General features: G+C 51.8%; 5 protein-coding genes across 5 annotated transcripts; 2 read left to right on the top strand and 3 right to left on the bottom strand.

Moving 5' to 3' along the window:
- Positions 1 to 2,761: 2,761 nt before the first annotated feature.
- On the bottom strand, positions 2,762 to 5,093 carry SNAI1 (snail family transcriptional repressor 1). The gene is made up of 3 exons (XM_058036426.1): positions 5,015 to 5,093; positions 4,077 to 4,580; positions 2,762 to 2,943 (listed from the first exon to the last, which is right to left on the bottom strand). The coding sequence occupies exons 1-3, from the start codon at positions 5,091 to 5,093 to the stop codon at positions 2,762 to 2,764; spliced, it is 765 nt and encodes a 254-aa protein (XP_057892409.1).
- Positions 5,094 to 8,349: 3,256 nt separating this feature from the next.
- Positions 8,350 to 14,009, bottom strand: RNF114 (ring finger protein 114). The gene is made up of 6 exons (XM_058036176.1): positions 13,891 to 14,009; positions 13,092 to 13,242; positions 12,529 to 12,635; positions 11,913 to 12,027; positions 10,958 to 11,065; positions 8,350 to 10,286 (listed from the first exon to the last, which is right to left on the bottom strand). Exons 1-6 carry the CDS (start codon positions 14,007 to 14,009, stop codon positions 10,221 to 10,223), a joined length of 666 nt encoding a protein of 221 aa, XP_057892159.1. The 3' UTR covers positions 8,350 to 10,220.
- A 416-nt stretch (positions 14,010 to 14,425) lies between these two features.
- Positions 14,426 to 22,291, top strand: SPATA2 (spermatogenesis associated 2). The gene is made up of 3 exons (XM_058036497.1): positions 14,426 to 14,523; positions 16,709 to 17,146; positions 18,491 to 22,291. The coding sequence occupies exons 2-3, from the start codon at positions 16,829 to 16,831 to the stop codon at positions 19,742 to 19,744; spliced, it is 1,572 nt and encodes a 523-aa protein (XP_057892480.1). The 5' UTR covers positions 14,426 to 14,523; positions 16,709 to 16,828; the 3' UTR covers positions 19,745 to 22,291.
- A 10,826-nt stretch (positions 22,292 to 33,117) lies between these two features.
- On the top strand, positions 33,118 to 43,324 carry LOC131090876 (melanopsin-A-like). Its single transcript, XM_058036526.1, has 7 exons — positions 33,118 to 33,191; positions 35,697 to 35,784; positions 37,094 to 37,256; positions 37,761 to 37,888; positions 38,628 to 38,971; positions 40,013 to 40,513; positions 42,563 to 43,324. Exons 2-7 carry the CDS (start codon positions 35,697 to 35,699, stop codon positions 43,322 to 43,324), a joined length of 1,986 nt encoding a protein of 661 aa, XP_057892509.1. The 5' UTR covers positions 33,118 to 33,191.
- A 2,242-nt stretch (positions 43,325 to 45,566) lies between these two features.
- On the bottom strand, positions 45,567 to 64,495 carry SLC9A8 (solute carrier family 9 member A8). Its single transcript, XM_058036479.1, has 16 exons — positions 64,446 to 64,495; positions 63,707 to 63,885; positions 63,321 to 63,401; positions 60,186 to 60,244; positions 57,659 to 57,742; positions 56,643 to 56,744; positions 55,838 to 55,872; positions 55,127 to 55,270; positions 53,745 to 53,883; positions 52,466 to 52,571; positions 52,193 to 52,309; positions 51,375 to 51,457; positions 50,088 to 50,199; positions 48,106 to 48,326; positions 46,878 to 47,024; positions 45,567 to 45,716 (listed from the first exon to the last, which is right to left on the bottom strand). The coding sequence occupies exons 1-16, from the start codon at positions 64,451 to 64,453 to the stop codon at positions 45,585 to 45,587; spliced, it is 1,749 nt and encodes a 582-aa protein (XP_057892462.1). The 5' UTR covers positions 64,454 to 64,495; the 3' UTR covers positions 45,567 to 45,584.
- Between the last annotated feature and the right edge of the window lie 3,974 nt (positions 64,496 to 68,469).

The raw sequence follows: 68,469 nt of genomic DNA, 5'->3' as shown, positions 1-68,469 counted from the left end.
CCGAGCGACACGGAAGGGTCGGGGTCCCCGGGAAGGGTCGGGGTCCCGTGCGGGCCCTGCTGGGGCTGTCAGAGCCGGGGCTGCGGGGCCGCTGCTCCAGGGCACCCACTCCCGACCCTCCTTCCCACTCCTGCAGGTGGTCCCTTCCCAAAACTGCTCTCCTTTTTTTTTTTTTTTTAACTGTTTAGCTGCTTTTGCGGCTCCAGGATTTTATGGATGGAAAGCTGAAAGTAATTAGTGCCCCTCCCCCGCTTCCTGTTGGGAAAAGGAAGAAAAGCACACACAAGAGCAAACCCAAAACTTCCTGCCCTGCTTAATAATCGAGTAATGAGTCCAACTCGGCTGGGAAAGTCACTTTATGCCGGGTGAGCTCTTAATTAAAGAAGGGCCGAGCAGCAGCTCTGCTGGCTTTTACAGCCACACACATCCTCCTGCTCCGAGCGGCCCTGGGGGAGCCGGAGCCCGCGGGCTGCGGGGATGGGAGCCGGGGGACGCCGTCCCTTCATTCACGGCTGGCAGCAAGGCCCGGGAGATGGCACCGAGGAAATGCGGGCAGGACAAACCCCCAGGGAGGGCCTGGGGAGCAGGCAGGGAGCCGGGCTGCGGTCTCTGAAGTGCCCCAGGTTTGGGGGAGGCTGGGGCGGTGCAGGGCACTGGGAAGGTGCAGGGCAGGAGGTGTGGGGCACTGGGAGTTTCACCCTGGCAATCCTGGAGCAGACAGACCCTGCAGCACCCCGCAGCACCGGCCCTCGGTGCCCCCCAGGCAGGGACAGCCCCCCGCGATGGGGCTCTGCTGTGACACCGGGATGTGCCAGCCCTGCTGCCAGCCCCGAGGGACGCACAGAGCCCTGTGCTGCCCCTGCCAGAGCCAGGGGAGCGCTGCCAGCCCCGAGGGATGCACAGAGCCCTGTGCCGCCCCTGCCAGAGCCAGGGGAGCGCTGCCAGCCCCGAGGGACGCACAGAGCCCTGTGCTGCCCCTGCCAGAGCCGGGGAGCTGTGCCACCGCCGAGGGATGCACAGAGCGCTGTGCTGCCCCTGCCAGAGCCAGGGGAGCGCTGCCATCCCCGAGGGATGCACAGAGCGCTGTGCTGCCCCTGCCAGAGCCAGGGAAGCTGTGCCACCGCCGAGGGACGCACAGAGCGCTGTGCTGCCCCTGCCAGAGCCAGGGAAGCTGTGCCACCGCCGAGGGACGCACAGAGCGCTGTGCTGCCCCTGCCAGAGCCGGGGAGCGCTGCCACCCCCGAGGGATGCACAGAGCGCTGTGCCGCCCCTGCCAGAGCCGGGGAGCGCTGCCACCCCCGAGGGATGCACAGAGCGCTGTGCTGCCCCTGCCAGAGCCGGGGAGCTGTGCCACCGCCGAGGGATGCACAGAGCGCTGTGCTGCGGCAGGACCTGCTCCCCAGCCGTGCTCAGGGGCTCCAGCAGCTCCTGGGGACAGCAGCGCCCACCCGAGCGCGCTGGGAGGGACACGGCAAGCTCTGCTTTCCACACGAACCTGGAGATGTCGGCGCCCCCAGCCCCCCGGCAGGAACTGCCTTCTCCTCTCCTCACATCCCCTCCGGCAAACGCCGCTTTGGAGGCACCTGCAGCCAGAGGCCAAGGGTGGGAGCAGAGCCGAGCCCGGCAGCCGAGCCCGCACAGCGCTCCCCCCTCGCAGCTGCACATTCACCCCAAGCACCCACAACACCCCATCATAAATTAACGATTTTATTGAATATCAATAAATTGTATATAATTATATAAAAAGTTTCATCAGTACAAAATTGTGGCACAAAAATATAAATACCAGTGTACCTTTGAAATGTAAACATCCTCTTTGTAATGGTTCCATGAAAACAATGTCCAAAGAAAGATGCATTCAGGAGGCACCTGTCAATACCCATAAATAGGGCTTTTGGCACACACCTGTCGATGGACGGCCTTGGGACAGGCCACCATTGTATCAGCTGACAAGTGCCTGCTATTAGTCACAGTTCTCTTGAAAAGCAGTTGTTAAGAGTCATATTAACAGGTGCTTGAGTGCATAGCTGCTCTGTAAACAGGGCTGGGGTTTGAAATGGCTACCCCTGCCTTTCATGGACACTGTTAATCTCGCAGGCATTGCAAATTGTCATTGTGCTGGGGAGAAGCAGCTGCTTCACAACTACTGGGATACTGTATTATTGCATAGTTACACCTTCTACAGGCGGGTTATATACACTCGGGGTACGGGGGAGTGTCTTGTCCTTCATTAAAAAAATACTGGTTCTTAAAAGTTACCAAGTGGTTACGGTGTTACAAAAAAGAAAAAAAACAAAACAAAACAACAAAACCCAAGAAATAGAACCCAAAACCCCCAACCCCCTCCCAGCTACATGGTCGCAGTGTTGGAGGGCGCAGGTCCAGCCCTGCAAGGTGCCGAGGGCAGCACCGCGACCCCCGAGGCTCGCACAGCGGGCACGGAGCGCAGGCTGCACCCCCGGCGCCAGGCTGGGCCACAGCACCAAGCTCAGCGAGCTCCCAGGCACACGGCGGGGTTCTGGGGTGTCCTGCACAGGGCCAGGAATCACACTCGATCATCCTGACGGGTCCCTTCCAACCCAGCATCCTTCATGGCCGGGCTCTTGCATTGCACTGGAGGCACCAAGTGAGGAGGGCGAGGGGCCAGAGGAGCAGCGTCCAGCCCGGCGCACGCTGCGACGGCCACGGAGGAAACTAACTCCTACAGAAACTAGTGAGAATATGGGAACTGGTGATGGGAGAGGCCTGGGGAGCAGAGTCCTCAGCGAGAGCCGGAGCAGCCCGTCTCCTCGTGCTTGTGGAGCAGCGACATGCGGGAGAAAGTCCGGGAGCAGGTTTTGCACTGGTACTTCTTTACATCTGAATGGGTCTGCAGGTGGGCGCGGAGATTAGAGCGGTCAGCAAAGGCCCGGTTGCAGTGTGTACAGGAAAAGGGCTTTTCACCTATGGGACAAAGAGAAACGCTCCCAATTAACCAGTGCATCAACACATGGGGAATATCAAAGAAGGAGCCATTCATTAGCCAAAGTTTGCGCAGAGCACAGTGAAAAGAAGTGCTGGCTGTCATTGTTCGGGGGAGAGCCGGGTATGTACAGCATTGCTTGGGGGAGAACTGCCAGCCTGGGAATTGTACGCTCCTGAAAAACCTTTCCTGAGAACCACGGAAAATGAATGCTGGAAACATCTGCAAGTAGCGCGGCAGCCGCGCAGACAAACGAAGCCACGATCCGCGTCTGCTGCGGAGCCAGGGAGGAGCTGCGGCCCGGCAGGAAAGCCGAGCGCTGTGTGTTAATTATATCATAGCAGGCAGCGGCTGCGAGGCGCCAGCCCAGGGTGAGTGCAGCTATTTCCTCTGCCGAGCCCTGCTCCCCCTTCTCCCGCCCGGCCCGCATTGAAAAGCCTGGCCAGGGCGAATTCCTCCCAGAAAGACTCTTTTGGAGGAAACAAATGTGTATGCTCAATTTGGAAAGCACAATTAAGTCTACCCGGCTTCCTTCAGCCATCATCTTTAGTACGTTAAGAGGGTGTGAAATCAGTGCCAAGTCACAATTACACCGTCCCACGGCCCCACAAAGGCTGCTCGCGAGATGCTTTGTCGGGGCGGCCGCGGGGTGGGCTGCAGCTGGCCCGGCCCCGCGCCAACAGGTGCCTCCTGCAGCACCTGCCCGGGCCGAGCCGGGCCGGGCACATCCCGGCCGCGCCCGGAGCGGGGCTCAGCACCCAGCGCTGCGGGGGCAGCTCTGCCCCGGCTGGGAACTCTCGCTGCGGGCACGGGAGGGGGCTCCGGCAGTCTCACAGCCCCCTTTTATGGCTGTATTTTGGTGAAGCGTGTGCCGTGGCCGGCGGGCAGGCCCTGCACTCCCAGCAGCAGCGCAGATTTACGGGCTGGGCCTTGACCCTGCGCTCCGTTCCAGCCAGGAGGATATTTAAAGGACATTTCAGAGAGATGTGCCAAGGGGGTCTGGGAAGCCCTTATCTTCCCAGATAACACGCGGCCCGCCGATTCGCCGGGGCAGCGGAGCAGGGAAGCGGGGGGTGATAAGGGAGGGAGGGAGAGGGACAGGAGGGGACGTTACCAGTGTGCGTCCGGATGTGGCCCTGCAGCAGCCAGGGCCGGGAGAACGCCTTCCCGCACATCTTGCAGACGCAGGGCAGCGTGTGGCTCCGGATGTGCATCTTGAGAGCCCCCAGGCTCACGTACTCCTTCTCACAGTACTTGCAGCTGAAGGATTTCCTGGCCTGGGCGTCGCAGTGCAATTGCTTGTGCTTGGAGAGCCCGGCGAAGGTGGAGTACGCCTTGGCGCACTGGGCACAGCGGAAGCGCTCGGCGGCGGCGGGGGCCGAGGCTGGGCTGGGCGGCCCCGAGCTCTTGCCTTCATCCTCCTCGCTGGAGAGCGCCGTCAGGTCCAGGGCGGGCGCGGCGCCGCCCGCAGCCTCGCTGCCCGGGCCGCCCGGGAACAGGCTGGACAGCAGCCCCGCGTCCCACACCAGCGGAGGGTAGTAGGCTCCGGGGCCGAGCACCTCGGGCGGGGGGATGACGGGCAGCGGGCACGTCTCGTACAGCAGCGGGGCGGCCAGAACTGCGGGAGACAGCGGCGGTCAGCGGGGCCCAGCCCGCGGGCTCGGTGGGACCCCATCCCCGGCCGGCCCTCGGGAGCCCCGCGCCGCACCGAGTCTGAGGAGCAAAGGGACCCCAGACCCCACGGGAGCCCGGAGCCCAGCCCGCCCCGGCGCAGAGGTGACCGGCCTCACACCACAGGGACCCGCGCCCCTGCCCGCCTTGCCGCGAGGGATGGGGCGAAGAGACCCCCAGGCTCCCGCCCGCTACGGGCACCGAGAGCTCCCCGCGCACCCATGTGCGCCCCACGAGGGAGCCACCGACACCCCGGGGTACCAGGGAGCGGCTCAGCATCCCAGGACACGGGATCACGCTCCACGAGACGCGCAAAACCGAAACGAACAAACAAATCCGCCGCCCTGGAACAGCCGGTCAGTCCCTGCCCGCGTCCCGTACCGGCCTGGCTCTCCAGCTCGCTGTAGTTGGGCTTCTTGCTGGCCGAGAAGTGCTTCTTCACCAGGAACGAGCGCGGCATCTTGCAGCCCCGGTGCCGCGCGGAGCCGCCGCCGCCGCTGATATGGGCGCGGGGCCGGGGGCGGGCGCGGGGCCGCAGCCAATGGCCGGGAGGGACGGGGCGGGCTCGGGCAGGTGTCGGCCCCGCCGGGGGACGGGGCCCGGGGGCCGCTCCCACGCTGCCGGAGCCCGAACGGCCGCTGCTGCCCCGGCTCTCCCGGGCGTCTCCCCGGACCGTGCTCCCGGTGCTCCCGCGGCTCCGGGAGCCTGGGCCGACCCACGGCCCGTGCCCAGCGCGGGCAGAGCGGGCTGGAGGAAGGCGCTGTGCCCGGCGGGGATCCCCGCACCCCTGCTGCCTGTCCTTCCCCTTCCCCACGGCTGTGGGATGCGGTGCAGCGTGGGACAAGCCTCTGCCGTGCCCCTGCGGCGAAGCACACTTCACAGGTTAACTTAACAGTCCTCTGGAAAGAGGCAGTGACTTTTGGAGCAGCGGGATGGATCCCTCGGTGCCTCCCTCCCGCTGCCAGGGTCAGGAGCACCTGCCCAGACACGTTTTGTTTTCTGCTGGGATGGTTTTGGGCAGCGCAGCCATCCCCTCAGCAAGCTCTCTGCTCTCCTCCCTTCCCCTGACTCTTTTCCGCGGACAGGGCGGGTCACCCAGCCCCTGAGGCACTCGCTCCCCGCGGCTCCCCGCTCGCAGGGCCGTGTGCCGGTGGGAAGGAGCCCAGGCACGGCCAGCGGGCGCTGGGGCAGAGATGCAGCAGTCAGAGGCGCAGCCGGCGCTCCCAGCTCACGCCTGCCCCCGGGCTCACGGGCTGGAAGGGCTCAGGGCAGGGCTCCAGGCACCTGCTGCAGCGCCGCGCTCCGCGCCGGGCCAGGGCAGCTGCTGGCGGCTGCCGCGGGAGGAACGGGTCCTGCTGGGAGCGCTCCTCCGGCCCCGCCGCTCGGAACGGGGCCGTGTGCCGGGCCACTCGTGACTCGGCCGTCACACACCACACACCGCCGCGCCAGCCCCTGCTGACCGCATCTTGCTGTTTAGCCACAACGAAATGCAGAAGTGGGGCAAAGCTTTCCGCTGGCGCGGCTGCAGGCAGGGGCTGAGCTCACCGTCCGCCTGTCCTCGGGGCAGGAGCGGCTCCGAGAGCCTGTCCTGCCAGCCACGCGCATCCTGCCCAGACCAGACGCATTTCCAAGCCTTCCCCTGCAGCTATGTGCTCTGCTGCTGCATCATCCCTCTTTTGCTGCCGAGCTGCCCGTGGCTTCCCGCAGGCGTTAATCTGCCAAACTTATCCCCGGGTCAGCCTGAAGCTCAGGGGCAAAGCGCCCCCGAAGGCCTTGGGGCACACAGCTCACAAAGTTGGGGTGCTCCGTTCTCGGGGTGCCGAGGCGCCGCTCCTGGGGCTGCGCAGGTGCCTCCCCCGGCCCGGCCGCTCCACCTGCCGCGGATGTGGTTACAGCGGGAACACCCGCACCAGGAGCGCAGAGTGGTTTTCTGCTCTTTCTGAAATGGCAACAATCAGATCTGTTCCAACCACTGCGTGTGGAAACTTGCCTGTGCTAGGGGAAAAAACGAGATCAAGGGAGAGAGCGACCGAACCTACCTGTGCCTGTGAGGCAGCACGACAGGGGACAGAGCAGGAGGCAGGGGAGGGGAAGCTCGGCAGGAACTCACGGTGGAGTTTCTCCACCGTCCCACCCTGGCCATCAGCTGAGCCCCAGCGCACTCAGGGCAGACCTGCCACCAGCCCGCGGCGCAGCTCCGGTCCCGGACACACAAGGACCGGGCCCAAGGAGCTCACAAATACACTTCAACCACCTCCAGGGCAACAAGTCTGCTGAAAATTATTCTTTTCACTTCCCTGGCCCCAGGTCTCCATGAATATCTGGCTGCAGAGCAGAGCTCCTCCCGCCAAGGGAGGCCGCGGTGGGAAGAAGAGCAGCTCCGGCCACGGGACGGGCTGAGAACCCTCTCGGCAGGGCTGGAGGAGCTCCCTGGAGCCCCCGGCTGGGGCTGGGCCCTGCTCCGGGAGCAGCGAGACGCTCTCTCCCGCTCTCTCCGAGACGCAAGGCCTCCCTCTGCCGTCTGCAGCCCCGAGCAGCCGCTCCGGGCTCAGCCCCGGGCCGGGGATCCTCCCTCGGGGCGCTCCCCGAACCTCCACGGAATCCTTGTCTTAAACCCCAGCATCTGTAAAGACAGAATAAATGTGAGAAGAACTAGAAGAGAGATCTAAGCCAGTAGCAATGACACCAATTTTTCACTAAGTGCTGAGTATTTTCTGGAGCTTCGGGGAAGGAGTAAGGAAGGAAAAGCAGGTTTCATAGTGGTTTCAACAGTCCTCATTTGTACCACCCATACAATTATGTAATTTGCCCATGAAATTGAATGAAGCGCAGACCAATGCAGCTGTAACACAAGGCTGTATGTCAGAAAAACAAACAAAAACCCACTCCCAAAACAGGCAAATGCTCCACTGTAATTTTTAGTATATCTAAACCAAAGAAAAGCTTTAGGACTGCAAACACATCCCTCATTTTCTTTTCCATGACTTCTCACAGCCTTGGTTGGTTAATCCTCAGTGAGGTGGGCTCACCAGTGAGAGTCCAATACAGCTGGAAAAAGGCCTTGAAGAAAATTTGCTGTTCTCTTTTCAGTCTGGTGACATGAAGACCTGGAATACAGCACTTAAGCTTTGGCAAGATCCCATCCCCCAGCCTAAGGAGACCATGGGGATTTGCCGCTGCAATTCCACACGGAGCAATGCCCGTGCATTAGGAAATTAATGCTGACAACAATTTATCACAACTATTAAGACCAGTCGTTGTCTGGAGACGAATTTGATAGAACAGCTCAGCTGCAAACCCGGCTCCTCCCATTGTGTGTCTCTGTGCTAATTGCGCTCCTCGGGCTGTCTCCTTGTGCCAGACACGGGGAATTTCACAGCTCTGGGCTGGCCCGATTGCATTATCGCCACAATGCAGCTGCAGGATCAGCTGCTGACGAGGTGCGAGCAGCACTGCGCCCTTGCCGGGGACACCCAGCGCCTCTGGGAGCCCCAGCTGGGGTCAGTCACCGCCTTTGGGAGCCCAGCTGGTTTGTGCTACACCGAGGCTTTCCCAGCACCCAAAGGAGATGAGCCCAGGCCGTGCACACACAGCTCACAGGTGCCTCCCACCCGTGCCTTTAAATCCATCAGGAGTCTCAGTCGGGCACACCCCAACGAGTGCTCAAAGGAAACACGAGGACCACGAGGGAGAAATGACAAGGGCTGACACAAAGGTAGGATTTTATAAATTAAATGACCTTTATTTGTAACTTGTCTTCAAAAGTCAAAAACATGACAAAGTAATTGCTTGGAAGCTTCTAATTGCTCCTTAAACATTTTATCAGAGTTGCATGGAAGTGCACTTAGAACAGCAGCAGGAATCTGGATTCCTGGCAATGGCATCACCAAGCTGCACTGTGACCAGAGCCCAGAGATCCCTATCCATCCCCCAAGAGCCCCTCACCTCTCTGCAGGTCAAGTACACAATAAGCACCCCAAACACAGCCCTTTCCCCACAACCAGGGGGTTCCACACCTGCCAGCCCCCAGCACTGGGCTCCCACCCCGGTGCTCAGGGTGGGACTGTAACAGCCCCTACCTGGGGACAGAAACACAAACCCAGGAGCAGCAGAGGTGCCAGAGGTGGCTGCACACAAGGCACAACCACGAGGCTTTAGGGGCAGCGTGTTTCATTATTTTCAGGGTAAGGCTGTGCTGCCGTCTGCAGAGCACAAAGGGAGGAGCTTACTGCTCAAACAATTAATTAGTACTCAGTTCTGGGGTGGTGCAGGCCCACTGCTCCAATTACAACACTCTGATTTACAGGTTCTGGTCAAGTACCTCAGATCTCAGCAGCCCCACTGTGAACTTCTTGAAAGCATCACACCAAAATTAAGGAATCTCCATGGTAAAAGTGTAGGCTTGAACACAGAGTATCCACTGACTAGGGGCTGGAACTGTCCTGCTTTCAGGGCTGTATTTCACTTTTCCTTGGAAGCTACACCTGGCTCTACACGCACACTGCCCGATAGCAAACAATCCAAGCACAGCTTCAGCCACTTCAGAACATTTCAATGAAGAACAGGAATTCAAAATACCTGATAAAATCTGTGATGTAGAAAGGAAGTGCTATGCCAACGCTATGAATTACTTGTAATTTTCCCACCAACTTGCCTTGAGAGATGGAAAACCCAAGAACATATATGAAAATTTTAGTTTCAATAGAAAGCCGAGGTATTGAAAAAAACCTTCTGAACTCCCCTATCAGCATAAGGCTTAAAATTACTAGGAAACCAGTTTCAAACCCACCAATTTAATCATAAAGCCAGCAATTTTGATTAATATTTGCTAAGATAGTTAAAAAATTATGCATTTTAACTAAGACCAACACTAAAGATCATTTTCCAGGCTAGAAATTATAGTAAGAGTATGGAGGAAAGTAATCATCATGCATAGAACTGAAGTATTTTGAACTAGTTTTTACACAGTGCAAAGATTTCCTAGGAAAGTCTGCAGTTTGAACACTCATACTGAGGATATGTTTTCCATACAGTTGGGAGGCTGCCTGTAAGGATTGAAACACTGGGATACATTATGGAATCACAGGCATCAGAGGTCACTTAAATGAGAGCTGGTCTGACAGTTACAGTTAGCACCTGAAGTCTCACTAAAGGGAACAGAGCTACCAGTACACCTCACATACAATCACTTGAGATATGTAAATGAGATAAGGAAGATATTCATTAACTAGTTCAGGCCATTCCATTTGGAATGTTTTTGATTTTAGAGTCAAATAAGCACAACCTCCAAAGAAACCTATAGGCATAGGTAAAGGAAAAAGCCTTGGTTCTCACGTGTTGATCTACACTGAAACTGAGTCTAAGTGAGTAGAAAAATGGAGCTGGCAGGGCTGAATGTCAGAGACCATGATACCAAAAGACTGAACGGCACAGAAATACCAAACCAGGATTTAAAACTGAGATAGGATTGAGTCTTCTATACTTCTGGATGCCTGAGTTAATCTTGGGATGTGCAGGGAGAAGTGCAAGGGTGCTGGGCATTTCCCCCTCGTGGAAGCTTGGGTTTGCAGTAAATCCTCTGGCCAGATCACTTATCCCTCAGAGAGCGCATCAAAACCTGCGCCATCATGTCATCCTCATCAGCATCATAATCCTGGAACAGAGCACAGAAACACTCCCACTGCAGCAGCCACGCTGCCCAGTGCCCTGGCACTGCAGAGCTGCAGCTCCCAGGGCAGCCAGGACAGGCTGGGATTGTACAGCAGGGCCAGGGAGCCCCAGCTGGGCAGCCAGGACAGGCTGGGATTGTACAGCAGAGCCAGGGAGCCCCAGCTGAGCAGGCAGGACAGGCTGGGGTTGAACAGCAGGGCCAGGGAGCCCCAGCTGGGCAGGCAGGACAGGCTGGGACTGCAGAGCAGAGCCCAGGGAGCCCCAGCTGGGCAGGCAGGACAGGCTGGGGTTGAACAGCAGGGCCAGGGAGCCCCAGCTGGGCAGCCAGGACAGGCTGGGGTTGAACAGCAGAGCCCAGGGAGCCCCAGCTGGGCAGGCAGGACAGGCTGGGCTTGTACAGCAGGGCCAGGGAGCCCCAGCTGGGCAGCCAGGACAGGCTGGGGTTGAACAGCAGAGCCCAGGGAGCCCCAGCTGGACAGCCAGGACAGGCTGGGACTGCAGAGCAGAGCCCAGGGAGCCCCAGCTGGGCAGCCAGGACAGGCTGGGGTTGTGCAGCAGGGCCAGGGAGCCCCAGCTGGACAGCCACGACAGGCTGGGACTGCAGAGCAGAGCCCAGGGAGCCCCAGGCGTGCTGCAGGGTGAGCCAACACCTACCACAAAGGTGTCGTAGGAAAAGCGATGGCGTCTCTGCAGGTGCTCCATGAAGTTTGCACTCCTGTAGTTGGGGTCCCCCCACGGCATTGAGGCACAAATTGGGCACACCTTCAAGGAAAAAAAAACAAACAGTTAGGGCCAATGCTTCAGTGCTTTAATGCTGACAGCAGAAGGGCAGAGACAGCCTGGGAAATGGAGCTGAGGGTTTGTGCTGTCACTGTTCTGTATGCAAAGGGATGGCCAATAACTTGCTGGAACATTGAATGCAAAAGCCTCAGATAACCCTGAATAATTTTATGTCTTAGATCCCTGAAATGGAATTGCTTACTCTTCTCCCACATTCTGAACATCAGAACTCATTAAAGCCTCTTGCTTTAAGAGATTTCAGCCTTTATTTCACAGTGCCAGGAAAGTTTCCTTGGTCTTCTCTGCAAAATTCACTTCTCTCCAAGAGAAAAAAGGAACTTTATCTTCCTGAACAATTTAGAATTCCAAAAAACTTCCCAGAAAAATTAAAGTTTCCAATTCAGTTCCATATTTTGTAATTCCTCTTACATAAGAGGAAGTGACACCGATAGGTTACTAGAATGATGCACTATCTTTTGCAAGCATTTCCCCCAACAGTTTATAGTATTTTTGTGCTGAAAACAAGGGGAAAAACAAGGAGAAAATTAAATGCCTGACTTTTAAAAAAAATTATATTTTATTGCTTTGCCTTGCCTAATTAACTTCGAATGTGTGCCATTTTTCAAGGATGAAAAGAGGATGTGGCCCAGCTGCAGTGGGTGTGAAGACCAGAGAACCACAGAAAGGTGACAGCAGAACCACACCAGGCTTAGAGGCACGACCAGCACAGCCACACCAACTGAACGGCAGGAATTACACCTAACTCATTGTTTCAAAGGGCTTTAAGAGCAGACTTCACTGCAATTCCTGCACCAAGACGTTTTATTACCACTTGTTTTGCATCCATGCTGTGCAAAGCTTTGCAGTGCTCAACCAGCCCTTCTTGATCAAAGTTCTTCTCGCTGCAGTACGGGCACGGGAAGGTGAAGCGATTGGGGAAGCTCCTGTGGGGAGAAAAGGTCATTTACAAACACAGATCATTCAAGGCAATCATTTACACATCCAGTTAAGGCAAGCTAATTTTAACAATCAGTTTGTAAACTCCTAACAGTATTTCAGGGAACTCAATATTTAGACTGAATTACAGTTTTTCTGCAAATGTTCTGAGTGTCATTTTTCACCTTTCTGTCAGGGCACCACCCACAAGAATGCACTGCCACCAACTCCCACTTCCCTCCTTTGTGGGTGAGTACAATCAGGAGGTATTTTAAAAGGTATTTTAAAGGTATTTTAAAAACCAGCTGCATCTACAGAATGCCCCGATCTTAGAGATGTCTAAGGAGAAGCAGCAGAGTTTACCTGGGCACAGCCAGCTGCAGGATCAAGGCTCAGTTTTTAACTACATAAAAACTAGCACCCAAACTGAGCAAAGTGGTAAATTCTGCTTTTACTTCAAAATTGTTTCTTGTGCAGAGAAGGCCAGGATCTCAGAGCAGAGGTGTTACCTGGTGCTGTGGAGGGGCTCCTTGGTAACAGCTTTGACACCTTCCATGATGTAGTTCTGGTACTTGGAGCAGGAGGCTGCGTGGCTGCGCATCTTGGACAGGAACATCTGTGCAGGCAACAACAGCACAGCAGGTGAGCCCAAACCTCTGACACACCTTAAACAGCAGCAGCTAACATGGAACCCTCAGCAGCCTTCAGCAGAAGGGCTAAAGCAGGAACTCTAAATAGTTCAGCTGGCCAAGCAGAAAACCTTTGAGATGACAGGTCAGCTAAGCTGTAACTCTGCTGTTGGTGGGATGTTACCATACAGCCCTGCTACAGCAGCAACGTCCCACTGCAACTTTAAAATCAGAATCTTTCATTGGAAATTCATCTACTGAAGAGGTAATGACAAAAAACTGGGGGAAGAATGTCAACATCTGGGTGCTGCCTGTATCAAACACCTTCAGCACATATCAGAACAAACACTTTGACCTGATTGTGCAGAAAGCTGAGGAGGAAGCAGTTTATTTTCCCCTATGCAGACACATCTCGTGTACTGAATTTCCAAACCCTTTCATACTTTTTTATTGCAGCCGTTGCAAGTGGTTTCTGTCGTTTCAATTTGCTTTTCCAAGTCTAGAGCCCTGCTCCCGGGGGACAGGGTGCTGCGGCACACCCCACACACTGGCTTCTTGGGCTTCAGGCACTCCTGCAGGCACGGCGTGCAGAAGCTGTGAGAGAGAAAAGGAGCAGGTGGTGAGACAGCCCTCTGGGCACCCACAGTGCCCCTGCCCTTGCACAGCCTCTGCCCAAAGGAGTAACAGAGCCTTGAGACTCTGATATAAAGAAAGGGAGAAGGAGCTGCTGGCACCTGAGCATGAAAGATCCCAGGCTGTCACACCCAGAATTGCTTGCTGTTGGACAGGGCTCCGTGCCCTCGGCTTCTGGACAGAATCATGGAATAGTCTGGGCTGCAAGGGCCCTCAAAGCCCACGCAGTGCCACTCTGGGCACCTGTGCCGGGGCCTGCCCACGCTCACAGGGAGCAATTCGATCCCAACACCTCAGCCTGCCCTCTGACGGTGCGAGGCCGCTGCCCCTAGTCCAGCCACTCCATGCCCGCATTCCTCAGGGGAGACGGGAAGCGAAAGTGGAACAACACCGGCTTCCCTTCCCCCCTTTGCTTTCGTTTTCTCGCCTTAAGGCCGCTCCAGCCTGCCGTGCCGTGCCGTGCCGTGCCGTGCCCAGCCCCGCTGCCGGGGCGCGGAGCAGCGTGCGGAGCCCCTGCCCTCAGCCCCGGCGGGGCCCGAGCCGCCGCTCCTCCCGAGGCCCCGCGGCCCCCGCCCCGGCCCCGCCCCCCGCCCGGCGGCGGGCGCTCACACGTGTCCGCAGGGGACGCGCACCGGGCAGTCGAACACCTCGAGGCACACGGGGCAGGTGAGGCGGGACAGCGGGTCCGGCCGCCGCTCCGGGGCCCGCGACGGCCCGCCCGCCGCCATCTTCCGCCGCGCCGCCAGGGGGCGGCCCTGCGCACGCGCGTCCCGCCGGCCCCACCCCGCGCTCCGCGCTGGGGGCGTGACCGAGCGTTGTGGGCGCGGCAGGGCTGTGGGCGGGGCCGCCATCCCCGGGCCGCTGCCGGCGGGCGGGGCCCCGGGCGGTGCCCGCGCCGCTCCGGGCACGGCGGTGCCCTAACGGCGGTGGTGTCACAGCCCCGCAGCCGTTCCACGGCCGCTTCTCTCCCGGCTCTCCCCGGAGCGCGGCCCCGGGAAACCGCCCCGCCCCTCGCGCCCCGCCCCGATGACATCACGCGGCGGAAGTGCTCCCGCCCCGCCGTTCACTTCCGGGCCGCCGCTGCCGCCGCCGCGGCCCTGCCCGAGCCGTGAGGGCGGGCGCGCTCCGTCCGCGGCACCGGCCGGGCCTGCGCGGCTCTGCCGGGGCAGCGCGTCGGACGCGGGGTAGCAGCCCGGCCACTTCCGGTGGAGCGGCGGCGGCTCCCGGCGGCGGCGCGGAGCGGTGAGGGACGGGACAGGCCGCGGAGCGGGGGCTTGGCCGCGGCGGGTGGGCGGCGGGCGGCGCGGCACAGTGGGGGCGGCAGGAGCTCCCGGGGCCGGTGCCGCCGCGGAGGCCCAGGCGGTGCCTGGGGCTCTTCGCCCCGGCTCTGCAACAAGTGTCCCGGGCACGGAGCGGCCCCGGGCACGGAGCGGCCCCGGGCACGGAGCGCCAGGCGGGCAGGGTTCCGGGGCTGCCGCTCCCGCGCCGCTCGCAGCCGCCGTGTCCCGGAGCGGCCCCGGGAGAAGGGGGCACGGCGGGAGCGGGGCGGGTTTGCCCTGTGGGTCCCTGTGCTGCCCGGGGTTTGTACAGCCCGCGGGCAGAGCAGTCGGGTCCCTCGGTGAGGTTTGGCCCTGGTCACGGTTAGAAGCGTTCTCTTGTCTCCACAGCCGGCACTGCGCTCCGGTCAGGAGTTTCTGTTGTCACAGCTCCGGGAAACGCTGGCCTTTGGCGTGAGCACCTTGCGGCAAAGCAGCCTCGTTCCTCTGTGCGTTCTGCCAGTCGGGGAGCTGCTGGAACCTATATTTATCCGTGCGTGCTCGCATCGTGAGCTCTCCGGAGCTGTAACCATGGATGTTGCTGCTGGGTGGGCTGCGGCGCGGGGAGGCCGTGCTGCCCGCGGCTCGGTGTGCGGCCGGGCTGTGCCAGGTGTTCGGCGGCTCGGTGTGCCAGCTGTGCTCTGGCACGGTGTGCTGTGCCCGCCCTGGTGGCCCTGGTCCGGGTGGCAGGCACGGGGCACAGGCGGGGCTGGCAGGGCTCTGGGAGCTCGATGAAGGCTCTCCCATCGCCCGGGGCTCGCTGACCCTGCCGTGCCTCACGTGTGGCCAGGAGCTCTGTTTGGTGGCTGCTGGCAGGGGGGTGGCAGGGCTGTGGTGCTGAGGGCAGTTCCCTGGCAGCCCAGGATGGCTCCGGGTCCTGGGGGTGTTGTGCCGACGTGCCAGACAAAGATCTCTCTCTGCAGCTCTTCTTGCCAAGGAACAGGCTCTGCTGTCTTTGTCCACAGACTTCATCCTGCACAACTTGCGTTGGAACGTGGGGAGGGAAGGGGCTGCTCCTGGCCCTTATGCTCAGATGTTAATTTAGCACTCTGCATTTCCTGTGATTCACAGCCTGTCTCTTGACAGGAGCGCGTGTGCCTTGCAGGAGAAGCAGAACTGCTGCTTAACTTTCCCCACACAGGGCTGGCACTGAGCACAGCCTTTCATCAAGGAATGTTAACTGCCAGGCTGTTGGTTTTGTTGTTTGTTTGTTTCCCTGGCCTCTTGGTTGTTGGTATTTTGTGTTTTGGCTCCTTCCCTTCAGTTGGAAAGTTATTTAACACGAGTGTTGATCGGCGTTCTAGCAGCTGCAGTTAATACTGGGTGAAGAGTCTTTTCTGAAATGCTGTTTGAGACTGACTGTGTCTGAAACAGTGCACTGAATTCTCCCAGCTCCTCTCCCCTCAGGCCAAGAGCTAGTTTGTCTCTTCATGTAGTAAACAAGGCCTGTGGTCTGCTTTGTGATCACAGGTTCCTGAGGCACTGCAGGTGGAGCCTGTTGGCCTGTGAATTACCCTGGTTCTGGTAAAGCAGCATTTGGGAGATTCTTTTGTCCTCAGCTGTTTCAGCTCAGTGCTCTGGAAGTGCAGATGAGTATATCCACAAAACCAGCTATCCCCGCAGACAGGAGCACAGGAATGGTTTTTCTCAGTTCCCATAACGCAGCTGAAGGTGGCAGGTGTTGCTCTCTTGCTGAAAAGATCCCAGTGGTGTTTGCAGCTGCCAGCTTTCAGCTGGAATTGGGGCTGTGGCTCCTCTGGAGTGGCTGCAGAGCTGCCCTGGCTGCACTGGGCTACCAGCAGGAGGAATGTCAGTGAAAATGTTAGAAATCAAAAGGCAGAGTCAATAAACCTGCTTAGCCTAGGGACAGTCCTGTGCCACTAGAGGTGAGGGGGAAAAGCAAATGCTTTCACAAAATGGGCAGGGACCTGGAAAATGGGTGGGGAATGATGTTGGAAAGCAGGACAGTGGCATTTGTGTGGCTCCTGTGCCTTTCGAGAGTCCTGCAGAGGCTGTGAGGGAGCTGCAGCTCTGTGGCCATGGTGCAGAGCCCCGAGGGGCAGGGGATGTCTGGGCTGTGTGCACCTGCCATGACTTGTGCTTGTTTTCAGTTTTTATTCCAGGCCAGCTGCCATTGCTGAAGATCCCTAACGCCAGATACCCAACCCACGGCCAAACAACCATGAAGGAGAGGAGGTAGCTGCCCCCAGCAGAGGGAAAATCTGATTTCAATGGATACAAAATATAAAGACGATTTATTTAGGAAGTATGTACAGTTCCACGAATGCAAGCTGAATGCCTCTGACAACAAGCAGCGTCCTATCAACGATGAGTACTTGCGAGTGGCAGCAGCAGCCTTACTTTGCCTTCCCAAAATTGATCCCTTTTATCGATTCCGGCTGATCAAATTTTACGAAATGGCTGAAAACTCACTGAGATCTGTGAAATCCTCAAGTTTACATTGTCTCCATAATGCATTCAACATGCTTGAGACAGTTGGGATTAATCTCTTTCTGTACCCCTGGAAAAAGGAGTTCAAGAACATTAAGGTAAGACTTTTTTATGTAGCTATCACGAGAACACAGTTTATTTTTCTTTCTGTGAACGCGTTTCATTTGTTTCCTTTAAAGGCTTCTCTTTTTTCTATTTATAGCATTATATTTATATATATATATTTATATATTACAGTAGGTAAATAGAATCCATAGGAAATCTCCTGTGTAAAATAAGTGAAGTTTATGCTGATGAGAGTATCCCCAGAGCAGAAGTACAAGCACTTGCTCCAATTATAGTGCGTATAAAGTAGGAGAGGAGCTTATTTAAGGTTGTTGTTCAGCCTCTCCTGCTGCACTTTTTTATTTCTACTTGGAGAGGCTTTCACTGTGGTGAGTGGTCAAGCTGGATTTGAGCTGACTCAGAGTTTGATTTGTCTTGCCACAGCTGTTACTGGACTCAAGTATTAAACCCAGGGCATGTGTTCAAGTGGATGCTTTGCTGAGGTTCCCACAAGTTGTATGATAAGGGTGAAGGAACTTCTGCAAAGGGGTTGTTTTCAGAGTATCTTTGATCTTTGTCAGTGCTCAGTTCCTGATGGTTTGATTTTAAGGTGCTTTCAGATGTATCTACCCAAGGCAGGTTCCCAGAGGGAAAAGTGGGATCTCGCTGCTGGTGTTGGGTGCTGCAGACCCATTGGGAGCTCTCTGCAGCCAAGTTTTATGTTTTATCTTTTGCCTGTGGTGGGCAGGCTGCTCCTGCCTGCACTCAGAACAGGCTGGACTGGGCTAAGCACATCCCTCAGGTGTGCCAGATGCTGAGGGGATTTCAGCTTGCAGAAACTCATGTCTCTGCTTTTGGGGCTCTTTTAGTGGAAGTTTTTGAATTAAATTAAGTAAAACTAACATTTGAAACTGCATGGTAACAGTACACAAAGAAGAGTGCATCTCAAGTATATTTAAAGCTGAATTGGACTTTGGCACTCCTGCAGTAATTCTGAGTTCCTGATAGCTCCAGCTTGTCCCTGCATGGGATAGTTCCCAAATCCCGGCCTTTTTGCCTTTCATGGTAGACTTTCTGTAAATTAAGTATGTCTGGTATGCATTGTAGTTAATGTCAGTGCAGAGCAGAGTGATTTAAATCACCAGGGAGGACATTATGCTAATCAGGATTTTAAATTGAATGAAAACTCTCCTACTTTGAATTTCCCTCATGTGGAATTTCCATCTGCTGAGCAGGAGGGATGCAGAAATGGAGCTCATCTTGCCAAGGCAGTTGCGTGCGTTCAGAGTCGTTATTGTTGTATTTAATTATATGCTCTCTGTCACTGAATTATCTGAACATCTCGTCCACCACTGAATTTGTAACCTAGTTTTCCTTTGTTCCCCCGGGCCCCTCAGACCTACACTGGACCCTTTGTTTATTACGTGAAGTCTGCTCTAACGGAAGATGACGTGAGGCAGATTCTGAACTACATGGGCTACGTCCAGGAACTGGGAACAACGTTCAAGCTCAAAGAGCAGGTGGACGCCATTCAGGTGAAAATGATTTCGTTTGAGCTCTTCCTGGCCAAAGTGGAGTGTGAGCAGCTCCTGGAGATCCACCTGCAGGTGAAGGACAAGGGCTATTCGGAGGTGGATGTGGTGCAGGAGCGCAAGAGCAGCAGCGAGGACGTGCGGGGCTGCTCGGAGGCCATGCGGCGGCGCCTGGAGTGCAAGGAGAGCCTCAACGCGTCCATGGCGCGCATGGTGCTCCAGAAATCCGCCAGCGAGCGCGCCTCTAAGGACTACTACAAGCCTAAGGTCAGCAAGCCTTCCAAGTCCGTGGACGCCTATGACAGCTACTGGGAGAGTAAGAAACCGCCTCTGATGAGCTCGCTGAGCCTCAGGAAGGAGCCCATTCTGGTCGATGCGGAAGATGACATTAAAGATGAAATCATCCGGCCCTCGCCCTCCCTGCTGACCATGTCCAGCTCCCCTCACGGCTGTTCAGATGAATACTTGCCAACTTCCTCTCATCACAATGGCATGCTAAGAACAAATGTCCCTTACAGCTCCTATTTTTCTGCTCAAGAGGACTTAGATTTATATACTGACCCCGATTCTAGAAGCGTGTTAAATTTTAAAAGACAAGACGCTATTAAGCCTGATGTATGGCTGTTAAAAAGCGACGCCAACCCTGTTTACCACAAACGCACCCACCTAGCCAAAGAGACAGCTTCCTCCAAGTGCCAGAACTGTGGCATACCCTGTGGCGCTTCTGTGTGCCAGAAGTGCGACAGCCTGTTCGGCTCGAGGCAGGAGTACCCGGCAGTGAGGCAGAGCTCCTACTCCATCAAAGCGCTCCCGAGCGACGGCTTGTCCCCGGCCTCGGCTCTGAGGGAGAAATCCCAGTACACGTCCCAGACTCAGAGTCAAGACAGAGCTGCCCAGTTCGGCTCCAAGCCCAAGCCCTCGGGCACCTCGCGCTGCGGCTTCTGCAACCGCTCGGGCGCGGCCAACACGTGCACCTTCTGCTCCAAGGTCTCGTGCGACTCCTGCCTCAGCGCCTACTACTATGACCCCTGCTGCAGGAAGAGCGACCTGCACAGGTTCCTGCCCAACAACCAGCTGAACTACAAATCGTCCCAGCTGTCCCACGTGGTTTACAGATAGGCTGCCAGAGTCTGCTTGGGAAGGGAAGGGAAGGGGGGGAGGAAAGGGCTATCCTAACTAATGTTCTGACTCCACACTGACCTCTTGCCAAAATCACGTGTCCAGATATTTGGAACCATGGTTCAGTGATCAGGTGCCAGTTCTTGATTTTTGTGGCTTCACAGATGCTGCAGATCCATTAGATTTCATGCTGCTATAATTTAGGTAACTCCTAAATGAGCATTGCTTTTTAACTTACATGGGGGAGAAGAGCACATTTTTCCTTAAAACTTGGCAGCTGTTGTATTTTTAAGAAGTGACATCGTACGTTCCTATTATATCATATCTTGCCCAAATAAAACCAGGCAGTATTTGAAAACAAAATCTGAGAATTAAGGTTCTTGTTTTCTATGAGTGATGAAACCACTGCCAGTTTTTGATAAAGTATCAAAAAGTGAAGTCCTCACCCTGACTTCAAAATGTGCAGGAAATATGAGAATGGCTTGTTTTGCCAACAAGGACTATTTTTTGATGTGTTTCTGCATTTCTCGATCTCCAAAATGCAAACACCATAACCTCTCTTCCTTTTGTCTTTGTTTCCTCCTTCTCCCCTTCTCTCCTGGTTGTTTATCTTGAGCTTATATAACCTGAATCTGGACAATACGTGCTTTATTTTCCAGTGTTGCCAATATCATCCTTCTGGGTTTCACTGTATGGTATTTTAAAGAGGTGATCCTGTATCTGTGTCACTCAGATGATGCCTGGAGTGTTGTCCTCTCAGATGAGTGTCCATTTTCTTTCTGTTGCACATGGTTTAAGTACTGTTCTTTGTACTGTAAATAGGTGATTTGGAAACAGTTTATTTTTAATAAATATTTAATATGTTGAGTTTTTAAAAGTGGTAGAATCATTATAACTATGAAGTCTCTCTGGGTTATTTGTTCAGGTGACTTTTTGTTTTTCCTTGTACTGTATTTCATAGCTTATTATAGCCACTGTGGCAGAATGATGTTCTTGGCTCTGATCAGTTTTTGGGTTTTAGTCTGACATTTTTTCCCTCTGATAAGGCTGGCGCTCATCTGAGTGGAGTCTTGTCTAGGAATTGCAGGATTTTGCTCTCAGTGCACGCTTTTTCTTTGTGCTTATGGAAATTGTAAGTATCAATGTTCTGCTTGCTCCCAAATTCACTGCCAATCTGTCTGTAGTGTAGTCTAGCAAGTAAAGCACTGGCCTGGTTAAAATCAGAGCTCATTTGTGACTCCTGTTCAGGTGAACCCATCAGTTATGGATGTGAATCAGATGATGACCTTTGTCTCCTGCTATAGCACTTGGGAACCCTGGCTGAGAGCCAGGACTCCCTTGTGTTGGGCTCTGTACAGTCTGACCCCCAAACACCACCTGGCTATGAGTAGACTTTAGTTTTTCATTAAAAGAAAACCCCTAAGAATCCTAACTCCCTTATTCCAACTATAGCTAGTTAGCACAAAGTATCAGGCAACCTAATCTGATGTGCAGAATTAAATGTGTTTAAAATATCTGTAAAGAACTCTAGCTGAGATGTAAACTGTAGTCCACTTTGCACTGAAATGATTCACTTTGGGGTTTTTAATCACTGTTAGAGTCTAGGCTTCTCAACTTCAGTGTCCATCACTCCCTGTGTGACAGGAACATGCATGAATGATCGTTTGTCTTACATTTTTTGGGGTGGGGGGGCTTCAGGTAGGTAGAGGGGAAAATTACATAGGCTAGTGTTGTAAAATAGCTAAAATAATTTTAGCCATAACTGGGTGTCAGAAGCATTATGGAAATAAGATGAAACCTGGGTCTTACAGAGGGCTGAGAACAAGAAGTTACTGTCCAGTTTGCACTAAGAAACAAAGAGAACAGAATGTTTAACAATCAGGGAAATTCTGAATCAAGGGACTGCAGCTGAGCATAATGTCAAGGGCGAGTATTGCCTTGCTGACCCTGAGTGTTGGGGTGAATATTGTTTAATTGAATGATTTTAAGGTTTTCAATCTTGTATGTTTTTTATAAATATATATATATATATAAATATGACACAAATGTAGATACATTATGTATATAGTGAAGAATTTAAAAACAATTTTACTATTAAAATGCAGTCTAAGGGTGGTTTTAATTTTGGTGGTTTTGGGGTTTTGTTCACCTTCTGCAGTTTCATGCCTGTTTGGCTGCTCTACAGTGTATCTTCTAGTTCACCAGTTCAATTTCCATATGGCTCCTCACACTACAGTGAATAACTAAAACTGTGATGCCACGTAATTTTTATGGTGACCAGGGCAGGGGCTACACCTGCTCTGAACAAGAGAAGTCCTCTGTATATATGTCATGGAATCCTGTAGTACCAGCCTGTGTTGAATTGAAGTGATACCATGCTCTATTTTTGTGTATCTTACTGTATGAGATTGCTGTGATTGATACAGTAAAATATATGCGAATTTAAAATGCAGGTGTTTTGCATCTGATTTGTTGAAATTAATTTATGTTTTGAAGGAATTTAAAAATAAAGAGGCCTTTAAGAAAAGGCTTCACTCTTTTCTTAAAGTGGCGTGTGCATGTAGCTGTCTGTTCGCAGGTGCGTTTGCATGCCGCGAGCCGCTGCTCCCTCCAGGCCGGGGCTGCTGAGACCAATCCCCCTTGGTCTGCAGCCTGAGCAGCATGACTCAGTGCTCATGGAGCGTGTGAGCCGCTCTGGCAGCCTCTGCAGCAGGCTCAGGTGGGGTGGCAGCAGGTGCTGGGCCATGTGGAGCTCCCTCCGTGGGTCCCAGCCTTGGCTCTCCTTGCCTGACGAGCTTCCCGAGCCAAGCTGCCTCTCCCAGAAGATGTGTGATACTGCTGAGGTACATTTTGGCACTTGGTTTAGGCCTTCTGGCTCCTTTTGCATCTGCTAGCTCTGGAGCAGGAGAACTCCTCAAGTTCCAAACTAGATCATTCTTTTTGTGTGTTCCTTGTGTTAAAAAGCATGTCAGGTGAATGCTGAAGTGCCCATTCTATGAGTGCTTCATGCTCTGCTGTGATTGCTGGAAGTACCAGGGAGGATTATAGAAATGAGGCTCCAGGTAACTAAAATGTTCTTGCAGGAAATCTTGCCTCACACCGTGATGCTTCTTGAGCTGACATATTTCTGGTACATATAAAACCAGCCTGTAAGCTGACTTGCTGCCTGGCATCTCTGATTACAGACCTCTAAGCTTGTTTGCTGCTTTGGCTTTCAACAGAAGCTTAAAGGTTCCATACACTGTTAAGTAGTTTAGACCTGATGATGTGAACTGACAGCTTCTGCAAGTTATTTTCTGGAAGATGACTGTAGGTTACGAGCATTTAGTGCACATTGCTAGCTATGCTGTAGAATGTTTCTAGGGGAAGAGATTCACCTTTCCAGTATTTGTTTAGAAACAGGAGCTAACCTGAGCATGGTAATAATTGATACACTGCCAGAGCGACTGGGAGAGAAGCAGGAGGTGACTCTTGATGTACCTGGTTTGGCTCTGAATTCAGAGTGAATTAGACCTTCTAGCGTGATCATTACCATGGTATCAGCAGCAACTGGCTTGGGCTGCAAATGTCCCTGTTTGCTATTTCTGAAGGGTGTTCTGTGATTCCTTCCGAAAATCAGAAAATCATGGACTGTGGCTGTGTTTGTCCAAGATTGTAAGTACTTTTCTTTTTTACAGTTGATCATATTCCCCTGGGAAGGGTTTTCTGTAACTGGCCTTGCCAGTCTGGAAATGTCAGGGCAGGGGATTACCTGAGCCAGTTTGTGGTTTTGTACCCCTGCACCCTGCTGTGAAAAACCAGCTCGGGGAATGTGGAGAGGAAGAGGATGCAGCACATCTTACAGTGCCAGAGGAAGGCAAAGGGTTAAGGCCCCTGATGAGGCTGCAGCTCCTTTGCCTCCCAAACCCTGCAGACAGCCACAGAACAGGCTGCTCCATGCAGGAGAGGCAGGGAGCAGCTGCTGCACAGCTCTCACTGTGTGTGCCAAGGGGCTGCTCCCCGGGCACGGGGCCTGCGCTGGCACAGTCCGGCAAGGTTTGCTCTGGGGGCTCCGTGGGCAGCCTGGGCTGCCCATCCCTGTGCCAGGGCTGCACTGGGCACCTGCCTGCCAGCAGCTCCGAGCCAGCCTCGGGAAAGCAGCTCTGATCCTGGGCTCCTGCTGGAGCTGTGGGACGAGCGAGCTGGAAGCAGGGTTAGTGCCCAGAGCGGCACTCCCTGCCTGCTGCCCTCCTGCAGCACTGAGACGGGCTCTGGGAGCCTGCGCTGGGTGCTGCTTGCACTGAGACAGGCTCTGGGAGCTGTCGCTTTTTTGGAAGCAGCTGCTTTGCTGCCCTGACCTCTGGAGGAGAAGGGATCTGCTGCCCGTAGGGGATCCTGAAGGAGGGCAGGCACTGGCCCTTGGCTCCTGCCATTCCCCAGGGCAGAGCTGCCCAGGCCTTTCCAGAGGCAGGCAGAATGGTTCTGGCCATGCTGCCCCAGGGCTCTGGAGAGCCACGTTCACATTTCCTCACCCTGAGAAGAGCAGCCTCGGGGGCTTTGCTCCCCGTCCTCTCTGCTGGCAGCTGCAGCTCTGGCTCCTGCTGCTGTGGCGGAGCAGAGGGGCTGTGAAAGTCATCCTGACACCAGTTCTACATTCACAGCCTCCTCTGTCAGGCACTGACTTGCAGTGAATGTAGAAAGGCTCTGTGCAAAAAAAGGTGGACAGGTGGAAATGTTCCAGATAAAAATGAAACAACCTGTGCTGATTTTTTTTTTTCCCTTGGCATCAAGAAGAAATTTCTCTTCCAGCATTCAGAGTCTGGGAAGCACTGAAGTAATTTTGCAGGGAACTTTATATGAGGTTAGAGATTGCTTTAATTATTGATATTTCTTATTGATGAGGTCTTTTCTGAGTGCTGCAAATCCTGGATGTGAGTGATGGTGATTCTGGAGCTTCTGCTCAGGCTGGGCTTTATCATACACAGTTCCTGCTTTGAGATGAGGATGTGAAATACCTTCTGACTTGGGTAATCGCTCCCATTTGTTTTTCCTGTCTTATCTGGGCTTTGAGTTAACTCTGCACTGTGCAGATCTCTGCACTGAAGGCAGTGTCAGAGTTGCAATGGCTGTAAGTGGCGCAGGAGCAGCCCTGGCAACTTGTGTGTGGCAGCTGCTTCTGCTGTTGTGGGTGTGGGGCTGTCATGCTTCCTGCTTTAGAAATCATTCTCATGATAGTCATACTGTTCTGAGATTTTTCATCATCAACCTGCTTTAAAAAAAGAAAAAGAAAAATCAACCCACAACTGCTCATCAACTCCTTAGAGAAAAATGCTGCTTTCTCCCAAGTAAGTGAAATCTGCTCTGTAGCTTTGTGTCAAGGTGCTTCAATTTAACTGCCTTACCTGTGCTCAGCTCAGCACTGCTGTGCAACCCCTCCCCAGGAACTCAGTTACCCTTGGGAAGTGCTGGTGAAGGCTCATTTATTGGTCTTGGGATGTGCTCTGAGGGGACACTGCCATTTCCAGCTCTTCTTGATTCATACTTTGTTCCTGGCCCTCGAACTGCAAGCGTCTGTGGCATTGTTTCCCATGGTATTAACTGAGATGTGCTCTCAGAGCTGTTCCCAGCCTGCTTGATGCGCTGGCTTCGGGCCACCTCAGCAGAAATCAGTGGGCTGTGTGCATATGTTCTGCTTCTCCTTTTTTGGGGAGAGTGGGGGAGAGGGGCTTAGTTCCCCACTCTCTGCCTCTCACTCCTGGAGAAGTAAAACCCCTGTCAGAGACCAAATTCTCTCATTCTTCAGACCCCAAGGTCAGAAGCTGCTCTGGGGGATAATTCCAATGGCAGGAAGGAGAAGGAGGTGTCTGGTTCCTGCTCTGCAGGGCAGTCCCGTGCAGCAGCCGTGGATGGCACTCTGGGGCTGGTCAGTGCCCGTGGTGCTTTGTGACACGGGCCTGGGGCAGCAGGATCAGCTCAGCCAGCTGCAGGAGGTTTGTGACCTGCTGTGCAGCAAACCCGGGCCATGAGCAAGGCTGCAGTTACAGGGAGCAAGGGAGGAAGCGCAGTGCCAGGGGAGTATCCTGTCCCAGGAATGGTGTTTCCTGCTGTACACTGCTTACAGACACTGCTCCACCCTGGTGAGCTGACATTTTGTGTCTTGTGTTGAGAAGGATCTCAGGAAACTTTGTACCTTGTTTAAGGGGATGTTTGCTCCCTCTGCCCAGCTCCCGAGCCCTGAGCAGTGCTGCTGGAGGCTGTGGTGCCCCACAGGGCCAAGGGACAGGCTGTGGGTGCTGGGGACGTGTGAGCTGAGCAGAGGATGCTCTTAGACTCTGTCACCCACTCCTGGTTCTCCAGTGGGGAATTTCAGCCTGAGAACACAAAACCTCTTCATGTAAATCAGTAACAGAAGTGGGGCTTAGGATGGGTCACTACCGGGTGTTTGGTCCTTGTCCTACCAGGGAGAGCTTTGCATCTTCAGAGGCCAGACTTGAAAGGTCAGTCTCAGAAATCCCTTTTTCCCCTTTCTTGCTCCTGCATTTCAATGTTCAGGTGCAGAAGCACTGAGTAATCTGAAACGTGTTCTCTCCTCCCAGGATCATGGCTGGGCTCTGGGCAGAGTCTGCCTCATGCAGTCTTCCAAACCTCCCTTCACTTGGTTTCCTCTAGGACTCAAAGGAAATCAAAGTCTGATTCACTTTCCATTGTGACTCCTAAAGTCTTGGACTACTTAGAGGCATATCAAAAATTAAAATAATCTCTTTTGACAGCATTGAAGCCTGTGGTGTTTGAATCTTTGATATGAAGATTTCTCCTGCTTGGAGAATAGCTCATTTTTAATGCTGTGAAATAGAGCATGATAACTGTGCTGCTGTCTATACTACAGTGAGCATTATGTGCTGCTTAATAAAATGCTGCTCCTCTCCAAGAGCTCGCTTTCATAATGAAAGAAGGTGCAGTATTCAGATGTTGGTAACTCACACCGCAAAACTTTCTGTCTTTGGTGTAGATTTTCTGCCTGCAGCTGGAGTGAAATTCTTTCTCCCTGGTCCAGTGCTCACAGCTTAAACTGCAACCTGTTAAGTGTTGCAATGGCCCAGATGCCTCTGGCACCTATTGTCTGTCTGGTCTTGCTCTGCAGGGGGTTTGCAGTACGGTGAGAAGCTGAGGAAGAATTTTTGAGATGTGCTGAAACACTGTGAGGTCTATAGACAAGATTTGAGGGAAACAAAGACGGGAGACCCTAGGAAGCAGCATGCAGCTGCAGAAAAGCTACAGGACTGTGCCACCAAGAACTCTGTCTGCTCTGCAGGATCAAACAGAAACATTCCTGCTGTAGTACAACCCCAGGTATAATCCCTGTATCTGCCTCCTGGCTGCTCCTGGGTCTGCATCTCAGGGCAGGTTGTAGGCATCTTCTGGTATGTTTCAGAGCATATGTAAAAATCCTTTTCCCCTTTATTGTACTTGCTGCTTTTCAACAGGCTCAAAGCCTGTTGGCAAAATGACTTTTACCAAGCACAAGTAGGATGCTCACATGTCTTTGGAGTGAATGTGGATTTGACACTGATTTGGTTCTGCTTTTTCAGCCTGAAGGTTTTCACTCAGGCTCTCCAGTGAAGGACATTATTTCCTCAGTGGAATATTTTCCATATGACTAAATAATGGCCAAGGGCTGTGATTTTTGTGTCAGTGCTTGGCACTGTGGGCTTCTGCTCAGAAATCAGATGGGCATGTGAGAAGTAGTCCTAAAAACAAGCACTGCATTGTTCAGAGTGACAGGGTAAAATGAACTGATCAGGTATTTTTATTTCCATGGCACTTAGAATTTGTCCTTTTTTCCCGAGCAAAGCTTCAAAGCAGGAAGATTCATTCACTGTCAGCAGACACCTTCCCTGTCAGCCTGAAGGTCACGTCCCAGTGTCTCCATTGGCATCCCTGGAGCGTGGTGCTGGTGAGGAGCCCCAGCTCAGCTGCAGCAGGTTCAGAGCACTGACAGCAGCTCTGCCCCACGACGACCCTGCTGCAGGAGAGCTCATTTCCAGCTGTGCTGGACCAAGAGCTGCCCTGCTGCCAGCGAGCAATGGGATTCCAGCCGGGGCTCACTCACAAACCTCCTGAGCTGCCCCAGGCACATCGAGGCACTGCCTTGGAATCACAGCTTCATTCCAAAAACAAGGGCAGGCTCCCAAACCTGCCTGCTTGGTGTGGGGAGCACTGAGTGCACTTGGCTGAACCTGATCTGTGCAACAGGGAGAGGAACTGAGGGGACAAAACTCATGCCAGATAAAACCACAGGTGTGGAAGGCTCATTTAAAACTGTCAAGCCGTGGAGTAAAGAAATGTGGGAAAGCAATTACACCAGTGCCAAGAAGGAGAATGAGTAGGAAGATAAGGGGAGAAAGTTATTGTCCTGACAGTCCTTCAGAGAAGAGGAGGAAAAATTGGCTTAAAAATTGAGCCTGATAATGGTGTCTGATTACTACACACAAAAGTGACTGTTCCTTGAAATACTATTTTATAACCTAATGCAGAAAAGCTAGGTAGCAGCAAAGAAAGTTGATAGATTTCAAAGGGAATATTAATTTGGAATAATTTGAAAGTCTAGCTAAAGATCTATTTAAATTGATGCATTTTTAATGGAAATTAATCTTCCATAACTTGGAAATAAAATAACTTGGTAAGATACTAAGTCTGTATGTGTTCAAAGTAGACTTTGAACATTAGAAAAGAATAAACCAACAATTAAAAGAATTCACTCTAGAGTATCAGGCATGCAGCCCTTTCCAGCAGTGCTGCTCTCAGGGCTGGAAACATGCAGAGCTGGGAGACAGGAGGGCCTGCTGCAGGTTCCTGTGCCTCTCCACGATGTTTTGAGCGAAATAGAGACTTTTGTAGTGTGTTCAGAGAGGGCACAGGCTGTGTGCCGCTCGGTGCCAGGGGCATTCTGCTCCTGTGTGTGCTGGGGCTCGCAGTGCCAGGCTGGGCTGGCTCCACTCCGCAGGGCCCGGTGAGCTGTGGTGGAGCTTGGTGGGTCTGGCTGCACACCTGAATCAGACTCACAGGTGCAATGGGTAGGTCCTGTGTGCGGTGGCAGCCTGGAGGTGTGCCTTCCTTTTGGAACTGCTGGAAAAGCAGGCAGGTGTGTGGTGTGGTGTGGCATGGAGGAGGCACTACAGTGGCAGGCTGTGCTGGTTGGGCTACAAAAGGCTGAATAGAGCACTCTATGCCAGCATCCGAGCCTGCTCCAGGACCTGCAGCTTGTCCTTTGCTGCTCTGAGTGCTGCCTTACTGCGTTTGGGGTTTATACCCTCTCTCTCCAGGCTCTCAACCACCAAGGCCAACCCCTGATTGCCAACATCAGAGCCTGCTCCAGGACCTGCAGCTTGTCACTCCTCACGTCTCCCTGCTCCCCTCAGTCTGTCCCTGAGGTTGCCATAGGAGGTGAGGCTCCCTCTGTGGCAGGGGAAGGTGGAGAGGGAGCACCTGCACACAGCCCCCAGGTGCTCCAGGGGTACTGTGCAGTGCAGTCAGGCTGTGGAGCTGAGCAGAGCTGACAGCCTGAGAGGATGCTGAAAGTTAAGGGTTAAGCTCTGGCCGGCTGGACTTTAGGAGACAGGCAGCATTCAAAGCAGAGAGGACAAGTGGGATGTGAGAAGGCAGAATTTGCAGGCACGGGGAATTGTGGGTGGCACTGAAAAGCCAAATACACGAACAGAAATACATGTATTTAATATATATTTCCATTACAGTCACAAGCACAAATTGTGAGGGGGGAAGTGCATCTCAAGAGCAACATATGTGTTACCTCATGCCTCCTGCTAAGTATACAAGCATGGGAATAAGTGTCTATTTAACACAGAGCTGAAAGTTTGGTGTACAGATGGTAGGAAGTTGGGCAACAGCATGTGTAGCTTGGATCTGTCCTATGTAAATGCCATCACCCAGCATTGTTTCTCACTAAATGTCACCCTTCAGATCATCCCTGACCCACTTGCAAAGATGCTGAGCTGCCTCTTCAGCACAGGAGTGCTCGGGAAATTATGGGGGTGTGACCTCAGCTGGGCTAGTGAGAATCTAGTGACAATAAAATCAGGTGAGAACACAAAGCAGTGGGAGAAATATGGGCTGATAAACCCAGCCAGTGGGCCTGAATCTTGTCAGACAAGTGTGGGGTTTCTCCCTTCCCTTTAAGGTCAGCCACAGGAAGCGATGGACACAGACACCTGTGAGTCACTTGAGAGTGAGGCACAGCAGGCTGATGGGCTGGATTAGCAGGTACAAAATGTGCCTGGGAGATGCTAAAGGAGGAAATGTGGCTGGCGTGCTGAAAAACCCATTGAATGCAGATTTCAGAGCCGTGCACAGACAGGTAATGAGCAGAACCTGCTACCACACAGTGTGAAATAAATACTATTAATGCTGTTTGCAGGTGGGGACCAGGGGCCTGGGGAGCTGACATGATTCATGAAAAGCCAGTGCAATAGAACTGGAAGTAATGCTTTCCAGATTAATTTCATTAGTGTGATGTACTGCGGCTGCTTTGGTACATCCCTGCTCCAGCCAAGTAACCAGAGGGTCCTGTGAGGGGAGGAGACTTTACAGAGAACATCACTCCACATTCAGGCAATTGTTTTCAGAACCTTCCTCTGTGCCTATTTATGGTGATCATTTTTGTCTTAATAAGTCTGACCTGGTCCGCCTTTCAATCTGCTGTGATTGAGGTCAAATGTTAGGAGCATGCTTTTAGGGAAATATTTTTGCCCTCACTGATTATGTAGAGCTCTCTGTTCCAAAGCTTAGGACACTGTCTGCTTAATGAATGCAATTGAAATTGGTGCTTTGAGCCTCTGCTGTCTGTTGGCTCTCTAGAATTAAATGCTCTTGTGGTCGGAGTGGAAGCCAAGAGTGGTAATGTGCAACACTTGAGCTGCAGCTGCCTGGCTTGGAGACCTCTCAAACTGAAGCAGGCCAGTGCCTTCCAGCATGGGCAGAGCCACAGGGCAGGAGGTCAAACTCAGCCAGATTTGGTGCTTCTCAAAGTCCCATCTTCTCTTCTCTGACACTGCCAGAATTCGCTGCCAGCATTTCAGGGGTGCTCCCAGGAAAGGGTCCTGTGTCTAGTGGTTTCTCAAAGGCAGAGGGATACCAGTTTCAGGTTTCTCCCACCATCTGGAGTTCAGAAATGCCAAGGAGCAGCTGGGCTGCACTGTCCCTGCCTCCCCTGGTGCACGAGTGATACCACATCCCCACGGAGCAGCTGGGCAGCAGGGCAGGCAGCCCTGGGGCAGAGCTGGAAGGTCTGCCATGTGCACACCTGTGTGTGCACGTGCATCTCATCCCCTGCCAGCTTCCCTTGCTGAAGAAGAGTCCAGATACACATTTTGAAGAGCCACAGTAATTTGATTTTGTTTGTTTCCATTTTCAAGTTTTTTGTAACAAAAAGAGCTCACAATCTTCATTTCAGAGGTGGAATTTAGAATGCTTGCTCCTGGATCTGGAACCTGGCATTGCTAAAGGAGATGTTCCAGCTGCTGGAAGGATGAAGAAGGGAGAACTTAGGAAACAAAATTAGTTTCTTGAGATAACAAAGACTACACCAGCATCTCTAGAGTTCACAGCAAAGAATTCTGCTTCAGGTCAGTTTTGGTTTCCAGAAGACAATCTGTTGGTTAATTCCCAGGTCAAAAGGACTCCTTTGAAGACTCTCTGTGCCTTGACCACTACCATAAAAAGCAATGAAAGGGTGATGGGCCTGGGCTTGAGCACAGCTCTCTGTGTGCTTAGGCTTAAGAAGAAAAAGCTGGTCCATGGACAACCAAGTGCGTATAGTCTGGTTTCCTGCAGGTTTGGTTTCCTGTCCCACCACCTCCATAACCCCTGGCTTCTCCACCTCTTCTGGGAAAACTCTTGCAGACACAAAGGGAAACAGCAAACTGGGGTCTGTGTCTGCTCTGTGGCATCTCCCCTGAGCTTCCTCCCCTTCTCAGACAGCTCCCCTGCCACACAAACCAAGCAGGAACTCACTCACCTCAAAGGCTTCAGTCCCTCCTCCCAGCCTGGGTGAGAAGGGGGGATTGATGGAGCGCTGGGTAGGAGAGGTGTTGTTGAGGAAAGACACACTGTGAGGGAGGTCAGTTCCCAGGGAAAGGCATGCTAAAGCAATAATGCAGTGCTGCTAGTGTGCCCACAAAGTGCAGCTGTTGGCAGCGGGGTGTGGAGTGGAAAGTGCTGCTGCTCCTGGGTGAGCTCGTGGCTGCTGAGAGCTCCCTGTCCCGTGGCTGTTATGAGCATCTTCCCTCAGGTCCCCTCCAGGTGAAAGGGGGAAAATGGGACACATTCCCTGGGCATGTTGGGATTTTGGGGTTAACTCTGGACTTGTGGAGGGGCTGCACAATGGGGCCTCAGACTTGGCTGAGGCCTTTTGTATTTCTGGAACATAAACAACAAATAACTTTCAGTTTATGACAATCTCAGTATGCATCTATTTACATAGCTGGTGAGTCCATAAATGATTCTCTTTCACACATGTAGGCACACAAAGCTATTGCTGTGCATTTCTCCAGCTTTGGATTTCCTTTCTGTAGCAAATTCAGGCACCTGGATGCAAGCTGACCAGCAGTCCTGGCAGTATTTGGAACTCTAAAAATTAATATTAGGATTTTTGATATCGTTCCCATTTCTTACTGGCAACTAGGGGAAAATAAGTGACGGTTGTGACTCGTGTTTTGCCAAGCAGAGAGAGGTCAAATGCTTTGGGTGGAAAACAAAACCAGCTCCGACTGACAAGAGACTCAGTGTGACGGTCCCCGTGTCCTCGTCCCCACTGTCGCTCTGAGCGTGTCCCTGGAGCGCCTCAGAGCGTCCTGCCCTGGCCAGCCGGGTCCGCAGGGACAGGTGAGTGAGTGACCAGCCTGTTTTCCTCGGGCACAGGAGAGGGGTGGCCAGGCACAGCTAAAAACCAGCCCGGGAATGCTGAGGCCACAGTCTGCTGCTTTCAAGGACCCTCTTGGTGCCTCAGTTTCTCTTGCTGTGAAAATCGAGGCTCCAGGGCAGGGCAGGGGTGACCGGGCGGCGGTGGAGACGGTGTCCCTTGTCCCTCAGCCTGGCCAGAGCGGTGCGGGAGGGACAAAGCGCGGCGCGGGCAGGACAGAGCGGTGCGGGAGGGACACAGCGCGGTGCGGACGGGTTAGAGTGGCGCGGACAGTTCAGCGTGGTGCGGGCAGATTAGAACGGTGCGGAGAGGTTAGAGTGGTGCGGGCAGGACAGAGCACGGTGCGGGCAGGACAGAGCACGGTGCGGGCAGGACAGAGCGGTGCGGACAGGACGGAGCACGGTGCGGGCAGGACAGAGCACGGTGCGGACGGCTCAGCGTGGTGCGGACGGCTCAGCGCGGTGCCGGGCGGAGCTGTCCGTCGCTGGCGGTGCTGAGCGAGTGGCGGAGCCGCCGCCGCCCCGCGGAGCCCCGGTAAGTTGCTGTCGCGGGGAGAGGAGCGGGGACTCCCGGGGGAAGGTGAGGCGCTGGCCGGAGGGACGCGGTGCCCCGAGCACCCCCGGGCGTGGGCAGGACACGGGTCCCGCGGGCGTCCCCGAGTGCAGTGGCGGTCCGGGCTGTGTGTCCCGGCCTGCCCCGGGCACCGGTGGGGTGTGTGAGCGAGTGACACGCTTTGGCGTGTGAGCAGGGTTGAACTCCCCTGACGGGGGCTTGCAGGAGTCCCGGGTGCATAGCTGAGGCAGAAAGCAGATTTTACTGTCCGTAGCCGGTGGGAATGGGCAGCCCTGGTACAGAAGAACTCTGTGATTTCAAGCAGGGGTCCGAGGGCTGCCTGTGCTCACACTGCTGTCTGTCCTTCCCATCCCGAGCCGTGTGCTTCTGCTGCTCTGTGACTTTCTAAAGCCTGCACTATTTCCTAGGTAGGCAACAGTGTCTGAGCTTCCCCTGTGCTGGGAATTGCAGAAATTGATTCCTGCCGTTGCCTATTGAAAGAGTCTGGAGGTCAGGAGAGTTTCCAGGCTCATCAGGTTTCTTCCTCCTCTCCAAGGCAGACTCTGGCTTTGTAGCACGTTTGCTGAAGGAAAGCAACTGTTCAAGTCTGGAGGAGAAAAGGGCAGAGCTGACAATCACACAAAATGAAAGCAGGATTTTCCATGCAGACAGAGTGCGTGTGATCAGGCCAGTCCAGCCGTGCCAGTGTCCTCCCAGGTGCCAGACACAGACACGGGGTGTGGGTTTGGGTTTAGGTTTGATTCCTCCTGTGAACACAGGAATAAGGGCTGGCATGCAGAATACAAGGCTTTCCTTGTAATGTATCTGTGGCAGCAGCTGCTTGGAAAACTTCATCTCATTTTGAAGTCTGATTAAATTGAGGGGAAGGGAGCTTTCACAGTCTGTCTTTTCTCAGAACAGCATCTGAGCAATGGAGCTTAAATCAAATTCAGCAGCTCTGCGTGCCCAGAGACTACGTGGCTCAGAAGTTTGATGTTGGAGGATGCTCAGTGCTGGCTGCATCCCCGAGGACAGTCTGGGCTGAATCCCTCCCAGAGGAGTCACAGATTTAGTCCTGACTGAGCACAGTCATTGGAATATTCCTGAGTTGGAAGAAAACTCCTGTAGCTGTTTGTGTCAGAAATCGTTGTGGATGTGTTTGGTACCTGTGCTGATATTTCTGCAGTTTGTGGCTCTCCACTAAAGGATGTGCCTGTGCAGGCATCCCCCACCACATGCTCACCTGAGAGAGCACTTTGATGGGAGGATCCAATTTATGATTTACTTTTGGACACAAAAGGGAGAGCTCTTTGTGTTTATATAAAACTGATTTATCATCTATGTGTCAGTGACATCAGCACACTGATCAGAGCAAGAGATGCATTTTCATCAGTTCTGTATTAGAACGAGAGATGTGTGCTTCACAGGTGGCTCAAGCACAATCATAAAAATAGGGTTTATTGTAAGTAAGATGTCAGAAATGGAAATTCCTCTCCTGTGATTATTGGTCCTTTTTGCCAGCCTGATCTCACGGGACACTTGCAGCTCCCCTGATGTACTGCAGGATGGAGACCTGCCAGGGATCTGAAGGAAATCAAATCCTACAAGCTTTGCCAGTTCTCTGCTTTGCTGCATGTGTGCTGAGGAGCAGGAACAATTCCTTCCAGACTGTTGTGCTGGGCCTTGCCCTGTCTCATCACCAGTGCAGCTGTGTGGCCACAGTCCCTCCTTTTTCCCTGGCTGTGCTCTGAATACACAGATGCTTTGCTAAAGCCTCTTGGAGAGGTGATGTGCATGTGCTGTGTTCAGCTTGGCTGCTTCCAAAGGCTCTGGAGGAAGATCAGTTATAGCCTAGGGGAGAACTGTGCATTATGAGAAATTCAGGAGTGATTTGCTCAGCTCTAAATGAAGGTTGTTTCCAATTAGGTTAATGAAGAACATCGTTCTCATGTCCAGAGTCACTTGGTCTGTTCAGGGAGATATAAATCACCCGTCCCTGTACACAGACACTCTGAAAAGCACAGGAGAGTAAAGACCATTTCCACTGGGCTGTGAAGCATTGAGCATCCAGGGTGGGAGGAGATGAGCCCAGAGCCCCCTTCCACCACTGGCACTGTGTCCTGCTGCCACCATCACCCTGGGGGCTACCAGCTCAGGGGTGTCCTGGGCTGCTCCAAGCAGCCAGTCCCAGTGTCCAAAGAGGGCCAAACACGCCGTGCTGCTGCAGTCACGCAAGGCCAGGGCACGCCCAGAGAGCCACCATGCAAGGACTGATGCTCATCAGTGAAATCTGTGGCTGAAGGAATGACAGTCAGGTGGGATTAGCAGCCTGATCCCATCCCAGGCTGCTCAGTGCTGCAGGCAGCATTGGCCAGAGGATCCTGCTGGCCAGGAACGTGCCATTGTGTCCTCTGGGGAGCTGAAGCAGCTGGGCACGCCTCATCAGCCAGAATTCATTCTCACTTCCATGTGTGTCTTGCTTTACAGATGGGAAATGCATCCAACACCTCAGTGTTCGTCTCCACCTTATCGGAGAGAGAAGACCTGATTTTTGGCACTCTCTATTTAGTCTTTGGTAAGGAAAGATGGCCTGTTGAGCCCCACGTCCCTGCCCAGCTGCCTGCCAGAGACAGCCAGGCCTTTGCAGTCACTGGTGCTTCCAGAAGTGTCCAGTCATTAACAGATTAATTAAACTGACCTTCCCATGTTACCCAAAAGCATGGTCTGGTGACTGCATTACCCTCTCAAGTGAATTTCAAGCCTGTTATGGTTTTAAGTATTTGAAAAGTTGAATAACTTTGAGGAACATCCTGTAATTCCTACCACAGCCACCTGAGGTGAGACAGGCAAGGGCTCTGCTGGTACCACCAGCTTCAGGTCCATTGAAGGGGAGGGATTTGGAGCTCGAGCTGGCCCTTGATTTCAGCAGGAGTTGGAAAAGCCAATAAAGTGTACTTAGCACAGATGTGAGACTTGCTCTGTGGGAAAAAATGCCTTGTGAGGCTGGGAAGAAGGATAAATATCTCAATACTCTGCTCTCCAGTGACTCCAAAGCCTCCAGAGCTCTGGATTTGCCCAGATCCCATGTGGGAGTTCCCTGAGGGGAGCTTAGTGTTGGCCATTCAGTGGCTTTGGAAGAGGGTTTTTACCATGAGATTTAATTTGCAGCCTAATCCATTAGGGAGGAACTCTTATCCTGCTCAACCTGCCCCAAAAGCAGCAAAGATTCCCCTTTTGAGGACACTGAAACCTCTTTTCCATGAAATCACAATTATGTAATGAAAAAGAGAAAGCCCTTGTTATAAAGCTTAAATCACTACTGTTGATTTAAATACACTAATAGCAAACAAAAAGCCTCCTTTTGTTTAGTCTGGATTTTCCTTGATCTTCATAATGCCTTTCTTCTTGTTTGTTTTGTTACCATGATATGGGACAGTGCAGACTCACAGGAGTGACATTGCCAGGAGGAAATTAGGAAGGCCGAGGGGCCCAGCTCGCTGGCCCCACATCAGAGGAGCAGTCTCACAGAGCTCCTGTTATTTATCTAGCTGGGAGGAAGTGCCCCTTGCTCCTTCCAGCTGCAGCGAGTGACTGTGGCCAGACCCTGCACCCGGAGCCCGCTGCAGCCGCGTCCCATCTCTGCCTCCCACCAAACGCCTCTGTAGGATCTCAGGAAGGGCAAGGGATCCAATCCAATGTAAAGGAGCTCCAGATGTGCTCACTGAGCTCTGTGGGTCCTGCTCAGCCCACCCTAGAGAGGGAAGCCTGGAGCCCTCTCCAACTTCTGTAGACTTCTGCAGTGTTTCCTCCCAAACATCTCAGGATGCTCCTGGTTCCTCTCCTGACCCTGTGACACTCAGCACCATTCTCTGCCTCCTCCACAGGCATCATGTCCCTGTCTGGGAACTCCCTGCTGCTGCTGGTGGCCCATCAGAAGAGGTCCCTGCTGAAACCTGCCGAGCTCTTCATCGTCAACCTGGCCATCAGTGACCTGAGCATGACGGTGACGCTCTTCCCCTTGGCCACCTCCTCCTTGTTTGCACACAGGTACCTCCTGGAGCAGCTCTGCACTGCCCAGTGGCCCGGTTTGCAGACTACCTGGGAGCCAGGAGATCCCTGGCAGTGCAGAGGGACCCGGGGTGGCACAGGGGCACATGTGAGCTCCCAGCCAGCCATCCCACTGTGCGTGCTTTGCTGCTCCCTGTCCCTCCAGGTCCTCACACAGACCCGCTGCCAAAGGGCTCTGGTGGTGCTGTCCCAGCTGGCACTGCAGGGCTGGGAGCTGCTGTGGGTCAGGGCAGCTCCTGCACCCCCAGCTCCCCCCATGTGCATCTTTGGGGTGCTCAGGGAACAAACCAGGGGCGAGGTCATGCCCACGTGTACTGGCCAGGTGCTGGTACCTGTGCAGCCCGTTGGAACCTGCCCACGTGTGCCCAGCTCTGCTGCAGGAATGGGAGCAGCTGCCGGGAAACTCCCGCACAGAGAAGGCTCCAGTGCAGCCGGGGGCAGGGCTGTGGGGAGGGACAGACTCACTGCAGGCTCTCCTTGCAGGTGGCTCTTTGACCAGGCTGTGTGCACGCTCTACGCCTTCTGCGGGGTCCTGTTCGGGCTGAGCAGCCTGGCCAGCCTGACGGTGCTCAGCACGGTCTGCTGCCTCAAGGTCTGCTACCCGGCATATGGTAGGTGCTGGCACGTGTTATCTGATCCTCGCTCACACCCCTCTGTTAACAGGGCCCTTTTCCTTTCAATGAGCCAGATCCACCTCTCCAGGGAAAGCTTTGCCCCAGGGCAACCTATTCCCACTCAAAATTTAGTCATAGAATCACAGAAACAAGTTCAGGCTGGAAATTATCTATAAGATCATTGAGTCCAGCTGTTACCACAGCCCTTCCAAGTCCAGCACTAAACCATGTCCCCAAGTGTCACATCTGTGTGGCTGTATCACGGCAGATGGCAGGTTTTTGAATGTCCACACACAGATTTGAGCTTAGCCTAGAGCAGACTGCAGCTGGGAAGCCACAAGCTCTGGCAGAGCAGGAAGAGCTGCTTTCCCTGGTGGGAGAGCCACAGGCTCCTGAAGGAGCACTGGCCATGGCAGGGTCTGGGTGGCCTGGAGGAGCCATGGCAGGGTCTGGGTGGCCTGGAGGAGCCATGGCAAAGTGTGGGTGGCCTGGAGGAGCCATGGCAGGGTCTAGGTGACCTGGAGGAGCCATGGCAGGGTGTGGGTGACCTGGAGGAGCCATGGCAGGGTGTGGGTGGCCTGGAGGAGCCCTGGTAGGGTCTGGGTGGCCTGGGGGAGCCATGGCATGGCGTAGTGGGCACAGGAGCTGCCGGCAGCACTCGGCAGGCCGGAGGGGCTGCACACCTGGCCCTGTGCCGGACCCCAGCAGCTCCATGGGACCCCTGCCCTCACCACAGGGAGCAGGTTCTCACACGGCCATGCCATGGGGCTGCTGCTGGCTGTGTGGGCCTACGCCCTGGCCTTCGCTGCCGCGCCCCTGGCCCGCTGGGGCAGCTACGGCCCCGAGCCCTACGGGACGGCCTGCTGCATCACCTGGGAGCCCTCCAGCAAGGAGGCCATGCTCTACATCCTCGCCCTCCTCATCTGCTGCTACCTGCTGCCCTGCCTGCTCATCCTGGCGTCCTATGCACTGATCCTGTGGACGGTGTGGGCATCACGGAGAGCCCTGAGGAGGCACAGGCACATGTCCCCCCGGCGCGGGAACCGCGGCCTGCGCGGCCTGCACGGGCTGCTCCTCAGGGTACGGGGGAATGGGGCTGCTCCTCAGGGTATGGGAACGGGGCTGCTCCTCAGGGTATGGGGGAGTGGGGCTGCTCCTCAGGGTATGGGGGAGTGGGGCTGCTCCTCAGGGTATGGGGGAACGGGGCTGCTCCTCAGGGTACGGGAATGGGGCTGCTCCTCAGGGTAGGGGAAACAGGGCTGCTCCTCAGGGTACAGGAATGGGAACCGCGGCCTGCACGGGCTGCTCCTCAGGGTACGGGAACAGGGCTGCTCCTCAGGGTATGGGTATGGGGGAATTGGGCTGCTCCTCAAGGTACCGGGGTTGGGGGCCTCTGGGGTCACAGGGTGTCCTGCCCAGCCCACTGCCCATGGGCAGGTGAACAGCAGGGCCCCTCCTGCCTGGCGTCTGCTGTTCCTGATGAATTCTGCAGGTGTCTGTGTCAGTGTGGGTAACAACACATTGCTCCTCATTTAAAGTCATCAGGTGGAGGAGTTTTCATTTTAAATTACATTGGAAAAGATCATAAAGGAGCTTGCATGAGTCATTGTTCCCCAGACTACAAGCTAATACTATAATTTACCAAGAATATGTAAAAAACCCCAAATAACCTTTTAAAAACACAGCATGAGAGAAAACAACTTGCAAGCCTGGCTTCAAACGAAACAGCCACAGCCACTCAGGGGAGGGGACAGAGCACAGCCCATTTCCAGGCCGCCCAAGCCACATAGGTTGCTGGAGGGATTTGCAGTGCTGCCAGAATCTGAGCTGGTCCCACCAGGTCACTGTGTCCTTTGTACCCATGTGCCACAGCAGGCAGAGGCTGTTCTGAGTTCCCCAGGTGGGGCAGGGCCTGAAGCCCAGGTCTATGCATGGGCTGTGCTGAGTTGCTGCCCTGCTCTCTGACATTCCAGTACAGGTCCAGAAGGCTGAGCACCTTTCCCAGGGATGTGAGGGCTGCTCAGGGTCCTGCTGCATGTGGCTGTGTTTGGGGGGTGTCAGCGTCCCCCCAATGCTGCAGGAGGCTCACGGTGTCCCCATCTGCCTCTGCTCCCTCTCCAGCTGAGCATCACCGTGTGCCTGGGGTTCCTGGCTGCCTGGACTCCCTACGCTGTGCTGGCGCTCTGGGCCCTGCTCGGGGATGCCAGCCAGGTGCCAGCGCTGGCCTTCGTGCTCTCGGCCGTCTTTGCCAAGTCCTCGACGCTCTACAACCCGCTGGTGTGCCTGCTGCTCAAGCCCACCTTCCACAGGTTCCTCTCCAGGGACAGGGCTCCTCTCCTGCAGGCCCTGTGCACGCTCCTGTGCTGCGCCTGCCAGGGCACTGTGCTCCAGCCCGGCCCGGCCTGGGGCTGCAGGAGCTGCAGCGATGTTCCTGAGCGTCTCAGTGCCTGCCCCCGGTGCTGCACTGCCCCCCGGCTGCCCGGCAGCCCTGCCCAGCGCGGGGCCCTGGCCGTGCTGGCCGGCGGAGCCGCGGGGCAGCCGGGGCTCAGGAGCGCGGTGCAGGTGATGGTGCTGCTCACACGGAGATGGTCAGGCCCGGGCACTGCCAGCGTGGCAGGGGAGGCCCTGCCCTCTGCCATGGCCAAGGGCCTGCTCTGAGCCCAGCCCTGCCCTCTGCCATGGCCAAGGGCCTGCTCTGAGCCCAGCCCTGCAGGAGAGCCCAGGGTAATCTACCTCCAGTGCCAGCTCCTACAGCCCCCACAGCCACCTCCTGTCCTGCTGGGCAGTGAGATTGTCCACACAGCTACCTCAGCTGGGGTAAGGAAGCAGCTCCCTACAGGTCCCTGGGACTGCTCTCTGTGCCAGCTGTGCTACCCTGCTCCCTCCACTGGAGTGGGAGCCACCACTGTCCCACAGGCAGAAATGGGAGCTTGCCTATAGAGCAAGGATTTGGGGTTACAGAATCCTGGAGTAGTGGCAGTCCCAGGGAATGATCAGCAGGCTGGGAACAGCAAATCTGTGGGTGAGCACCTCCCTGGAGAAGGGACAGTGGCTGCAGAGTGTCCCTGGTGCTGGGACAATGGGGCAGCTCGTGCCATCTGCAGCACCCCGAAGCATTGGAGCTGGCCTTTGGAGATCAGTGAGGGCAGCACACCATGGGTAGAGCCTGGGACAAAAGGAACAAGAAGCTGTGCCAGAGGCTGGTGCAAAGCCATGCACAGGATAACCCCGGCTGGAAAGCTCCCTGTGCCCCGTCCCCAGCCCTCCGGAATACGAGGGGATCACACAGTGTGTCCACTAACCATTCACCATGTTCCACCTGTCATTTCTAAAGTAAATTCACTCATGCAAAAGCAGTGTCTGACTCAGTTCAGCTCCGTGCTGGCAGCTGTGCCCCAGGATGCCGGGAATGAGGATGGGGATGGGACAGAGTGTGCCCCGGGCCAGAGCAGGGCCAGGCTGGGTGCCACGGGGCAGCCACGCAGAGAGGGGCACAGCCCAAGAGCTGGGCAGGGGCACAGGGCACCAGCAAACCTCCTCTGCCCTCGTGCCAGTGCCACAGCCACGCTGTAGCGGCAGCACCGGGACCCTGCCACACCCCTGCGTGTCCCCCGGCCCATCCCGCGCCATCCTGCTGCTGCCCTTCGACAGCAGCCTCCAGAAAGGGACCGGGGCTGGTTTCCCCTTGGAGGACACAAACACGAAGGGCTGCTGCCATCTCCTGGGGGCTCTCAGGGCATGGCCACCCCGGGACGGACAGGGACAAGGACTGACCAGCCAGGCTGGGCACTGGGCTGTGCCAGCCTTGGGGACAGAGCGCTGGGTCCCTGCTCCACCTGCCAGCCCCCGAGTGACAGCTTTGGCCCTGCTGCCTAAAAATCCAGTGCTCCAGAGATCATCTAAAGAAGACAGGGAGAAAGATAATGACCTGCCAATCCCTCGAGTCCTTTATTACTCCAGAAAAGCTCCAGATCAGTGTTTTCATCCCACAGGTTGGTGTGGGCATGCCCAGCACTGAGAGCCCCAATGCTGGGGGTGTTTATTCTCCATTCCCAGACACTCCTGCTGCCAAGGGCCAGCGTTTGCAGCCATCCAGCAAACCCCAACCAGTCCAATGAACTCCATGTGCTGTGGCCAGGCCAAATAGCCAGTCCAGGGTCTGGCACTGCCCAGGGACTCCTCTCTGCCAGGCTGGATCCAGCCCGTGGGGCACAGCACAGGTGGGGCCAATGTAGCCGTGTCTCCCGCTGCGAATGGTGCTGACAGCTGCCACCAATTACCTGAGGATCAGAGACAACCCCTCTCTCTTTTCAGCTGCCCTGGTTCTGCTGGTGGGCTGAGCCTGGGAAAAGGGTGGTGGCTTCGCCCTCGGAGCTGAGGCCCAGCAGGGTTTGGAAGGGGGTTCCTGATTGCAAGAAACAATTTCTTTGTGTTTGGTCACACTGCAGTGGGAGGGAGGGGAGTTGGGGCCTGCAGTGCTGCTCAGTGCTGCTCCTGGAGCAGGAACAGAGCCAGGCTGCCTTGGGGTGGGCTTGGTGCCAGGGGCTGCACTATGAGCGCTGCATTTCCCTCTGTGCTGCCTCACTCGGGAGTCTGAGGGCACAGCTACAGCTCCAGGGCAGTGGGGACACCGTCTGTCCTGGGAAAGGATAAAAACCCAACCATCCCCAGCGTCTCCACCGGAGCCGCTCCAGAGCGAGTCCCTCTGCTCCCTCCGTCCCGCCGGCCGCCGCCAGAGGGCGGCAGCGAACAGCGCACCGGGCCGCAGGTGCGGCGCCACCGAGCCGAGGCACCGGCAACGGCCCGGAGGGACCGGGAACGGCCGGGAGGGACCGGGAACGGCCGGGAGGGACCGGCAACGGCCCGGAGGGACCGGCAACGGCCCGGGGGCACCGGGAACGGCCCGGAGGGACCGGCAACGGCCCGGGGGCACCGGGAACGGCCCGGAGGGACCGGCAACGGCCCGGAGGGACCGGGAACGGCCCGGGGGCACCGGCAACGGCCCGGAGGGACCGGGAACGGCCCGGAGGGACCGGCAACGGCCCGGGGGCACCGGGAACGGCCCGGAGGGACCGGCAACGGCCCGGGGGCACCGGCAACGGCTCGGGGGCACCGGCAACGGCCCGGAGGGACCGGCAACGGCCCGGGGGCACCGGCAACGGCCCGGGGGCACCGGGAACGGCCCGGAGGGACCGGGAACGGCCCGGAGGGACCGGCAACGGCCCGGGGGCACCGGGAACGGCCCGGAGGGACCGGCAACGGCCCGGGGGCACCGGCAACGGCCCGGAGGGACCGGCAACGGCCCGGGGGCACCGGCAACGGCCCGGGGGCACCGGGAACGGCGCGGAGGGACCGGCAACGGCCGGGAATCGCCGGGAGGCGCGGCCCTCGGGCACGGCAGCGGGACTGGGGCATTGTGCCACCCCGGGGTAACAGCAGCTCCACCACCGAACACCCGAGGAGCTCTCAGACACCTGCCAGCAGCTCCTGGGTGTAAAGGTCAGAAAGGCAGTAGGAGTGATGGGTAACTGAAGTTTGATTCAGCCTGCTGGGGTCTAGAAGGATGACAAAAAGGCCGATGTTCACACAGATCCCCCATGGATGAAATAAGCACCCATGGCTTTCACAGCCTGCTCAGCTCCAGCTGTGCATGTCCCAGCTCTGGGACAAGGGGTGAGGCCCTTTCCGCAGGCAGGGAAAGGGCAGCAGGGGAAAAGATGTGGTGTGGGATCTCAGCACATCAGTCCTGATGTGCAGAGTCACCGAGATAACCCTTGGGGGGCTCAGAGGTCCTGGAATGTTGCCAGAAGTGTCTGGTGGCTGGACTTTGATCCTGCACAGGAGACAACACCTGTATGAGGATGGGAGGATCTCACGGAGGTAAACAGTGAAGAGATAGGTTAATTATAGTGTGAAACACAGGTTTTAGAATTTCAGTACAGGAAAGTCTAGAGAAGCAAGATGGAAGAATTGAGGCGTGTCCTGTCCTTCTTCTTCTTCTTCTTGGCCTCCATCTTCTGTAGTGGTGGTGGCACTTTGGGATTAGTTCTTACTAAAAGTGCACTTGTCAATAAGGATGAAAGGTATTGGAGAAAACAGGTAAATATCGTATACGTAGTTTTGAGTATAAAGATAAGTGACCGCCCCGGGGGCTCGCAGTGTGTGCTCATGGCCGATGTGCTGTGCGGACCTCTGTCGGGCCGAGAGAAAATCTTGTAGATAAAAACTAACAAACACTGAAGAGCGAGAAAAAACCTGAAGCCTCTTCTCGTCCTTTAGAGCGCGGGCTGTCCAAGGCCATCCCGAGCCTTTCCAGGCCATCAAAAACAGCCGAGAACGAGACAATGTGGCATGTTGAAAAACTGCTCAGACAACAGGTTCAGGATTTGGAATACATTCTTGAACTTTTATTCTCTCCATAGGTAAGCAGTGGATTAAAAACTCAGTAGCAAAACCAGACCAAAACTAAGTCTCACATCTTCAGAAACAAACATGCACATTTGCATGTCAGATTTGGGTGCTGAACTGTAATTCACATCCTGACAGTGGATATGCAAATGACCAAGGAGGAATTTGGCAGTGGGAGCAAACTGCTGCATGTGTCACCATGGCAAATGTGTAACAAACACGTTCAGGTGTTGGCAATGCCGAGCAAACACTGGGCCATGGAGAACAAATGCAGTGATAACAAGGATTCTGAAACAGTGTACGCAGAAGAGAAAAATGGGACAGCTTAATGGAAGCTGTTTGGCACTTCCCAGCAGAGGCTGCTTCAGCCACGTGCAATATTAATCTTTCTGTACCTGGATTAGATTTTGAAGGCTCTTTTTCCTCACGTATGTCCTGCCTTGCTTCCACTGAAGCTTAAAAATTCCACTGGTGAATTCTGGAGTGTTAGGGACATTTCATAAATTAGGCAAAACAGAAGCTGCTCTTTTCTAAGATTTGAAGCCAAAGTGCCAGCAAGGAGCAACTGCCAATTATAGAAACCCAACTGCAACTGGCTTTAGCCAAAGAAAAGAGCTACAATTTCAAACGCAGCTCTGTGCTGTCACAGACCCCCATTTTCCCAAAACCATGCTATAATCAGTACTGTGGATCAGATCCCTCACCATAAAAACCAAAAAATCCCATAAAACAGAAGTCAAGGATTTCTTAAGTGACAAAACTACATTTCCAGAGGTGATTCCCTGTATGTGCAACATCTGCTCTTGTCAAGGTATGCATCTTTTCTGGGTTCAAAATGTGCAAATTCCATAAATTATATGTTTCCTCCAGTCAGATTCCCTTACTAGTGCTGAAACAAATTCACAGTATAAGCTGTCAAGACTCTTCATGCTGTGAATGAATATATTTATATACATATAAAAGGTAAAGTGCAATTTGTTGTTTTGCAGAGCCACACACGGCCCTGTCCTGCAGCGTGTGGTCCCAGCAGGTTTTGGGATGGGAACAAGCCCATCCCCATTAACAATGGCATCATTCCATGGCAGATGGTTTGCCCTTCATCGGGCTGCCTGGAATTTGCTGCGCAGTGAAGCCTGAGCACAAGGTTCCTCCTTGAGCCCACCCAGCGTCTGACCCTTGTGGGCTTCCCTTCCTGAACAGCGGCAGCAGAGCTGTGGGTGTCACCTGAACGAGGAGCACAGGCTGCAGTGCAGGAGCCCAGCCCTGGCCCCGAGGCACGGGGGGCTCAGCGCGCCCCGGCCCCGCTCTGCTGCAGCAGCTCCTGCTCGTCGTCCTCGGAGCCCGAGGGGCCCTGGCGCACCTCCTCGTACCACTTGTTGGTCAGGGTCTTCATCTGGATGCGCCCGTCGTGCAGGTCCTGGGGCAAAGCAAAGCACAGCGTGTCACCCGTGGGGCACTGCAGGGCAGGGCTGGGCACAGCTTGGGACATCACTGCTCCTGCCTCTGAGCACCACTGCCCCCTGCTTCCCAACAGAAAACATCATTACTGCTACAGATGACAGCTTTGGTGAGGGGTGTTTTCACCTGTGTTCTCCAGACAGTCCTGCTCTGTGTTTCAACAATCCTAATGCTGTCTGGAGGGCCTGGCTTTGACTCTGCTCCTCGTGCTGCCAGGGACACTGGGAAGCTTGTGGCCTGCCCTGGTGATTCACATGCTTATTTTTCCAGCCTTTGGTTGCAATCTGGATGGCAGCCCGTGCTTTTGGCTACCAACTACGAATCAGATGCTTACTTTGGTTTTTGATTCCTTTCTGGTTTTGCAATAAATTACTTCAGCTTTTGTAGGAAAGTGCTGAAATGGTACTTTTGAAAAGTACAAAACAAGAGGAAAACAGTACTTTTGAGCAGGCTAGGAAGATGGAATGTGTACTTACACAAAATTATTAACTCCAAAGCCAAAATGCTTCCATGGGAAATTGGAAAAACAGTGAATTCAGTGACTAAGGAGCCTCAGATTTCTGAAGCCTGGGAGTGAAAAAGGCACAGTATTCACACCTTGGGGCCACTCAGTGTTAAATTACTGTCAGGTTGTTGTTTTGCATGTTCAGCCCCAGAACCCTGGGAAGTGAGCAGTCTGGAAAGCACAGGGTGCAATGCTGGTGCCTATTTCCAAGACACAAACTGCACTCTGCAGCAACAGCACAGCTCCGAAGTCACAGGACCACTGACATTAAGAGGCAGGAAGCGTGTGTGACAGCTCTTTAAAAACTCTGCCCGAGTGGCAGCAGCTTTTTCTAGCAGCCAGGGACTCCTGATGCCCTTCATGGTTCCCTGCACGATTACAGGCGAGTTCAGCAAATCCCTACACCAAGTTTAACTGGGGGAGCTCTGAGATGCTCATTTAATCCAACTTACAGAGCAGCTGCTCATTACAGCTGCTCTCTCTATGATGAGCAATACACAGATGTCCCACTGTCCCCACACACGTCGTGTGGCTGCACGATGAGCCCTGTGTGGTACTGAGGACAACCACCAACTCGACCAGTTTCTCTTCTTCAAGAAGATAAGGAAGACTTACTTCTTGTGTGAGTCTTCTGGTGAAGAAAGGATTCAAATACTCCACATCAAGCCGCATAAACCCTTTGAGGTTCTGACGTTTTATGTACTGGGCTTCATATTCCTCCTCTGTGAGCTCTGACAAATGCTCAGATTCTATGGTGTTTCCCTAGAAAAATCACAAAGATGGAATAACCGAGAGAAGTGGCAGTCATCCCACCACCACCTTGCTTCAGCCCCTGCTCTGTGGTGTCCCTTGTCACAACCAGTTGTCATGCTGGAACAATATGGAACCAATCCCCATCCCAGCCTCGCAGGGCTTAGGACTGTGAGTCTGTTCAGCCACTGAATCCCAGGGCCACTTAGTTCCCTTTCCATGCTGAAAGGGAAAAGACCTCAAATGTTCCATGTTTTGTATTGTCACTATTGCTGAGAACAGGTTTCGACTGTGCAGGTTTTCTCTTGTGAGCTGGACAATGCTTTAATCCAGCAAGCTCCACTGCTGTCATTGTCCCACTGAAAACGAGCCCTGTCAAACATGCCCTGTCCCTGCACTCTGCCTGCACTTCCTTGTGTGGACAGTGCAAGGGCATTCTGAAGACTACAACCAACCTCATACAAAGAGAAAATGTTCTTAAGATCCTCTAGAACAATACTCTGCATATACTTTTCAATGGTTTAGAGAGAAACAGGCAAAAAATGTTCTGTGATACTTTTTAGTCTCTTCTTTTGCACAAGAGGTTCCAGAGTGGCTTTTGCCTTTGTCAGATCTCTTGCTTTGCCAGAAATTGCTTTAAAATAAAGTCCAGTCAGAGGGGGGCCATTGTTATGACCTTCTCATGACCTTTGCATTTTTCAAAATAATTTCCATCTGCCTTTTATGATTAATTTCCATCTCACACTGTACCAACTACTTTCTCTCTGTGTATGACTCAATCCTCTATCATCGGCTTTATACTTTTCCAGGGATTACTTTAATTTATATAGCTCAACCTGTAATTGGATTGAATTAAGAGATTATTTCTCCTTCCCTTGTCCAAACACATATTTTGTATAAACACTAACCAAACTCTGTCTTTGGGATATATTAAAATTATATTGCTTGGCTTTGTCCTACTACCTTGGCTTTTTCTACTGCCTTCATCTTACTTTTTAGTAAAGAAGCATGTACCAGTCCTGAAAAATGTCTGAACTGGAAAAAACTCCCCACCCAAACCCCAGTGACGCTGTGAATGAAAGCCCAAACAAACCATCTTCTCTGTCTTGCTGAGATTGACGTCCTTCTTGCTCCTCTTGCGGGGCTTGGAGTCCTCGATGTCCACGAGCCTGATGAGGGGCATGGTTCCCCCTCCCAGCAGCAGGATGGTGAAGAGCACGATGATGATGGTCGTGGTGCCGATGAGCTGCCGCTTCTCGATGGGCTCCAGGCCCAGGTGCAGGCTGAGGGCATAGGGAATGGCACCACGTAATCCTCAGGGGAGAGAGCAGGGCAGCAAGGGAGAGTCACCAACAGCAGCAGCACCTGAGCACCCGGAGAGCCCAGCAGCGATTCTCCACCCTCCACAGGGCTTCACAATTGTCCACCCTCCACAGGGCCTTCACAATTGTCCACCCTCCACAGGGCCTTCACAATCCTCCACCCTCCACAGGGCCTTCACAATTGTCCACCCTCCACAGGGCCTTCACAACTGTCCACCCTCCACAGGGCCTTCACAACTGTCCACCCTCCACAGGGCCTTCACAATCCTCCACCCTCCACAGGGCCTTCACAACTGTCCACCCTCCACAGGTCCTTCATAATTGTCCACCCTCCACAGGGCCTTCACAATTGTCCACCCTCCACAGGGCCTTCACAATTGTCCACCCTCCACAGGGCTTCACAATTGTCCACCCTCCACAGGGCCTTCACAATCCTCCACCCTCCACAGGGCCTTCACAACTGTCCACCCTCCACAGGTCCTTCATAATTGTCCACCCTCCACAGGGCCTTCACAATTGTCCACCCTCCACAGGGCCTTCACAATCCTCCACCCTCCACAGGGCCTTCACAATTGTCCACCCTCCACAGGGCCTTCACAACTGTCCACCCTCCACAGGGCCTTCACAATCCTCCACCCTCCACAGGGCCTTCACAATCCTCCACCCTCCACAGGGCCTTCACAACTGTCCACCCTCCACAGGTCCTTCATAATTGTCCACCCTCCACAGGGCCTTCACAATTGTCCACCCTCCACAGGGCCTTCACAATTGTCCACCCTCCACAGGGCTTCACAATTGTCCACCCTCCACAGGGCCTTCACAATCCTCCACCCTCCACAGGGCCTTCACAATTGTCCACCCTCCACAGGGCTTCACAATTGTCCACCCTCCACAGGGCCTTCACAATCCTCCACCCTCCACAGGGCCTTCACAATTGTCCACCCTCCACAGGGCCTTCACAATCCTCCACCCTCCACAGGGCTTCACAACTGTCCACCCTCCACAGGGCCTTCACAATTGTCCACCCTCCACAGGGCCTTCACAATCCTCCACCCTCCACAGGGCTTCACAACTGTCCACCCTCCACAGGGCTTCACAATTGTCCACCCTCCACAGGGCCTTCACAATTGTCCACCCTCCACAGGGCCTTCACAACTGTCCACCCTCCACAGGGCCTTCACAACTGTCCACCCTCCACAGGGCCTTCACAACTGTCCACCCTCCACAGGGCCTTCACAATCCTCCACCCTCCACAGGGCCTTCACAATCCTCCACCCTCCACAGGGCTTCACAACTGTCCACCCTCCACAGGGCTTCACAATTGTCCACCCTCCACAGGGCCTTCACAATCCTCCACCCTCCACAGGGCCTTCACAACTGTCCACCCTCCACAGGGCCTTCACAACTGTCCACCCTCCACAGGGCCTTCAAATCCTGTCCGTGCCCATTTGCTACCACTGGGCTGCCACCCTAAACGAGTCTGAGCATTTCAGACACTCTTGGTCAAACTGTGAAGCTGTTGGGCCTAGAGAGACAAGCACCTCCACGCAGAAAAGCTCTTGTGGGCCTCACCAGAGCAAAGTCCTCCAGCACAAAGGGGAAAGAGAATATTTCCTTACACTTGGGTATCAGAACAGTGAAATGAGCTGAGTTTTGCCCAACCAATGAGAAACCGGTTCCTCCTCAAGTGGGCCACACAATGAAAGAGATAAAACATTTTTTCTGGCTCTCAGTATTCTGAGCTTTAACTTACCACTAAACCACATGATAAACATCATTTTGGGAGTGATTTTATGATCACGGAAAAAGTTGAGTAGGTAGGAAAGTGGAAAAATATTCACTGCTCTACCAAAGAGAACCAGCACCTGAAAAACAGAAATAAAAGCAAAGACCATTTGATGTGTTACATCCACAAGCCCCAGTTGCAGCTGGCTTTACAGGGCAAGGTGAATATGTTCTTTTTGCTCATAGGCACGTGTGCTGCTCCATGAACAGAGAGAAACTCTTCAGCACAGGGCATTGTGGAATTTTGCTCCTGAAACATTTTGTCTGCTTAACTGAAACTAAATCAGACCTGTCACTGATGGCAACCAAGTTGCTTTACTTATAATAAATAAATGGAACCCAGGAGACATTCCAGGGAGACCAAGAAGTACTTTGGGTAAAAGTGCTCCTCAGTTCAGCTCCTTTAATAAGTCCCTTGGTGCAGCAGCCAAGAGGCAATAAGGTATTTCTATTGTCTCCCTGTTGCTCAGAAAGGCCAGGAGCCAAACAAATACACGTCAGCCTGTTTCTCAACACGTCCCTGGGTAAGGCTATAAAACATACCCCACACTGAAGCAACACTTTTGAGAGCAGAAAAGAAAAAAAGGGGACTATTGATTTAACAGCAAACAATTAACAAACACAGAGAAAACTTTAACTCAGAAAAAGGCAAGGTTTTCTCAGAGCATTGTTTTTAAGCTCCACTACAAACAGACCTTGATAAGGTAAATATCCTAGAATTAGTCAGCAGGATCCTTGAAGGGCTGTGCTGTTTTCCTTTATGAATCACCCCAAAATTACACAATTGCATCATGCCTGAGAGAGCAATGCCACCCAGAAGGAAGTGTCACACCTTAGTTATGTATTAACTAGGGAAGCTGTGTGCAGTGCAGGCAGAGCAGTTCCCTGTGCTGACATCCCTCTCTGGGGAAGCTGTAGATAACAATCCTTCCCTTGAACCATGCACTGAATGGGCCAGTGTGCACTGCTGTACACAGCTGGAAAGGGACCCACACTGCCCTCACTGCAAAAGGAACACACTTCTCATACTGATATTAAACCATTATAATGGCAACAGGTGATCCACAGAGTCACTGCACTAAGGCACGCTGAAATGGGTTTAAAAACAAAAGAATTAGGAAAGGAGTCAGAGAATTTTTTATAAAAACCCATAAATCATAACAACTATTCTAAAATCTTTTAACTGTAAGGTGTTTCCCCCTCCCCAATACCAAAAAATGCATCTAAAAAGATATGGAAGGAAGTAAATACCTACTATGCACCAGATGACAAAGGACATTTCAAACTTGTGAGGAAAACTAAAAATTGACAGGCCAAGAAATGCAAAAACACACGTTTCTGAAAAAGAGAAATCACATTTAAATAAACAATTCTAGAAAATCTTTTCTACTGCTGCTATTAATTACTACATACAGTACATAAAACAGGATTTCCTGACCAAACCCTGGAGAGCTGCTGGTGCTCACTAAGGAGTGGTTAAGTTCCCTCTGCAGCAAAGCCACTCCCTGATCACACTGCATCCTCCTGCAAACAATACAGAATTCATTCATGGCAGCCCCCAGAAATCAGGGACATGTTTGTAATGCAGGAACATGTCATTTCTTCAAAGGCTTGGTTTGCAAAAGGAACTGGAAAGGCTCTAGGACTGAGCTGCTTGTACCACTACTTCCAAAAACCTCCATATGTAAAGTTACTGTTTTTGCAAGTAGCTTTTTATATTAAAAAACATAAAAAAATACCACTCAACCCCCACCTCCTAGAACTAAAAACAGACTAGAGGAACACAGGAGTCAGTGATCTCTATTTGGCCATCAATCTTATGGCAAATCTTAGCAGGAGCCTGCAGGATGGCAGAGAGATTTACTGCATGTTTTATCCAGCGTGGCAGGAAAGGTGACTTTTGAGTGCCTTCCAGCCTCCACTCTCAGGAACTCTTCTCTTAAAGACAAGGACCACAGACACACAAATGCCTGGATGCAAATTCACACCTCTGCTGCTCCCAACAGAACCACAGCTCCATGCAAGTGACATTTTAAAGGATTAATACTAGATTTAATAGCAGGCAGCACCTACCACACATGAAAGCCACAGTTCTGAGTGTCTGCTGCATCAGGATCTGTGTCACTGGGGACAGGTTGTGGTGAGTGTAGTGAGACATCACGATGCCAGAGAACAGGATTGCCATGATACCTGTGGCAGGAACGGGGCAGTCAGCACAGGACTCTGCGAGGATTTACTGCTGAGATCCTCCAGAGTCATCTTCTCACAAGGCAAAACCTGCTTCTGCAGCAATACAAATATTTTAACATACCAAACAGTGTGGTCAGAACTCATTCTGCTACTCACCTGAGAGTGAGATCCCTTCTGCAAGTCCATAAGGAAGGTAAGCAAAGATAATCATCATCCCAAATTCCAGGGAAGGTGTCTTCCTTAAATCAATGTGCTTTAGTACGTACACACAGAAATGTTATGGAAAAAGTAAACTAAAAAATAAATCAAAGAAATATTTTGATGTGTTCATTCCATTACAAAACAATGGTTACGCTTAATGTACTTCTACTGAATAACCAATAAAATCTACATATTGGCCTTCAACTCAAGTATGGAAAGATTAGTAATTTCTTATGAGAGGAATGTGTCTTATAGAAGCTACTGCTGATAGAAGTCTGTCAGAAGACAGAGATAGACACAGAACAAGATCTCTTATTGATGTGCCTCTACAATACTGATAACAACAGGTAAGTCAAATACTTTTGAGGCACAAGTAATTCTAAAGGGCAAACAAGCTGCTTTTCTCTTTGACTTAGTATAATTTAGATATGAGTCAAAGACGTGTTAAACATCTGTTTCCCTCTTTTGTTGTGATGTATGGAATAATTTCAAAGTTTTTGAATTAAGCTGATGAACCAAAAGGGGAAATTAGTCTGTATTTAATCAAATATTCTCTTCCTGCTGTTTACAAACCAAGTGTTTGGCAGTGTATTCCAGCTGATCCAAGTACAGCTGCACAGCCCAGAGCTCACACAGTGAAGTCAGAGCTAGCATTAAACCAGCCCAAGAAGGAACAAAGGTGTCTGGGCCACAGCAAACAGCCCTCCTGATCTCAGCACAGCAGCTCCTGGGTTGTTTAGCAACCAATTCATGGAAGTGGAAGAGGCAAAATATAACCCAGGGTAAATCCAAATAGAACAGTGTCTGCATTCAGCTGCCTGCACATGATCCATAGGGACAAACGAGCTGGGTTGACTCAAAGGCCCCTGGGAAAAGCAGTTTTTTTTTCTTTTTAATTAACTGTTTTATGTATGTAAAGAAGAAGCCATATGCTTGTTAAAATGGATTGGTATTGAAATGGAATTAATATATTTTGAATTTACAAAACAATTACCATATCTTATAACACTCCAATGCACATAAGCTATTATACAACATTTCAGACCTTAATTATGTTCATAAAAATTTGATGCCACTTTTAATACACTCCCATGCACACTAACATAAAACCGAAATAATGTCTAATAAGAAATATCCTCTAAGAAATGCTGGAGAAGATGGGGAGAAAAATACTACTAGGAAGTTGCAGTTCACCAATGTATACATATAAATCACCAAAATTAAAAAAGGATATTAATGCAGAAATAAGACCAGTAAGTGTGCCAAGTGCTGCAGAGCCAAAGAACATCTTGAGAAAGTATCCCAGTGCCTGTAGAAAGGTTTGCCATCCACTTACATCTGACATATTTTCCCTTGTCAAACCTTCTGCTGTGCTAGATACAATTAAAAGAGAAATAAAAAGAAATGGTTATACATTCTAAGCCTGGATCCAAAAATATCAAACATCTTTTGAGCATAACAACAAAAAAGACTCCAATTTCTTTGTTGCTACCACTCTTAAAAGGCTTTTACTGTGATATATATAACAAGAGGAATGTCAAAAGATGTTAAATCAAGCCTCAGTGTAATCCCCAAAGGGAAACCTAATTCTGCTAAAAACCCAGCATTGCTCCTCTGAAGAATCCCAGAATGGCGTAAATAGGCTATGGTGATGCCCAGCATTTGAAAACAATGTTCAAACTTTGAGAAGGAAAAGAAAACACATTTTACAGTGCTAAAAACTCATGTGATCCTCTGAGAAGAACAAATGAACAGGAAGAACTCTCATCAAATATTTAGGTGTGGATGAGAGACAAGAAGGTCACTGAAGGAAAACAAAGCAGCTCTTAACAGGAAAGGGAAGAAACCTCTTTGAATTTCAGGAATATATTTAATGACAATTCTGTGCAAAGAACACACAGATTCTAGCTAGTGTTTCTTTTGGCTGCTTTTAGCCTTCAGCACTGGAAGCACCACAACTGTAATAAAAGCAATTAATCCATTAGAAAATTACTCTGACTTCACTACCTGCTTGGCACAGCTGTTCCTTCTATACATTCACAGTCACTCCTATTGGCTTCAGCAATAAGATGAAGACACACCTCTCCATTCTTTACTCTTTCAGCCCCAAAGAATTCTCATAGGCAACAGATAAGGATCCTGGAGGTTCCTCTTGTCTGTAGCCCCAACATGAACACGACCCCAGTGCATGGACTGTACTGCCGGCCAGGCACAGCGGCACTTTGGGCACAAGCCAATGGCACAGAGACAGAGCAGCAGGGAAGGTGAACATTGCTGTGCCTGACAGGTCACATCTGGGGCTCCTGCTGCCAGGACCCTCCATGGAAAGAGAGCTGATCATGAATGGAATTAGAAAGAATCCATTATCTAGGGTCAATGAGATAAGGCTCTGAGGTAGGGAAATGAGGCAACCATTTACTGTCCCCTGCCCGTGCAGTTCATGTTATGGATTGCTTTTGACACAGGAGCACCATGCAGGATTCAGCCTCACACCTGAAATACACAATGTGCTCCAAAGGAAGGTGGAAGAATAACTGTAGACCAAAAAACAAACAGAAAACAGTGTAGTGACTTAGTGACTGTTTCCATAAACACGTGTGGCTCCAATGCACTTACTTGGTCAGGACAATTGAGACTGCATCGTTGAGAATACTTTCTCCAAAAACCAACATGTTAAGCACAGGATCCACATTAAGGGCATTGAAAATGGCAATAGTAGCCACGGGGTCAACTGCAGATATCAAAGAGCCGAATGCAAAACTGGGAGAACACAAAAGAGGACACTAAGTGAAAGAAAAACACCTACCTAGTAACTTACATGAACAACTGTAACAAAGCTCATTTGTGTTACAGTTTCTACACAGTGATAAGAAAGTACTTTCTTTCCAGTCATAAGAACTTGGCCACTTGCCAAGTTCTTGAAAAATTTACATTATTGATTCTGAAAACTTTACCCTGTCTTTTAAGAGAGGATGTGGACAAGGAAGTTATCCCCCTATCACATGTATTAATAATACCAGCTAATCAAGATTTACAAATCTTAAAGTTTGGTTAAAATACCCAGTATCTCTCTCAAGAAATCACTGAGCACAGAACAGAATAGACTGGAATGCAAATGATGGAATACAATACAATACTATTTGGAAATAAGGGTAATAAATATGGTATAGAAGTGTTGCATCTATTTCTTAGTTTCATATACAATGTTGAATCTCAGCAGTCTATACACTGACCAAAAGAGGGGGCCAACTGCAGTGCATTTCCCACCTACAGCTATCCTGAAGAAAGCTTTATTTCATAAACTACACCATTTCCCCAAGAACTTACCTGTCTGTCATGTTGAGTTTATAAATTACATCAGCCTGAAAGAATAGGTAGAACATAATCACAATTAACTATGGTGTTCTTCTGTTCTTAAAAACCAAACTATTCATCAAATCCTGAATTCATTGTGAAGAAAAATTCACAGTAGTGATGTTGTCCAGTTTAACACTGCCCTCCCACTGTAATCTACTCCTACAGCTCTGGTCACCCCAGATCAGGGAACTAGAGCAGAGTCAGGTGAGAAGGGTAACCATGACATTCAGAGGAGGAGAAATCTGAGTGGCAAAGAGGAAAGTATACAATGCTTGGCCTTCCAGAATGAAGTCTGAGAGAAAAGATAAATATCTGTGTCTATATGTAGCCAATGGGAAACACCAAAATTAATATTGTAGAGTATAAGATGGCTCTAGAGAACACAGGTTTTAGAACAGCCTTCCAACAGGAAGATTGTGGAAGTTAGAAAAAAGCAAAGCTCAAGTCTTAACTGCTTTTCCCAGACATGCTGTGTCAGAGTGGCTCAGGCTGGAAGGGACCCCTGAGGTCACCTACCCCAGCCCTCCAGTTCACAGGGCCCTTGGAACACGGGAGCCAGGATTGTGTGCAGAGAGCTCTGAAGTACTTCAGGGAGGGAGATTACACAGCCTCTCCAGCAATATCCACGGAAGGGGTGTGTAAAACTGCCTTGGTGAGAGCAGAGAACTGCACTGCGTGACCCAGAATTCACTTCACTCTATTTGTCTGCTCTTGAAAAAGGGACTTGCAAACAACAAGCCAGATAAAATGGAGTGCTTTAAACAGTAAGTCTTACCCGGCCCAGGAAATAGATTCCTCCACCTACAATGAAAGCTGATATTGCAGTGCCAAATACTGAGAACAGAATGATGGAACCAATGTTCTGAAAAAAATTACCCTGGAACACAGTAATAAAATAAGTAAATTAGTACAAATGGCCTGAGGGAAAACTCATGTTTGGGTTTCCATTTAATTAGATTCAAGCTCACAACTGGGTTTCCCATTACAAAGGCTCAGTTTGGTTCCAGGTACCCCAGGACACACATCCATACCATCTGCCCAGAGACTGCTGCTCTCCTGAGGACAACAGCAATTCCTCTGACTCCCAGCACTGATTCCCTGGCTGGCACCATAGCAAGAGCCCAATCCTCAGGCAAACAGCTGGATATTCATCAGCACTCAGACATATTTCCCACCTGGCAAAAGGGTAAGTTAATCCCTCTGCTGGAGACAGGGCATGTGAAAAAGGCTTGTACACTTCCCAGCTGCTAGTCCATTGCTTGTGATTTTGTATGAGAAGGTCTCCAGTGTTGGCAGCAGCTCCTGGTATCACCATGGCCACTGCTCCCTGCTCTCCTGCAGCACAGCTGGAGCACAAGGCTGCCCAAGGGAGCACCAAAGCCCCTGGGCCAGGAGGGGAGCTGTGAGAAATGCCCATGGAAACACGGGTCCCCAGGCAAGGCTCACAACCTCACACACATCTCCCTCTTCTTTAGCTGTTGAGTGACCCCACCTTTCCCACTTCTCCTTCACAGCAGCCCTGGTACAGCTCTGGTGAGGTAAGAACCTCTCCAGCCAAGGAAAACCTCGTCTGTGCCCTGCCCCACCCCTTGCCAGCACTCAGTTATCAGCAACAAGCTACACTCCCTGCACTCTGGGCTGAAGGGGTTTAAATTTTGCACTCTCAATTCCCTAATGATTAATATAATGGAATTTAATGCAATTATCCTAAGCTTCATGGAGATAACTAAAAGCAGAATCTGTTCCAAACAAAACCTCAACATCCAAAATGAGTGTCTGGCAGGGACTGACCTTGTGCAGTGAATATCCAGATTCAAATATAATAGGTGGAAGCAAAAGCAGAAAAAACATATTTGGACGAAACATTTCTTCTTCCTGCAAAAAAAAAAAAAATCATTTTAATTTCAGGGATATCATCAATATTGAAATAACATCAAATCTTCCAAAAGAAAAGCTATTAAAATAGTGATGGAAAATGAAAAATCTTTCTCCCTTCTTATCATGAAATACAAGACTGAAGAACAGTACACTATTCCAGGGCTGCTGCTTCTATTGTTCTTTTTCAACCCAGTGACAGAAAACTAGGAGTTACTTATTTTAAATTACTGTCTCCAAAAAAGCTGCATAGAAACAGGTTATTTACGGTAAAGGAAAAATCTTCCTGTTTCCACAAAGAGTATTCCCACTTTATCTGAGAGTTTGGAAATCTGTAAGGACTGCCAAGGAACAGTGACCTCCTGGCCACTGTTGGAACAGAACAGGTTAACTGGGACCGAGCAGTTTCACTGGAAAACTCATCACCTGACAAGAAAATCACATCATCAGCCCAGCGCCCCTGCAGGTGACCAGGCTCAGGTGACACACCACCTGAGGGGCCTGAGGCTGGATTCTTCTCAGCAGATGTCATTTCTGCTGAATTCAATGGGACTGTTCTGATGGTTCCTCTTTGCCATCACAGTGATATAAATGGAACCCACCATGAGGTAAGATGCTATTTTCTGTGTCCTCAGTCTCTGTCACTTATCTCATCCCTGGCTAACACTGCTCATGCTGCACCCCCAGCCTGGCACCCTGGTTCTTCTGCTGGCAGAGCAGGCACAGAAGGCAAATGAATGCCAGCTGAGGGGCCAGTCTCTGTGCCCACCTGTTTCCTCCCTCCTGCTCCCCCCAGAGCTGTCACCTCCACAAGCACTGACTAACTTGTTTAAAGCCAGGGTGAACAGCTGATGGACTGCTCTGTTCTAACACCAGCTCTCAAAACAGAGGTACTCATCTCTTTATTTACAGTCTCATTCCTGCCTGTACCACTGATAATCATCTTGTAGGATTTGGGGGCTTAGCAAACCAAACTCATCCTCTGGGTGCGCAGCACAGCCCTGTGAGTGCACGGCTGGCTCTGCCTGCTCCTGCCAGCACAGCACCTGCACCTGCCCCTCAGCAAACCCACAGAGCTGGGCTGCACCCCACAGACACCTGAGACACAGCTGGGCAAGGAATGAGAGCAGTGGAAAGGAAGGACTGTGCTTGTGCTGCATGGCACCAGAGGAAAATAAAACATGGGGGCTCTCACTATCAGCTGTGAGAACAAGAACAACCAGCAAGCACAAGGTCCTAGTGCTGAACCTGAATGAACACTCAGAAGTTAAACAGCAAAGTTCTCAGGGCAGGGAGATTATCCAAGATTTGCTTTGTACAGGGATATAGCCTGCAGTTAAATATTTCATTTTTTATCTTATCAGATAAACAGAAGGTATTTAGTAAATTTAGAACCATTTAAAACCATGTAATAAAGTCCATAATTATTGATCTAACATTACAACAGCCTGTGTTAAAACCTAAGGTTTATTACAATGAAAATAACTCAAATAAAAAATAATAATGTGATATCTGTGGCCTTCCACCTTGGCTGACAACACAAACAAGCACAACTCCCCAGTGCCTCCCAAGATGTGACCAACACTTCCCAGAAAACCCCCATGTAATTGATCAGCTGTGATCAGTATTTGCTGTGTTTAGAGAACAACTGCCCTAATCAGAGCATGAAGCTTTCTTTTTCTCTCTTACATGCATGATCTTACTCAGATTATTTTATTTAATCTGTAAGAAACTACTTTAAAATGCTGATGTTGTGGCCATTTAATTGATTTTCAATTTTAAGTCAAATCCAGTTGACACAAAGCATGAATGAAAAAGCACTAACTACTGCAGCCCCCATTGTTTCTAATGACTTCATATGTAAAAATGAAATATTTCAACACAACTGCTGAGCTATGTAATTGTTTAAACAAGTGTACACAGAACCAGTGTGGTTAGTTGATAAAAAAATAAAAGTATAATATGTAGTTCAAAAGCTACATCAGATTGAAAATCTATGCATTTTAATGTATTTCAACTAAGGAGAAAAACATCTTCCTTTAGGGCAATAACTGCCAAGAAATATAAAATTACAAGCTAGGATTAAAATTCACTACTCAGACCAAGATGTTCAGCTGGCTGATATAAATTCTGTTCAGAACTGGCAATTCAAATCACTGTGACTTCAGTCAGTTCACTGATCTAATAAATTGTTCAGTGCTGTGAAACAAAATCATAGTTTAAATGCCGCAAGATTTTAAATTAAAGCAGGAATAGTGAAGAGTTCATTGCTTCGATAATGTGGAGAAACAGTAGGAGGCAAAATCCTTCCTTCAATGGAGACTTCAGCTCTCAAGAGAAACTTCTGCCAGGACTTGCCCTCTAAAACACCAAGTATTACAAAGCCTTTTTTGTAAGATTTAGGGACTTTTCTACATTTAAAAATTAATTGTTACAACTATACCTTCCAGTTGGCCAGCTTTTGAGCCTCTATGATTTTTATAAAAGCTCCCATAAGGATACCTAGGAGAGAATAAGAAAACATTCTGAAATAGCAACAAAATGTGTCACTGTTTATCAGCTCTCCAAGTTTTAGAAGTGAAAACAATGCAAAACATAGTGCAAGTTAGTTTCACCCCTAAACCATGAAAGCACTGAGTGGTTTTGGGTTTAATCCCCAAATACCCAGTTTCCAATACCTTACATAACTGCAGTTTCCCTGCACAACAGATTGTCTCTTGGGATATCCCAGCTCCAAACAGACCTACCGAGAGAGTGATGCTCACTGGGTCAGAAAGATAACAGGCTTAACTACTCAAAACCACTTCTCATCCTAGCTGCACTCAAATGAAATTGCACCTTGCTTGCTGAAGAACCAGCAAGTTATGAGTTAGGCATCTGTGCTTCATGTCACTTCAATATTATCTGCAGTTAAAGCAGCTTAAACGAAATCAGTCTTCTCCACAAAAATGAATTTTGTTTGAATGAAATCATAGCCCTTTCTGGCAATGAAGAAGGCAACAAACTCTGACCAGGGTGGAGATCCTGTCAGAACTATTTTCCAAATGAATTACACACTGTTTAAGTCATGTAGAAATAATGTGAATACAGAAGATAGAATTTTATCAAGGCTGCTGCAAACTTGGTGGTTAAAGGTTATAGCACTCTTTCCTCCCATACATCTTCAAACATAAAACTGTAACAAGATTTCCTCTGGAAGTCAAGAAGATAACTCATGAACTGTCATTAATTGTTTTCAAGTAGTTCTAGGGAACTTGTCTTCTGCCAGATTTCAGATCTGTGCCTCTGCCTACTTGTGTTTTATAATTTACAGAATGGAGACTTCACAGTCAAACACTGGGACAGAAGCCAAATACTCCAAACAAAAGGTACAGAGTGTCTGAGGAGCCTGAAGTATGCCTTCCTGTAACTCATGGTAAGTGTGCTTTTCTGTGACTCATGAGACCTCCTCTCCTGCTGCAGCTAACAAAAGAGTCTCACAAACAGAATCACATGGATTACTGCTGATGGATGTGTCACACACACAAAGCCACGAGGCCTAAGCCCTCCTTTATACAAAGATCTGGGAAGGCTTCGGTCCCAGAGGGGAGAAATAATTGTTCCATGAAATGGTTTCTGTGGAAAGGAAGAGGAAAACATAAATGAAGCAACATCAAAGGTCTGCTGTTCCTTGAAGGACAGAATGCAGACAGCCATTCACATGCCACATGTTTACAAACTACTCTTTCTTTATTACTAAATGAATGAATGCAGGTTTAGATCAGCTGTTTCTATTAAATCAGGCAGGTCAGTTTTGTCAAGGGGCTAATTAGAAGGGTTAGTCTGCACCAGTTAATCTATACCTCATTTTTTAAAAATTTTATAGGCATTTTCTTATTGCAACCAACCTTTATTTTTCCTGAAAACATGTTAAAACTCAGTAACAAGTCAAAGAGAAAAAACATTTCTGGAAACTATTTTTACCAACAAAATTCCAGCAACTTATAAGGATGAGGATCAAAACCCAGCCTCAGAGAATGCACTCCCACCCTGTCCAGCAGGAGAGACACACCCTCTAGGAAACATAAACCAGAAGCTTCCGAGCAGCTCAGACAATGGATGGAAAAACACTTGTGAAAATCATATCTCTCTTCTCTGCTGCCACTTTTATTAGCCTTCAATAACTTCCTGAGAGGACTGCTAAATTTACAAGTCAAAACAGGACACACCTCACTTCTGGCACTGCTGGCAAAACTGGATACTTGAAACTCAAGCTGTGCTCTTGCAGCTGTGCAGAGCATTAGCAGGACCAGAGGGTCACTGTGCTGGCAGCTGCAGGGATCACACAGGTGCTGTACTCCCACCAGGCTGAGAGTACATTGATTAAATAATGAATATTAGAGAAAAATACAGTAGAGAAAAGAATCAATATTTTACCTGATTTGCTCCTCAATTACACATTTATAAATCAGGAGCAGCAGCATACAAATAAATTAAATTACCTTGACATAAAACTGTAGGCTCAGAAATACTCCAAATTTATTCAAAATGAAGTACACACCCGATCCCCATGAAGCATGACACTCTTGTAGCCCTAGCCATAGGAAAAGCTCTTGTCATGGTACTGCTGGGACAGTTAAGGGTCTGGCAGTCCAGGTGAGTTTTTGGGACAGTTGCAGCCCCCAGCTACATTAAAATCCCACACTCAGACATAAACCTGCCAACACCAATATAAACTCATGTACCAGCTCAAAGGGAAGGCTGGAGCCTCATGACCGGGGGTGTTGCACATCTTGTCCTGCCCTGAGGATGCAAACCATCCTCAGAGGAAGATGCCAAAGTACTCAGGCAGCGACGTCCCTACAGGTGTCATTTTCCTGGGCCGGTCTCTGTGTGTATGCTCATTTCTTTATTTATTCAATCAGTTTAACTCTGAGAATTACTTGTTTTCTTCCCTGCATTCAGTGTGCCGTATCTTTCTAGTGATGGCTAACACACAACAGAGCATTATCTCTCTTATAGGTAAAAGTTAAATGAGGGTATAGTTCAATTATAGTGTATTAATTATGTTATATTAATTGCATTATGTTGAGGGGGGGTTATTAGAATGTTCTAGAAGGGCCCAGGGTTTGGCGGAACAGCGGCCTGGCGGCGCAAGGCGAGGATGACGAGGGACTGGATGGAAGATCTGACCAATCACTCGAAGCCCTGCACAACGATTGGTCCGGAATGAATGGCGGTAAAGACCAATGGGAAGCCTGAAAACGGACCAATCACCATGTGGATCCAAAATGGACCAATCCTGGCCTCGAGGGGGACTATAAATGGGGCAGTTCCGTGGGTCGGGGTCGTTCTTTTCAGAAACTTTTGTGGGGAGAGCCCAGTGCACGTGGGGGCAGCGCACTGTTCTGGTCTGGCTTGCTCTGTGGGTGCCTGGGCTTACCCTGGGTGCTCCGTTCCTGGCAGCTATTTTAATAAACGAGAACCTCTTTCTCCAGAGGAAGTTCGGCCTCGTTCATATTCGTAACATCTCCAGTGCACACTACTGACAGTCCCTGGATTAACACAAATCCAACATAAAAATGTCATGGTTACTTACCTAAGGAAACAACAGCCACGCTCTCTGGTAAAAAATGAAGCCGGTATTCTATCAGTAAATGCACCAATATGATGCAAATTGCTGTGAAGGGAAAAGAATGGAGATTCAGGAGTGTTGGAAAAGAGTAAAATATACTTTTAAGTAGTATTTTTAAAATACACAAACTTCTAATGATTTAGTAGACTTCACTCTGGCAATAAACCAAAGCACCAGTGTAAGCAGTGGCTTCCATCACCACCAATGTTCCAAACCCCTGTGCCTGCGCAAAATGCCACTTCTCAGAGAGAACCAGAGGAGGAATAATAACTATGATTTTGGGTTGGCCTATGTCCTCAGACACAGAGTACAGTTAACAGAGATTAACAGACATTCAATTCATCATTCACCTATAACAAGAAGACTAAAAAAAATCGTCATGCCACTGGACTGTTCCTCTTGCTGTGCCTGGACTCCAGTCTGAACTGGAAGGATGGGCTTGGGAGGCGTAGGTGCCACCAGCTTGGTAGTGGCGGCCAGCAGAGTGTGGAGGGTGGCATTGATGACCTCGTGGGTGGCATTTGCAGACCTGTCAGGACAACACAATGTGTGATTATAGCGGACGGGAGCAGCACGACAGAGCCCAGTTCAGACATGCACACACCGACCCACCACCAGATCACCCGGAGCTCGTGCCGGTGACCGGCTCCTCACGGTGTGCTTCAGAAGCAGCCCGATCAGACAAACACGGCAGGCTCCCGTTCCCGGAGCCACTGCTGAGCGCCCACCCCGCTGCGCACCGAGCCTGGTACCGAGGGCACGACCGGCTGGGCACGGCAACAGCAACAGCAACAACCCCGCTGCCGGTCCCGGTGCCTCCGCCACTGCCACTGCGGCCCGTGCCCGCCGCTCCGGCACCGCGCGGGGCCTGGGGCCGCACCGCACGGCACCGCACCGCGAGCCGCTGCGGAGGGGACGGGCACCTCCGGCAGGCACGGCACGGCACAGCCCGCCCGTGCCCCGCAGCGCGACCGATCCCGGCCGGCACGGCGCCGAACGGAACGGCACGGCACGGCACGGAACGGCACGGCACGGCACGGCACGGCCGTGGCCCGCAGCCCCGGGCCGCCCCCGCCGCCCCGCACTCACTCCGCCATCTTGCCGGGCTCACGCTCCCACGGCGCCCCGCGCGCCGCCGCTTCCGGCGCTCGGGCGGGCACGTCCGGCCGCGCGCGGCGGCGGCGGAGGAACGGCCGCGGGGGCGGCGGCGGGCGCGCGACACCGTTCCCGCTCCGCGCGCGCATCGGGGCGGCGGAGGCTGGGGCGCCCCCTGCCGGCGGGGGCAGCGGCTGCAGCGCCGCCGTCGTGTCCTGTCCCTACAGCCGCCATAGTGTCCTGTCCCCAGGGCCGCCATCGTGTTCTGTATCCCAGAGCCCCATTGCTCTCCGTTCTCAGAGCCACCACTGCTCCCCATCCCCAGAGTCACCATTGCTCCTTGTCCCCACAGCTGCCATCCTGTCTTGTCTCTCAGATCCACCATTGCTCCCTGTCCCCAGAGCCACCATCGCTCCCTGTCCTCAGAGCCACCATCGCTCCCTGTCCTCAGAGCCACCATTGCTCCCTGTCCCCAGAGCCACCATCGCTCCCTGTCCCCAGAGCCGCCTCTGCGGTCACGGTGGCACAGGCTGTCCCCCAGGCTGCTGTGGCTCCAGGGTGAGATGCCTGCAAGTGGCACACCAGGCCTGCTCTGCGGTGCCCAGGGCAGACGTGGATCCTGATTTTCCACCCAGACACGTTCACCTGCTGGAGCCCTTGCCCTGGCTGAGCTGACCTGTGCAGGGCACAGCTGGTCACGGCTCCCACCTCCAGCCACAGCCTGGCCCTACAGCAACAACAGAGCCTCAGACACGTCCCACTGAGCTGAATCAAAAGCCACTGCCTCAAAAACAGCATAAAAATGCACTTGAATTAAAATAGCAGTGAGTAATTAATTAGTGATTTTAATCAGCAAGTTAAAATAAAATTTAGACCAGCTTTATTTGGTCTAAGTTCAAATGCCCTCCTGGCCCAGGCTGCTGCTGGGATTGGGTCTCTAAAGTCTCCTGTGCATCCTGGAAAATAATGCTAATTAGCACCTTTCTGATTATAAAGTCAGTTGAGGATATCCATCCATCCATCCATCCATCATCCATCCATCCATCCATCCATCCATCCATCCATCCATCCATCATCCATCCATCCATCCATCCATCCATCCATCCATCCATCCATCCATCATCCATCCATCCATCATCCATCCATCCATCCATCCATCCATCCATCCATCCATCCATCCATCCATCATCCATCCATCCATCCATCCATCCATCCATCCATCCATCATCCATCCATCCATCCATCCATCCATCCATCCATCCATCCATCATCCATCCATCCATCCATCCATCCATCCGGTGCAAGTTCAAGCTGCTGGGCTGACAGGGACATGGGACAGTATAACAGCATCACATGCATTTCTTTGATTTCTGGTCTGACTAGCTCAGGAAATAAAAGGGGACCTGTACAAACACACTCATTGAGTACCTCAAATTGTTTTAAAGGCCCTCTGAAATATCAGCTGTAAACTTAATCAAATGAAATTTCAGATTTATGACATTGACACTCATTTACTTAAAAGTGAAAGCCGCATGAATAGTTACGAACATGCCTGAGTTTTAAAAACCAGCGACTAGGACAGTAGCTGTTTTTCTGCGGGTTACTGGCAGGGCAGAGCGGGAAAATGTCTGGTTTCTTGTTGACAGACTGAACCTACACCTCCTTTGCTCATTTGATGTAGTTTTGTTGTGACCTACTTAGATAGTCTTACCACAGTTCTGACCAAGGGTTTTTTTCCACATTGGCTAATTTCCGATGATCTGCAGTTTGCTAATCCCATCTGCTTTAACTCATTCTCTGCATCCCAGTAGCACTGGGGACAGAGTGCATGGCTTCAGCAGAGGCACAGCCCATGGGGTGACTCAGAGCTCACAGGTGCCAGTGAAAAAGGAGACTGGTGCTTTGGAAAGTGGTGCAAGCTGATCTCCAGAGTGATGTGCACATCTTCCTCCGCTTGGAAACAGCGGGACTGCAGGCCCCCAGCACATCACAAACCCAGGCACTTCTGCTTTTTGATCTCAGTTTTCATTATATACTGGAGTAGAGATTTTGAACAACACTTCATCCATAAATAATGAAGCTTGATCCAGAATGAGATGCACTTAAGCTGATGAAACACAGGAAATTTCCTTGTGAATACTGTCTTCCTTTTTTCTGTGAAAACTAAAACTCAGAGTTTGCCAAGGAAGGCTGGAAGTAGCTGGTCACTAAAAGGTGAATCATCAGTGTTCCCCTTGAGAATGCCTCTAAGAAGAAATTAGTCTTCTGCAAACTAGCATGGTCTTAGCTCATAATATCTTTTGGGGGTTTTATTTGTTTTTCTGGGAAGCACAGTGAAAAAGCCAGAAGTTCTGTTGAAAGGGACCAAGAGTCAGTGGGATTGTGGCAGAGAAGGACAGTGGGGACCATGTTCCCCTCTCCTCCATGCAGTACACCTCATGCTCTGGGTCACAGGACAGAAGAAGCTCCCCAGCTGTGCAGCCTAGTCCTCTTTGGCAGGTCAGCATCCTGTCCTCCTAAAAATCAGAGAAAAGTATCATTGAAAGCACCTCTGGAGAGCTCCAGCCTGTCCTCTGTTTATAGCAGGTCTAGCTTCAAGGTCAGAGGAGTTTGCTCAGGGTCTTGTCTCCAGAGAAATTTTGATAATGTCTAAGGAATGGAATGTCTCTGTGGATGGAGCTGCTCTGGGAGACCTGTCCTCGTGCTGCACTGCTCTCAGGGTGAAGAACTCTTTCTCTTGTGCAGCTGGAAGCCCTTTATTTGCACTTCATAGCTGCTGCCATGGCAGGCACCTGCTCCTCTTCCCTTACAGCCGTGCCCACACTGATCTGAGGCAGGAGTAGCTGTGTCCATTCCTGGTGGTTCAAATCCAGTCAGACAGTGGTGGAAAAGTCAGCTGGTCAGGGAAAAGGGCATGCCTGCAGTCCTGTGTGATCTTCAGCAGTGGCAAAGGGCTCCTGCCCTTGTCACCAGAGCAATGCTCAGCTCTGTACCAGGCTGGTGCACAACAAGAGGAAAATCTTAAAACTCTCTTTCCTAGTCATGTGAGTTGTGTTTGGCATAATGAGTAGGTCATCTGGCCTAAGAAAGAAGGCCAGAAATTGTACTGGTTTGCTTTTTCTTTGCTATTTCTTTGCTTTTGTTTTGTTTGGGGTTTTTTTGGTTTTGGCCTTGGCCTCAGCCTCATTTTTTGGGTTGTTTTTTGTTCCTTGAATCTTTCAACTGGTGTGATCAGAAAGCTCCACACTTGTTTTGTTTTACTGGCCTTTTAGCTGTCATGTGCTTTTAATCATGAGGGACTGGTGCAGAAAAGGGATGAGTGCAGATGTAAGTCTTCAGGAGGTGACTGACCTCGTCCTCTCTGTGCCTGCTGGCCATGGCCAAAAGGAAACCACAGATGGGGTTTGGGAGCCATGGGAAGGATTCAGGAAGGGATGTGGAAGGGAGGAAGATTTAGCCAGGAAAGCAGAGGCCTGGCAACATAAACACAAACTCAGGACTGAACCTCACAAAGGCCTGGATCTGAAGGGAAAAAAGCAACAGGAAAAGGGAAAAAGGCAGATGGAGAACAAGGGAGCATCAGAGCGGGGAGCATCAGAGCAGTTGGAGGCAACAAGGGCTGCTGGGTCAGGCTCCTGTGTGAGAAAAGGAAATTGCAGCAAGCAGCACGTAGCAGTCAGTGACTACTCGGAACCGTCTCCTTCCCTCCTTCCCACCGAGCTGCAGCGCTGCACACACACGCTCAGCACTGCACGCTGGCTGAAGTAATCACAGGTGATACCAAATTATAACGTCCCAAGTGTCCTGTGCCAAGAGATGGTGATTTTCATGTCTCATCTCTGACTCATCAGCAGGAAATACCACTGCCTGTTTGACCTGTTGTTTCCAGTGAGAAGGGGCCAGTCCGAGGTAGTGCCACTGAGGTAAGCAAGGCAAGCACCGCTCCAGCATCACGGTGCACTTGGGGTTTCAAGGACTTGGTCACAAGGAAAGTAATAATTTCAGCAGGAGGCTGTTC

This window comes from Melospiza georgiana, chromosome 17 (genome assembly GCF_028018845.1).
Source record: "Melospiza georgiana isolate bMelGeo1 chromosome 17, bMelGeo1.pri, whole genome shotgun sequence".
In the NCBI taxonomy this organism is placed as follows: Eukaryota; Metazoa; Chordata; class Aves; order Passeriformes; family Passerellidae; genus Melospiza; species Melospiza georgiana.
This window is presented reverse-complemented; position numbering and strand designations above follow the sequence as displayed.

Coding starts and splice junctions, on each gene's coding strand:
- SNAI1 (XM_058036426.1), bottom strand. CDS start 5,093: ATGCCGCGCTCGTTCCTGGTGAAGAAGCACTTCTCGGCCAGCAAGAAG. Junction 4,581..5,014: donor CGAGCTGGAGAGCCAGGCCG/GTACGGGACGCG, acceptor TGTCTCCCGCAG/TTCTGGCCGCCCCGCTGCTG. Junction 2,944..4,076: donor CCACATCCGGACGCACACTG/GTAACGTCCCCT, acceptor TTTGTCCCATAG/GTGAAAAGCCCTTTTCCTGT.
- RNF114 (XM_058036176.1), bottom strand. CDS start 14,009: ATGGCGGCGGGCGGGCCGTCGCGGGCCCCGGAGCGGCGGCCGGACCCG. Junction 13,243..13,890: donor CGCGTCCCCTGCGGACACGT/GTGAGCGCCCGC, acceptor TCTCTCTCACAG/CTTCTGCACGCCGTGCCTGC. Junction 12,028..12,528: donor GAGCCCCTCCACAGCACCAG/GTAACACCTCTG, acceptor TTCTCCCCACAG/GAGCTTCCCCAATCGCTTCA.
- SPATA2 (XM_058036497.1), top strand. CDS start 16,829: ATGGATACAAAATATAAAGACGATTTATTTAGGAAGTATGTACAGTTC. Junction 17,147..18,490: donor AGGAGTTCAAGAACATTAAG/GTAAGACTTTTT, acceptor CGGGCCCCTCAG/ACCTACACTGGACCCTTTGT.
- LOC131090876 (XM_058036526.1), top strand. CDS start 35,697: ATGGGAAATGCATCCAACACCTCAGTGTTCGTCTCCACCTTATCGGAG. Junction 35,785..37,093: donor CACTCTCTATTTAGTCTTTG/GTAAGGAAAGAT, acceptor CCTCCTCCACAG/GCATCATGTCCCTGTCTGGG. Junction 37,889..38,627: donor GGTCTGCTACCCGGCATATG/GTAGGTGCTGGC, acceptor CCCTCACCACAG/GGAGCAGGTTCTCACACGGC.
- SLC9A8 (XM_058036479.1), bottom strand. Junction 63,402..63,706: donor TTTTAGTCTTCTTGTTATAG/GTGAATGATGAA, acceptor TTCCCTTCACAG/CAATTTGCATCATATTGGTG. Junction 55,873..56,642: donor GAATCTATTTCCTGGGCCGG/GTAAGACTTACT, acceptor CTATTCTTTCAG/GCTGATGTAATTTATAAACT.